This window comes from Musca vetustissima, unplaced genomic scaffold (genome assembly GCF_032173495.1).
Source record: "Musca vetustissima isolate MV318-11 ecotype Yass unplaced genomic scaffold, APGP_CSIRO_Mvet_v1 utg15283, whole genome shotgun sequence".
Classification (NCBI taxonomy): Eukaryota; Metazoa; Arthropoda; class Insecta; order Diptera; family Muscidae; genus Musca; species Musca vetustissima.
Window position 1 is genome coordinate 1 of NW_026888801.1, and position 72089 is coordinate 72089.

A 72089-nucleotide genomic window follows, 5' to 3' on the forward strand; every position below is an offset into this window, starting at 1 on the left:
TCGATATACTTAAAGGTGGGTCTAGGACCAATATTTCGCGGCGTTACAAACTTTTGGGGCTGTACAAAGCTATAATATCCTGACAACATAGTTGTGTAGGATATAAAAATCCACGTCTATATTTAATGTAGAAAAATATTTTTTATATACTCCACGAATAGTTTGGTTAAATATAATATATTTTTTTTTTTAATTAAAAAATTAAATTAAATTAAAAAAATATTTTTTTAACAAATTAAGGCCAAAATAGGTTGTGGAAAATATATTTTTATACTCTTCACCATAGTATGGAGGGTATATTAATTTTCTTTATCCATTTGTAACTCATCGAAATAATCATTTCCGACCCCATAAAGTATATATATATATATATATATATTCTTGATCAGCGTAAAATTCTATGACGATATAGCTATGTCCGTCTGTCTGTTGTAATCACTCTAGCGTCTAAACGAATTGAGATAGATCGCCAAAATTTTGCATATAGTCGTCTTATGTCTGCAGACAGGACAAGTTCGAAGATGGGCGTTATCGTTCCACGTTTAGGCATAGCTCCCATATAAGGGTACACCCCAATTTTCGGTATTTTGGGGTTCTTGAGCGCGTTTTTCAATATATAAATAGACTTTTCTGGTAGACCCCATATAACTTTTTCTGGTAGACCCCATATAACGGTACCTCCTAATTTTCAGTATTTTGGGGGATTTTATCGTATTTTTCCTCCGAATTAGCTGTAATTTAGTAATTTGACCTCTCCACAAAAAATTATGAATATAGGTCAATTTTTTCGGATAGCCCTCATATAAGGGAACCCTCCAATTTTCGGTATTTTGGGGTTCTTGAGCGCGGTTTTCAGCCGAATTTGCTGCAATTTGGTATTTTGTAGTCGTATATGGTAAGAAATCGCCCCACCAAAAATTATTAATATTCGCCCCCTTTTTGGGGTAGTCCTCATATAACCCCCTTTTTATATTAAAATAGTTATCTGATTTGTTCCACGTTTTGAGTTTGGTTCTAAGACTCTGTTGAAATCATTTCACCTGCGGAGGATAGCGAGATAGAAAATTAGAACGTAAGGTTCGATAATGAACTATAGCCGCATTTAGACCTAGCTCCGATATTCCCCATCTTCGAATTTGAACTAAGTTTGGAAGAAATAATAAGATGGGCAAAGTTTGGAGGAAATCTAAATTTTCTGAAACGGATTTGGTCCAAAGAAACATGGGGTTTAGAACCAATATTTCGATGAGGCACACTTTCACCGTGTTAAAGTGTATACACCCTCATTAGCCATAAGGCTGAGGGTATAACTATCCATTAAAAATTTCTGAAATTTGTATTATGGTATACATTATGGTTTACATAATCCGTTTTCAGAAATTTCGGTATAGGTCCACTTTTTGGTATGTTCCCTATATTTTCATTTCTAGTACCTGTATATCTTTGGTGGAGGGTATCCAAAGTTCGGCCCAGTCGAACTTAACGCTTTTTCACTTGTTTTTTTTTTCATTCGCGCTTGATTATATCGTTTTTAACCCTTTGAGTCCCGAATTTTTTCCTGTGACTATAGAACTATTTTCTGTGCACAGATTTAATGTAATTCTCCTAAATAGGGTATGAACAAAATTTTTACATTGCTACATCCATACCGTATCTTCTTTCTGAAAAATAAAAGTCCAATGTCAAGAAAAGCAAATGCGATATCGACGAAAAAAATCACTTTTAATTATTCTTTTGGTACTTTTTTACAATACTCAACAATAATTTGGAGGGAACAATTCGTTCATTTGGAATACGAGGCGATTTAAATAATTTGTACTGTATACGCTAATTGGTACTGTACACAATTTTGCACTTATCCAAATATTGAGAAGCGTATAACTTGACCAAAAATTTGAATTTTTTAGATTTTTCTTTTGATATGTGTCGTTCATATGTAATCCCAAGAATATAAATTTTCTAGCTGCGTATTAAATATAAGCTCTGAAATATTTTGTTGCCTGTGGGCGAAATCGGACCACAAAGGGTTAAAAGTATTAAAAAAAGTGTAAGCTTGTAATGGTTGTGTTTTTTTTTAATCATGCTTATAATGCATGTGTTTTTAAATCCCCGGTTGTATTTTTGTTGCACTGTGTTACCTTAAAAAATAATAATAAAAAATTTAAAAAAAATATTTTTTTATTGAAAAGTAATGGCCTATCCTATCCCACTTTAATCTTGTAAATTATATTTACTTTCAGTTTTTTTTGCATTTATGTTTGCACACGGTTTTGTAATAATTAAGTACAAATGAAAAAAATAAATATCTTGAATATAAAAAAAATCATAACAAAAAATTAACACACACATCCTCACACTGTTTCACACACATATCATACAAAAAATAAAATAAATAAAAAATTCAATTATCATTAACGTAAAACATAGTCATGTTATGCTGTACAGTCTGAGTTTAACTCAATTTGTCATTTGCTTTGGGTTTTTTCATCGTTTTGTTTCTTTTTTTACAATCTTCAATTTCCACCTTTTTGTTTTCTTACATACAGAGAAATGTCTAACTACGACAAACAAAAAAATAATTCTTTGTTTAATACATACATTTTTTACACATCATTATTATTTTTTACACGCGGTCATCATATCCTTACACTGTAATTTTTCTTCTTTGACGATTGAGATTTTCTTATTCTTCGGGCCAGCCCAAATCTTCACCAACCAATTCATAGAACCGCTGATTATGTTCGGCAAAGAATTTGCGCAATTTCGAAATGACCACCGGATCAACATGAGGATGTTTACGTCCCTTCGTTTCGCGTAAACAACGATCACCACTATCGTAACGCAAACAGTAGAATCCTTTCGTTTCATTGAAATAGAAGTGGTTGTTGGTAATGCGATGTTCAATGCCTGTCGACGTAGAAGAAGAAGTAAATGATTCATTTTATAAATTCTGCTATTTATTTTAATTTACACAAAATAAATTTTATTGTTCTAACTACAAGGTGAGATGAAAAAACTGCAACCGACTTCAGACTGCTGTCATTTCTAAGTCACTCGTCCGAAAGGTGATAAAGTTTGACCAGTGACAGCTCATTATATTGTTTACAAGCGTACAAAAGCATTTTGGTAAGAATTTTACAGAAAATAAAATGATTCGTGATGGAACAGAAAGAAAATAGACTGAAACCAGTAAGGAAAGTAGTAAAGTCGGACGGGGCCGACTATATGATACCCTTCACCACTTTGGGCCATAATATATAGAGTTGCTATATATATATATATATATATGAACTGATTTCAATGGGACTTGCCAGAAATTTACTTATATTAACTACAGTTCATTGTAAACCAGTGAGCGGAGCAGTATAGTCGGACGGGGCCGACCATACGATACCCTACACAACTACCACGGAATTCTAACTTTCTGCGGACATATTTTCCGAATATTACTATTCATATTCAGTACAGCCCTTCTATTTAATTATCTAGATTCCCTTCACCGTGGGTTGTGTTGTGATGATCGGCCTATTATTGGCATCGACTCGAAAAAATACCAAAAAATTAAGTATTCGCTCCACTTCATCCCATAACTATAGTCTGATCATCACCGAAAGTTATAGGCGTTGTCCTTGCCCATAACTGGATCCTCATGGAAACTTTCCAAGCGATCAGCGCCATATTTCCGCCCTTAAGTGTGGTAATGGGTTACTAAATATCTCAGTACGCACGCATCTGAAAATATTTTAATGTAACTCCCACATCTGAGTACGTACGACCATATAATTGGTATGAATTTAAAGGTCAACCACTCCTCTTGGATATACAATCAACTTCTCGGGTCTATGTCCTTCAGGGGCAAAAATATATCACACAAAAGTCAGGGTCCATTTGACCTACTAAATATTGACCGATCCTTATCAAAACAGGCATGCTTATTCTTTGGCCCGATCCCCTTCTCCATGTAAAATTTCGGGATGTTCACGCCATAATTACGGCCTCTGGAGCGACCAGAAAAACCGACAAAAATTTAGTATTTGATCCATTTCATCCCCTATATATTAACCGATCTTTACCAAAAACAATATGGGTCTTCATTGGCCAGAACCCATCCTACATGCAAAAATTCGTGAAGATTGGTCCATAACTGTGGCCTGTATCGTGTTTACAAATTATAGCGGACAGACGGACGGACACACATGTCTAGATCGACTCAGCTAGTCGAGATATGACGATCGGTATACTTAAAGGTGGGTCTAGGACCAATATTTCGCGGCGTTACAAACTTTTGGGGCTGCACAAAGCTATAATACCCTGACAACATAGTTGTGTAGGGTATAAAACTTGTGTGACAATCGGACAAACTTTGGGTCTTAAGTGCACAATTTACATAAAATCGGAAGAGAGATATATAGGACCTATATCTAAATCTAAACCGATTTTCAGGAAACTCAACACACACCATTCTAGACCTAATTCATTACGCTATGCCAAATTTCATGGAAATCGAAAGATATATAGTGACTTTGGTACACCATTTACATTAAATCGGACGAAAATATATATGGGAGCTATATTTAAATCTGGACCGATTTTCAGGAAACTTGACACACAGCAGTCTAGACCTAATCCATTACGCTATGCCAAATTTCGTGCAAATCGAAAGATATATAGTGTCTTTAGTAAACCATTTACATTAAATCGGACGAAAATATATATGGGATCTATATCTAAATCTGAACCGATTTTTCTCAATTTCAATAGGGTTCGTCCTTGGACCAAAAAGGTGACCTATGCCAAATTTCATCCAATTCGTATCATAAATGCGACCTGTACTTTGTTTACAATTTAACATGGACAGACGGACGGACGGACAGACGGACATGCATAAATCGACACAGAAAGTGATTCTATGCATATTCTCAAAAGGAACCATGTGTCTATCTCGTTTCCTTTTGCCTGTTTGTCACAAAGACATAATACCCTGTACCACAGTGTGGTGAAGGGTATAAAGAGCTAACGAGCATGGCCGAAAGTGATGAACTGCCAAATTTGGTTTTCTTCGATGAGAAATCATTCGTTGTCCAGCAGTTTGTAAACAAACAATATGATCGTGTTTACTTGCCATAGAGGTTAGCTGAAATGTGAACCTTCGCTTGGCCACCAAAACTCAAGCGCCGGCCATGGTAATGGTGTGGGCCGCCATAACAGCCGATGATAGCTCTTCGCTCGTATTAATCGAATATCATCAGAATAAATGCTAAATATTATCGTGAAAATATGCTGGAGGATGTATTAAAGCCTTCCAAGACATTCCAACATGACCATCCTGAGTGCGATGGTGGACGCGCCACTCAAGAATGGTCATGGTAATGGTGTGGGCTGCCATAACAGCCGATGATAACTCTTCGCTCGTATTAATCGGATATCATCAGAATAAATGCTGAATATTATCGCGAAAATATTCTGGAGGATATATTAAAGCCTTCCAAGACATTCCAACATGACCGTCCTGATTGCGATGGTGGACGCGCCACCCATGAATGGTTACAAAATGAGGTTCCTCGCATCATTTCCAGCGCACAATGGCCACCAACATCTCCTGATACCAATCCGTTGGACTATTGCGGAGTATTTTGGAAAGCAAGGTTGGCACTAAAAAATACCAAAGTGTCGATCACCTCAACCGCTTCGCCGGGAATGGGCCAAAATACCGCAGAGCAAAAATCGGGCAGCGTGTGATGGTTTCATTGGCCGTTTGAAGGCCATAATTCGCGCCAAAGCTGACCAATTTGAACAAATCTAAATATATTCCAAAATTTGAAGCTATTTCCGACATTTTTGCTTTCATTCAATATAATTTTTTAAAAAAAGTGTAAAAATTATGGCGCTTGACTTTGTTGCAGTTTTTTATACCCTTCACCACACTGTGGTACAGGGTATTATGTCTTTGTGCATATGTTTGTAACAGGCAAAAATAATCGTCTGTCCATGTTAAATTGTAAACAAAGTACAGGTCGCATTTATGATCCGATTTGGATGAAATTTGGCACAGCTCATTTGTTTTGCCCAAGGACGAACCCTATTGAAATTGGGAAAAATCGGTTCAGATTTAGATATAGCTCCCATATATATTTTTGCCCGATTTACGGACTTTAGACCCTGAAAATCTTTCGATTTGCACGAAATTTGGCATAGCGTACTGAATTGAGCCACGAAAGATGTGTGCCAAGTTTCGTGAAAATCGGTTCAGATTTATATATAGCTCCCATATATAGTTTCGCCCGATTTACGGACTTTAGACCCTGAAAATCTTTCGATTTGCACGAAATTTGCATAGCGTACTGAATTGAGCCACGAAAGATGTGTGCCAAGTTTCGTGAAAATCGGTTCAGATTTAGATATAGCTCCCATATATAGTTTCGGCCGATTTTTGGTAAATGGCGTACCAAAGACCCTATATATCTTTCGATTTGCACGAAATTTGGCATAGCGCACTGAATTAAGTCTAGAATGATGTGTGCAAAGTTTCGTGAAAATCGGTTCAGATTTAGATATAGCTCCCGTATATATCTTCCTCCGATTTAAGGTAAATAGTGTACCAAAGTCCTTATATATCTTTCGATTTGCATGAAATTTGGCATAACGTACTGAATTGAGGCTAGAATGATGTCTGCCCAGTTTCGCGAAAATCGGTCCAGATTTAGATATAGCTCCCATATATAGTTTCGTCCGATTTCATGTTAATGGTACCCCAAAGTCCCTATATATCTTTCGATTTGCAGGAAATTTGGCATAACGTACTGAATTGAGCCTAGAATGATGTCTGCCCAGTTTCGAGAAAATCGGCCCAGATTCAGATATAGTTTCGTCCGATTTCATGTAAATGGTGCACCAAAGTCCCTATATATCCTTCGATATATTTGGATAGAGCTTCCATATATATTTTCGCCCGATTTTAAGTAAATTGGACATCAAACTCTTCATGCTAGTCAGGTTGACATCAAATTTTGCACAACGTACAAAATTGAGCATAGAATTACGTAGTTGCGTTTTCTAGAAGTACAGACATAGCCCAACAGATAACCTATTTATATTTGATTGAAGTCGATTTATATAACTTATGGATATATAGGTAGATTCACATTTAGATAAATATCACATATTTTATTTCATCCAATTTCATGTTAATAGTCCTGTTTAATATATCCATAGTGGTGAAACCGGATCATCTATCAGACGATCGCCATTGACAACCAATATCTGTTCTCTAGGGAAGACTTCCAGCCAACGATGCAAATGTAAATGATACATTGATATGGTTAAGGGGCGATAGGATTCGTTAACAGTGCCATTGGGAAAAATGGCCAACTCTTCAAAGGATCTGCTGGAAGCGAGACATGAAAGAAAACACAATATGTAAAAAAACAAGAGCTTCAGTAAAGGCTTTTGACTAAAGGAGGACCAAAAAATAAATCTTTGAAAAAAATTTTATTTTTTTTATTTTGATGGAAAATAGACTGCTCCAAAAATAACATTTAAATGTTTGTAGTGAATTTAGATTGGAACATACGTGCCAATACAGAATGTGCCAATCCGTATGATAACAGAAAGTACATCCTTGCCTTTAAATATTAAAATAAAAATAGTGTCACAACTTACTTTGATAAAATTTGAGCTGCTGCCGCGGCCGCCGATGCAGGACTCGGTGTTGTCGTTTCATATTGCCGCATTGAATGTGCATTTTTATTATAGCCTGACTTTAAACTACCGGCACCTGAACCGTACACATATCGACCACCACCACTACCGGGGCCAATACCACCGACACCTGCACCACCGCCTCTTCCTCCTCCTCCTCCGCCACCAGCATCTATGGAATTGTCGTATATTTGTGATGAAGAGTAACCGGCATTTAATTTGTTATAGAGCATCGACGATGAGTGCGAGGAAAATTTGCCCGCATTTCCCGAAGATGAGGACTGTGGTTGCTGCTGCTGTTGTTGTTGCTGATGCGGCTGTTGGTTTTCATTGGCGTTGGCCAGTGGTAATGTGGCCGTTGCAGCATGACTACGTAATTGCGTATAATCAGAAATGGCTCTTGTCACCGGCTCTCGGACAATTAACAAAAGTTTTATGCTTGCATTCATGGCTCGTACACGTTCTGGTACCTGCAAAACAAATTGCCGGCAGATAGACAACAACATGAAATGGATGGGAAAAAAGGAGAAGAAAAAAGAAGACAAAAAACATGACATCATCAGACAATGGAGCAATACAAATGGAAATTTAAACATAATTTGTCCAATATTCGGTTAAAAGCTACGTACACACACATACACGCAAAAACACATTCAGCATACGAGTATCTAGCTGACAATTATTCGGCGATATGTTTTAAGGACATTCACACTAGGATTGGTAGAAAAAAGAAAAATTCGCAAACACACACACTGATATAAATGCTTGTTCTGCGGTAGAAAGCATAATTTTCGAATTCGGCATTTGCCAGTAATCCTGCCACAAAACTTCGAATATAGTGGCAATAAATATGATGCGGGATAAGAGAGAAAGATGGTGGGATTCCATGTTATAGGGATGGATTTTTAAAGACAAATTTTCAAGTAGTGTCCGGGACATAAGTACGGATTTTTCCAAGAAATCTTTTCAGATATTATTATGGAATCATAGACATTGATCTTTTAAAGAATCCTTCGAAAAGATATTTTGCAAGGACTTGCAGGGCTGTAGGCGTGGATTTTTTAAAGAATGTTTGGCAAGGACTTGCAGTGCTGTAGGCGCGGATTTGTTAAATAATTTTTACCAAGGACATGCAGGGCTGTAGGCGTGGATTTTTTAAAGAATATTTGGCAAGGACTTGCAGGTTCCCAGGCGTGGATTTTTTAAGAATATTTGGCAAGGACTTGCAGGTTCCTAGGCGTGGATTTTTAAAGAATATTTGGCAAGGACTTGCAGGTTTCTAGGCGTGGATTTTTTGAAGAATAATTGGCAAGGATTTGCAGTTTCCTAGGCGTGGATTTTTTAAAGAATATTTGGCAAGGACTTGCAGGTTTCTAGGCGTGGATTTTTTAAAGAATATTTGGCAAGGACTTGCAGGTTCCTAGGCGTGTATTTTTTAAGAATATTTGGCAAGGACTTGCAGGTTTCTAGGCGTGGATTTTTTTAAGAATATTTGGCAAGGACTTGCAGGTTCCGAGGCGTGAATTTTTTAAAGAATATTTGGCAAGGACTTGCAGATTTCTAGGCGTGGATTTTTTTAAGAATATTTGGCAAGGACTTGCAGGTTCCGAGGCGTGTATTTTTTTTAGGAATATTTGGCAAGGACTTGCAGGTTTCAAGGCGTGGATTTTTTAAAGAATATTTGGCAAGGACTTGCAGGTTTCAAGGCGTGGATTTTTTAAAGAATATTTGGCAAGGACTTGCAGGTTTCTAGGCGTGGATTTTTTAAAGAATATTTGGCAAGGACTTGCAGGTTTCTAGGCGTGGATTTTTTAAAGAATATTTGGCAAGGACTTGCAGGTTTCTAGGCGTGGATTTTTTAAAGAATATTTGGCAAGGACTTGCAGGTTTCTAGGCGTGGATTTTTTAAAGAATATTTGGCAAGGACTTGTAGGTTTCTAGGCGTGGATTTTTTAATGAATATTTGGCAAGGACTTGCAGGTTTCTAGGCGTGGATTTTTTAAAGAATATTTGGCAAGGACTTGCAGGTTTCTAGGCGTGGATTTTTTAAAGAATATTTGGCAAGGACTTGCAGTGCTGTAGGCGCGGATTTGTTAAATAATTTTTACCAAGGACATGCAGGGCTGTAGGCGTGGATTTTTTAAAGAATATTTGGCAAGGACTTGCAGGTTTCTAGGCGTGGATTTTTTAAAGAATATTTGGCAAGGACTTGCAGGTTTCTAGGCGTGGATTTTTTAAAGAATATTTGGCAAGGACTTGCAGGTTTCTAGGCGTGGATTTTTTAAAGAATATTTGGTAAGGACTTGCAGGTTTCTAGGCGTGGATTTTTTAAAGAATATTTGGCAAGGACTTGCAGGTTCCTAGGCGAGGATTTTTTAAAGAATATTTGGCAAGGACTTGCAGGTTCCTAGATGTGTATTTAAAAAAATAAATAAAGAGTACGTTATCGTTTATGGATGGATTTTTTATTTACTTCAAACTTTAAATGTGTTTAAGACCATTCTATTTATATTGACCTTTACAGGGTACCTTAAGGATTCCCTACAACTAATCCCCAAACGAATATCTTTCTTTAATGTTTCTATTCTTAGCTATCAATACGTGAGTCTCCCTAGTCTTGGTAAAAACAATAAATGAAGTAAATAACCAAGAACAGCAGCAGTATTATACTGTAGGAATAAATATAGAAAAATTACAATTACACATACATACGTACACACATATAAAATTATTATTTCATTCTTTGGAACAAAGTAACAAGAACAACTACTACCACAAAAAAAGAAAAAACAAGAAGGAACCTCATCCATTATTTAAACTACGGACATTTAATTAAATTCCTATTCAACTTTCCAAACCCCATTTATTTATTACGAGAGAATAAAGCGGAGAAAACATGCTTAATTGCATTACTTTCGCTTCAATTTGTAGCAGGCCAAAGGATCAGCTCGGATGGTGGGTGTGCCTTCCAGAATGGTAAATGGCTAGTGTACTATATAGCTATACTGAACGGAACGGAACACACTGGATTGCAAAAAACAAAAATCCCACCATCGACAAAACCCCTGTGGAGTTAAGTAGTCGTTATGGTCGGGGAACGGATGTTAGATGTGATTATTTACTGGGAGTACATTCGGCAGCAATGCCAAGCACCAACATCGTCGTCCTTGTCGTCACATTAATACGAAAGGACATAAAATTGCTATCAGACAAAAAATGGGCTGAAATTATGCTACTGCAATTGTTGGATGCACAAGAGAAACACGGGAGAGGCGAAGAGACATTATTTCCATTCATTGCATAGAAAACATCCTGGTTAACTGCTAAACCAACCATAACAGAGACTCTAAAAATATACCAAACCAACTGCATCCACTGTATGTTCTGTGTGTCCTTTCTTCACAAAAGCATAGTGATAAAGTGGCCGTCATTATGCATTTACTTCGATCCTTAAATGGCATTGTTACCATGGGTATGCGAATTGCCATTGAGACTATTTCACGATTCCATAGAAAGGCTATTCCACTTGGAGTGATATTGTTAGAAATTCTAACCGAACAATAAATATTTGAATAGAAAGCAAGTGAATATCATGATAGGGACATGGGGGGAAATAGGATTGCTATATGAGGTTTAACATTTTATTATGGCAATGGACTTGACTCGAGGAAATAAATTATTAACGTAAGAAGAATATTTTGCAAGGACTATTAAGGCAATATGCGCCGATTTTTTAATGAATATTTGGAAAGGATTATTTGGCCGTAGTCGTGGATTTTTAAAGAATATTTGGCAAGGATGGCGGGGTCCTAGATGTGGATTTTTTAGAGAATATTTGGCAAGGACTACAGGGGCCCTAGGCGTGGATTTTTTAAAGAATATTTGACAAGGACTATTTGGACCCTAGGCGCGGGTTTTTCAAAGAATATTTGGCAAGGACTATTAGGACTCTAGGCGTGGATTTATTAAAGAATATTTGACAAGGACTATTAGAACTCTTGGGGTGGATTTTTTACAGAATATTTGGCAAGGACTATTAGGACTCTAGGCGTGGATTTACTAAAAATATTTGGCAAGGACTATTAGGACTCTAGGCGTGGATTTACTAAAAATATTTGCAAGGACTATTAGGACTCTGAGCGTGGATTTACTAAAGAATATTTGGCAAGGACTATTAGAACTCTAGGCGTGGATTTACTACAGAATATTTGGCAAGGATTATTAGGACTCTAGGCGTGGATTTACTAAAGAATATTTGACAAGGACTATTAGGACTCTAGGCGTGGATTTACTAAAGAATATTTGACAAGGACTATTAGGACTCTAGGCGTGGATTTACTAAAAATATTTGACAAGGACTATTAGGACTCTAGGCGTGAATTTATTAAAGAATATTTGGCAAGGACTATTAGGACTCTAGGCGTGGATTTATTAAAGAATATTTAATAAATCCAAATATTTAAGAAGGACTATTAGGACTCTAGGCGTGAATTTATTAAAGAATATTTGGCAAGGACTATTAGCACTCTAGGCGTGGATTTATTATAGAATATTTAAGAAGGACTATTAGGACTCTAGGCGTGGATTTATTAAAGAATATTTAAGAAGGACTATTAGGACTCTAGGCGTGAATTTATTAAAGAATATTTAAGAAGGACTATTAGGACTCTAGGCGTGGATTTATTAAAGAATATTTAAGAAGGACTATTAGGACTCTAGGCGTGAATTTATTAAAGAATATTTGGCAAGGACTATTAGGACTCTAGGCTTTTAAAAAGGACTATAAGGGCCTTAGGCGTAGATTTTTTTAAAGAATTTTTACCAAGGTATATATAAGAGATCTAGGCGTAGATTTTTTAAAGAATTTTTACCAAGGACTAGACGTAGATTTTTTAAAGAATTTTTACCAAGGACTAGACGTAGATGTTTTAAAGAATTTTTACCAAGGACTAGACGTAGATTTTTTAAAGAATTTTTACCAAGGTATATAAGAGTTCTAGGCGTAGATTTTTTAAAGAATTTTTACCAAGGACTAGACGTAGATTTTTTAAAGAATTTTTACCAAGGACTAGACGTAGATTTTTTAAAGAATTTTTACCAAGGACTAGACGTAGATTTTTTTGAAAAATTTTTGCCAAGTGATACAATTTTTAATAAAAGTGATACACTTGTTGTTACAGTAGTAGTAGTACATAATATATTGACCCTAATACTTAACACATACATATGTACATACAATTTCACATTTCCCTTACCAAAACCCCATTTTTTTAATTATTCCACATACATTGTTATTTTAATGTTTTTTCCCCTCGAATTTAGGTCAAATAGACTAACCATTATCTGATTAGTACTAGTCTATTTGTTTTCGGCCATAGAATAATTCACAACTGAATAAACTCCAACTACATAAGGGACTAAAATGTTTTAATTAATTTACATATATCATCAACGTCAAAGGACTTGTTCGATGGTCATCAAATTTCAATTTGCGAAAAAATCATAAAAAACACCCCCCCAACGAAAGTACATACATAAATTGTTATTGTAATATTTGATTGTGCAATAAAAAAATGTTGTTACACAAAAATAAAATTTTTTTTCTAAAAAAACACGTAATGCCCAATCATTTATTCAGCTATGTAAGTGCAACAACAATCCACTACATACAATAATATTTTACCATCTAAAAAAAAAAAACAATTAAAAAAACATGTTTTTCCATTTGCTAGCAGCGATAGTAGTACTAGGGAAAAAGGGTCTTTCACCAGAACAAACAATAAAATAATTGCAACGATAATAACATTGAAAACGAATGAAAAAAAAAAACTATGAATATCTAACAAAAATATAAGGCCGGCAAAAAAAGAAAAACTATTGGCTGTCAACATTTACATGGGCCAATATTTTTTTTGTTCCCACCATAATCCTAACTGCTGTTTTTCCTGCCATTTCAGCAATTATGAAGCGAAAATATTTATTTCTATTAATTTGAAATGGATGTTCGAAGCCTAGCAGGGTCAATAGTTTAGGTTTTTTTCATAACATCACAATAACAATAAATGTAATGAATTTTATTTTCCATTTTACATCGACCTGCAAAAAAAAAACTTGGCAACCGAACATGAGTTCATAAAACCATAAAAACCTGCTGAAATTAAATTAACTTCAACATTTCGTTGATTTTTTGGCGATATTAGTGAATAATCTACCTTTGTTGAATTGGCAATAAACATAGGCATGTAACTTGATAGTATCTCTTTAAACGGATTCAAGGAAAATTTTATGTACGAATAAAGTATTAAAAAATTAAATAAATATACATTCCAAATGAAATTTTGAGAAATGATTTGGTTTATATGGGTTTATAAAATTATTGTAAAACAAGTAAAAATAACGATTGGTTCGGTCTGGGCGAAATTGTTTAAGTCTGGCGGGATATTTATATATTAACTATATATTCATTGGAAAATGTATGCTAGTAGGCTGTGTTTAAACCCTGAAAAAAATATAAGACAATCAGGTTGAAAAATTGGACTAAAACTTCTAAACGACGAAAATTAAACGATGACTTTGTAATTATTGATATGGACCTCTATTAATAAATTTCTTACATGATTTTCTCTTACAAGAACCCAATTAAATCTCCAAAATAAACCAGTGATCGGAGCAGTATAGTCGTACAACTTCCACGAAAATCTAACTTCTGAGATTGGGCAATACTTCGCGATATTTGGACCCTTTTGACCGACTAGAGGTTAACAATTATTATTATTATTACTAATATTCAGTACTGCCCATCTAATTACTTGTCCAGATTTCCTTCACCGTGGATTGTGTTGTAATGTTCGGCTTTCAATTGTGGCGGATCGAAAAACAACAAAAATTAAGTTTTCGGTCCACTTTATCCCAATATTATTATCTGATCAGCACCGAAAATTATAGGTGTTGTCCTTAAACATACCTGGAATCTCATACAAAATTTCAAAGCGATCGGTGATATATTTGCGAGCTCTAATGTGGTAATGGGTTACTAAATAATATATGAATACCTAAGCACCTGTAAATATTTACGTGTAATTCCCACATCTGAGTACATATGATTGGTGGCAATTTAAAGGCCAACCACTCCTCTTGGATATACTATTAACTTCTCGGGCCTATGTCCATCAGGGGTTAATATATACGCCGTAGAATACAATTTTTGTAATTTTTCACACAAAAGTCAGGGTCAATTTGAGTCGCAAAATATTGACCGATCTTTATCAAAACAGACATGATTTTTCTTCGGCCTGATCCCCTTCTCCATAATTGCGTCCTTTGGAGCGACTAGAAAACCGACAATAATTAAGTATTTGGTCCATTTCATCCCCTAAATATTGACCGATCTTTACCAAAATAGGGGTCTTCATTGGACCGAACACATCCTGCATGCAAAATTTCGTGAAGATTGGTCCATAACTGTGGCCTGTATCGTGTTTACAAATTATAATGGACAGACGGACGGACACATGTCTAGATCGACTCAGCTAGTCGAGATATGACGATCGGTATGCTTAAAGGTGAGTCTAGGACCAATACTTCGCGGCGTTACAAACTCTTGGGGCTGCACAAAGCTATAATACCCTAACAACATAGTTGTGTAGGGTATAAAAATTTCCCATATAATTTTCTCGCACAAGAAACCGAAAAAATGTCCGAAATGAAATATCACCTATAAGTGGGCCCTGTCAAAACATGGACCTACGCAAAAATGGGTAATTGAAAAATATTCTTTAAAAAATCCACGCCTGTGTGGGTCCTTGAAAAAATATTCTTTAAAAATCCACGCCTTGTGTGGGTCCTTGAAAAATATTCTTTAAAAAATCCACGCCTTGTCTGGGTCCTTGAAAAATATTCTTTAAAAAATCTACGCCTTGTCTGGGTCCTTGAAAAATATTCTTTAAAAAATCTACGCCTTGTCTGGGTCCTTGAAAAATATTCTTTAAAAAATCTACGCCTTGTCTGGGTCCTTGAAAAATATTCTTTAAAAAATCCACGCCTTGTCTGGGTCTTGGAAAAAATTATTTAAAAAATCCACGCCTTGTCTGGGTCTTGGAAAAAATTATTTAAAAAATCCACGCCTTGTCTGGGTCTTGGAAAAAATTATTTAAAAAATCCACGCCTTGTCTGGGTCTTGGAAAAAATTATTTAAAAAATCCACGCCTTGTCTGGGTCTTGGAAAAAATTATTTAAAAAATCCACGCCTTGTCTGGGTCTTGGAAAAAATTATTTAAAAAATCCACGCCTTGTCTGGGTCTTGGAAAAAATTATTTAAAAAATCCACGCCTTGTCTGGGTCTTGGAAAAAATTATTTAAAAAATCCACGCCTTGTCTGGGTCTTGGAAAAAATTATTTAAAAAATCCACGCCTTGTCTGGGTACTTGAAAAATATTCTTTAAAAAATCCACGCCTTGTCTGGGTCCTTGAAAAATATTCTTTAAAAAATCCACGCCTTGCCTGGGTCCTTGAAAAATATTCTTTAAAAAATCCACGCCTTGTCTGGGTCCTTGAAAAATATTCTTTAAAAAATCCACGCCTGGTTTGGGTCCTTGAAAAATATTCTTTAAAAAATCCACGCCTCCTTGAAAAATATTCTTTAATAAATCCACGCCTGCTTGAAAAATATTCTTTAAAAAATCCACGCCTGGTATGGGTCCTTGAAAAATATTCTTTAATAAATCCACGCCTGGTATGGGTCCTTGAAAAATATTCTTTAATAAATCCACGCCTGGTATGGGTCCTTGAAAAATATTCTTTAATAAATCCACGCCTGGTATGGGTCCTTGAAAAATATTCTTTAATAAATCCACGCCTGGTATGGGTCCTTGAAAAATATTCTTTAATAAATCCACGCCTGGTATGGGTCCTTGAAAAATATTCTTTAATAAATCCACGCCTGGTATGGGTCCTTGAAAAATATTCTTTAATAAATCCACGCCTGGTATGGGTCCTTGAAAAATATTCTTTAATAAATCCACGCCTGGTATGGGTCCTTGAAAAATATTCTTTAATAAATCCACGCCTGGTATGGGTCCTTGAAAAATATTCTTTTATAAATCCACGCCTTGTATGGAAAGCCCCAGAAAAAAGTATTCTTTAATAAATCCACGCCTGGTATGGGTCCTTGAAAAATATTCTTTAATAAATCCACGCCTGGTATGGGTCCTTGAAAAATATTCTTTAATAAATCCACGCCTGGTATGGGTCCTTGAAAAATATTCTTTAATAAATCCACGCCTGGTATGGGTCCTTGAAAAATATTCTTTAATAAATCCACGCCTGGTATGGGTCCTTGAAAAATATTCTTTAATAAATCCACGCCTGGTATGGGTCCTTGAAAAATATTCTTTAATAAATCCACGCCTGGTATGGGTCCTTGAAAAATATTCTTTAATAAATCCACGCCTGGTATGGGTCCTTGAAAAATATTCTTTAATAAATCCACGCCTGGTATGGGTCCTTGAAAAATATTCTTTAATAAATCCACGCCTTGAAAAATATTCTTGGAAAAAATATTCTTTAATAAATCCACGCCTGGTATGGGTCCTTGAAAAATATTCTTTAATAAATCCACGCCTGGTATGGGTCCTTGAAAAATATTCTTTAATAAATCCACGCCTGGTATGGGTCCTTGAAAAATATTCTTTAATAAATCCACGCCTGGTATGGGTCCTTGAAAAATAAAAATCGACGCCTTGATTCGGATGTTGAAAATATATTCCTTATAAAATCCACGCCTTGATTGGTGTGTTTAAAAACTGTTCTTAAAAAATCCACGCCTTATGTTTTTAGATACTATATTCATAGAAAAAATGTCGCCGATCCTTGAAAAAATATTTCTTATCAGGAACTTATTTGAGGTTCCTCTGTATTTTATGACTATCGTCCACGTTTTATTCCGCAATATATAAATAACCAACATTTATTAGATACGTTACTTTGCTATTTATATTATTCGCATTTAAGCTACTGTTTTATTACAGCGATTTTATTTTTATGCTCTCCGTTGTATAAAAGAGAGTAAGAGTGCCAACAACCGGATATCCGTTGGTGGTTTTTGCTATTATTTTTATGCCCTTTGTTGTTTTTATGGATGGGTATTAACAAACACACACACAAAATATAAAAATAAATTTGCAAATATTTCAGAATATTTTTGGGGTGAGTGTCTGTGTGTCCGTCGTAGAACAGAGAGTTGTTGCCAAAACCTGTTGTGGAACGGAAGAGGGTTTATTTGGCAACCAAATAATTTCAATTGAATTGATTATTATAAAAAAAAATTAGCAGCCAAAATGTTTGTTGTTAATTAATTGTAATTTTGTTATATGGATAATAACGGCTTATACTGTAATGATTTCCGAATTTGAAAATATAATAAATTAATGGGATTACTTCGAAGTGGAAAAAATAATAAATTATAGTTTTTAATAAAGGGGGATTAGGTATCGGATATTTGAATGTGAGTGAAATTTGTTGAATATTTAAATGCTATTATTTATGGTTCTTATTACATTCTAATTAGATTAATCGAATTTAAATGGAATTAAGGCGGCTATTGGAAATTCACAGGGACATTTCTAATGATTTTTTTAAACAATATTTTTGAAAATAACCAACAAAAGGTTGAAATTATTAAGGATATTTTTTAAGGACCAACACATGGCGTGAATTTTCTTGGATAAACAAATGGATTGGGCTTTTAAAAATAAACAAAAGGTTTGGATTTTTTATGGATATTTTTTAAGGACCAAGACAAGGCGTGGATTTTGTTAAGGGTATTTTTTTGAAGGACCTTTACCAATGTATACATGTACAGACAAACTATATGCCACAACAATGAACTATAGTGGCCCTTTTTCCTATTCAGTGTAGCGTACATTTATGTGTCACACACACATAAACACCCACAAAATTTTTAAACCCACTACAAGTACTAGTCCAACGCTGATGTCGAATTTGGAATTAAGTAATAAATCTTTTAGTATTGACATTATTAATATTTATTGAATGGCGTGGAAAGCACACACACACAATCACAGCTAAATCTACCAACATGCACGTGCATGTTTGAGAGCAACATCCTATTTGCGTGATAGCCACAAGAGCTTGGACAAACGAACGCCACACCATCAGTCAGCTTAAAGGATAAAATTATCTAAAAAGCCAAGCAAACAAAACACGGACAAATCGTTGTGGCCAATAGCCAATTTGGTTCAGGCTATAACCATTTTTTTTTGGTGGGTAAAATACTGCAGGGTACAGTTTTTCATTCTATCGTTGGACCACAATCATATGACTGAAGGCTACAAGGAGTCGTGCGAATGTTGCTCATAACACCCCTAACACACACACTCGCAGATAATGGAGGTAAGGTGTAGCTGAAGAAGTATTTGCTTCAATTTCATTTCTACTTATTTTCCTACTTCTTCGCATTTCTTTTTTTCTTTTCGAGAAAAAAAACTGAAAATTGACTGCATGCAGACTTGTAAAAAATTTATTGCAAATATTCTTTTAAATTGACACTATCAATAAGGATTTCATAGTTCGCAAATAAAATTGATATAAAAATACGTTATATAGGAGGAGGGTGTAGTAGATTATTCATGGTGTCATAATTTAAAAATTCTATTGCTGGGATATTTAAATTGATACATGGCAAACCCCATCAAAAAATAATAGAAAATACAATGTTGATGGAATTGAAATTTCGAAAATAAATGAGGAACATTCAATAATGTGGCACACACAAAAAAAGTGAAAAAGATTTTTAGTTCGAGCTCATACTTCTAGAGTAGCGACAAGAATAATTTTGGTCGGTAACAATAAATTAGAGTTATATTAAAAATGTACAAACATGTCTGCGGACTATTTTTTGGAGAGAAGGTGTTTGATCCTCCAATAATATGAAATAGAAAATTTCAGTCACTTTAACTGGCTACGACCTTTAAAATACCTAAAATGGGACGTCCTCGAGGCTTTGCCAAAACAAGGGCGGTCTCTTAACTTCATATTTACATTCATCTAAAATATTTACATATTTACATCGATTTTATGGAATTATGGCATATACGTAAAATTGAGACTATATAAAATAATCGACGTAAATTAATGTTTTGAGAACCTAAAATGCTAATTTTCAGATACTTTGGTGGAAATGAGGATAAGATCTTCCAAATAAGATCTTCCTTATAAGGAATAGTCCCTCATAAAGGTTACAAAAATTCTCTAAAACATTTTTTATGGTCTGAATGTTAAATAATGTATAATGAAGTTTTAAATAATGTTGTCGGGACTCTTATATGTCACAACATCTAATTACAGTCACTTCTGCCGGAATTACGCTGTTACGACCTTTATATGGGAGCTATATTTTACGTGGATGTATTTTACTACAATACTTAAAATGGGGTGGAACTATAAACTGTTGGATAAGTCCAAAAATGTAAGCCATTGCCGACACCAAATTTTTCAAAGAATAATTCTTAATCCTTATGGAGCGTAGACTTTTAAAGGCCTATGCGACCTTAGATTTTTGGAAGGATAACTTTTTTATAGCCCTGTAGAGCGTAGATTTTTAAAAGGATAAACCTTTGTCGACACCAGATTTATTGAAGCATAATTTTTGTAGCCATGTCGAGCGTATATTTTAGACCAGTGAGCAGAGCAGTATAGTCGGACGGGGCCGACCATATAATACCCTACACAACTTCCACGAAAATCTAACTTTATCGTTATTTACACCCTCTTGAAACCTGACTAAAGGTCAACATATATTACTAATATTCAGTATACGAGGACTACACTTGTCCAGATTCTCTTTACCGTGGGTTATGTTGTGATGTTGGGCTTTCAATTGTGGCCTATAGATCGACTAAAAAACACAAAATGTTAAGTTTTCGGTCCACTTCATCCCAAAATTATTATCTGATCATCACCGAAAGTTATAGGCGTTGTCCTTGACCATAACTGGAATCTCATGGAAATTTTCAAAGCGATCAGCGTTATATTTCCGCCCTCTAGTGTGGTTTTGGGTTACTAAAAAATGTCTGAATACGTTAGCACCTGTAAATATTTAAGTGTAGCTGCCACATCTGAGTACATACGACCTCTTGAACATACTATCAACTTTTTGGGTCCAGGTCCTTCAGGGGCAAATATATACGCCATAGAATACAAGTTTTGTAACTTTTCACACAAAAGTCAGGGTCCATTTGACCCGCTAAATATTGACCGATCCTTATCAAAACAGGCATGCTTATTCCTTGGCCCGACCCCCTTCTCCATGCAAAAATTCGCGGTGTTTGAGCCATAATTGCGGCCTCTGGAGCGACCAGAAAATCTGACAATAATAAAGTTTTTGGTCCATTTCATCCCCTAAATATTAACCGATCTTTTCCAAAAACAATAGGGGTCTTCATTGTCCAGAACCCATCCTACATGCAAAATTTCGTGAAGATTGGTCCATAACTATGGTCTGGTCTTGATCGACTCAGCTAGTCGAGATATGACGATCGGTATAATTGAAGGTGGGCTGCACAAAGTTATAATACCCTGACAACATAGTGGTGTAGGGTATAATGACAATTTTACAAGGATAATGGATAATTTTGCAAGTCCTGCAAATCTTCGATTTTTAGATTTCTTGAAGTATAAATTTAGAGTTCGGTTGAGCTTAGATTTGTCTAGGGATAATGTTTCAAGCCCTGCAGAGCGTAGATTTATTAAGTGATAATTGTCCCTTGGAGCGTAGAATGTAGATTTATTAAATGATAATTTTCAAGCCTTGCCGATCGCAGATTTTTTAAAGTACAATTTTTAAAGCCCTGCCGAACGTAGAGTTGTGAAGCAAGCTCGACAGTGCGTGACAATTTATCAAGCCCGACTACAAAAATAGACTACAAAAATACGATTTTTTTACATTTAGTGGGACCGAAATGTCAAATACAATTAGTATAAAAATTCGGGGCTTGATATTTAATGGTTATCTGTAAATCCAAAATGCGAACTTAAAGTCATTTTGTCGGAGTACGTAAAATATCCTAAAATTTGTAACCACCTGAGAACCCGAGGATAACTTTGGTTGCCTTCAACTCGAATATTACATGTAACTATTTTAAAATTTGTTAACCTCTGAGAACCCGAGGAACATTTTTGGTTTTCAAATTGTTTAAAAAAGATTTCCTGCCCTTTAGCTGGTCTTCCAATACTCCCAAGCTAGGCTTTTACCTCAATTTTTAAAAATTCATGGCTTTAAATCGTCTATACGTACTCCCAGACTCACTGCTATTCGACTTTAAAAATGTCTAGGCTTTCAGCTCGTTTATAAAATAACCTTTAAGTTTTTTATAAAGACTAGCTAGTTTTCTATTGCTGGACTTTAAAGATTCCCAGGTTTTCAATTCCTTTATTAAAACTCCCTGATCTTCAGCCATTCTATAAATACTCGATAACCTTCAGTTTGTTTATAACGCCCTTCTGGCCCTTCAACTCGTCTACTTTGACTCCCTGACCTTATGTTCCCCTATAAGAACTCGCTGACCGTCTGCTTGTCAAAAAAACTCCTTGGCCTTCTGCTCGTCTATTAAGACACCTTGGGCTATATATAAACTATAAAGAATACGCGGACTTTAATCAGTCTATATATATATATATATACTCCTGACTTCCTGACGTTTAGCTCTTCTATAAAGACTTTATTACCCACTCAGAGGTCTTCAGCTCGTCTATAAAGGTTTCGTGACTTTCTACTCGATTATAAACACTCCCTGATCTATATAGACTAACTGGCTTTCAATACGACTTCAACTCATCCCTAAAGACTAACCGGACAACAGATCATGTTCATTTTGTACATTCACGCTCTCGGTTTTCAGCTCTTCTATTACATTTGCTTTATCTATTAGCTCAGCTCGTCTATAAAGAGTAGCTGACTTGTAGCTCGCCTTCGTCAGCTCCTTTATAACCAATCCATCGCCTTCATCGTCTATAAAAACTTCACTGAATGGGCTTCAACTAGTCCGACATAAAACAAGCCGGTCTTTAGGTGGTCTTTATAGACATCCTAGCCTTCAATCTGCCTATAAATACTATTTGTCTTTCAGCTTTCTGAAAAGACTTATGGGCCTCCCAACATTAGCTGTTCTTATAAGTATATCCTTACTTCAAGTCTTCTATAAAAAATAACAACCAGTAAAGAAAGTAGTAAAGTCGGACTGGACCGACTATATGATACCCTTCACCACTTGGGGTATATTCTACATATCCTTACAATTGCATGTCAAAGTGCCCTCGAGGGAATATGCTCATGTCATTCTGTAACCTATGCTTAATTTATTTTTATTTGGGCAGATTTATGTAAAATCGGACGAATATATATGTATACATGGGAACTATATCGAAATCTGAACCGATTTCTCCGAAACCTACCACTCATCATTATAGACTAAATTCAGTACGCTATGCTAAATTTCGTGCAAATCGAAGGATATAAAGGGATTTTGGTGCACTATTTACCTAAACTCGGACGAAAGTATATATGGGAGATATATCAAAAACTGAACCCATTTTCACGAAATTTGACACACACCGTTCTAGACTTAATTCAGTACGTTATGCCAAATTTCGTGCAAATCGAAGGATATATAGGGACTTTGGTGCACCATTTACATAAAATCGGACGAAAATATATATGGGAGCTATATCTAAATCTGAACCGATTTTCACGAAATTTAACAAACATCGTTCTTTACTTGAATCAAAACGCTATGCCAAATTTCGTACAAATCGAATGATATATAGGGACTTTGGTGCACCATTTACATTAAATCGGACGAAAATATTTATGGGAGCTATAATTAAATCAGAACCGACTTTCATGAAATTTTACACACATCGTTCTAGACTTAATTCAGAATGCTATGCCAAATTTCGTGCAAATCGTAGGATATATAGGGACTTTCGTGCACCATTTACATAAAATCAGACGATAATATATATGGGAGCTATATCTAAATCTGAACCGATTTTCACGAAATTTAACAAACATCGTTCTAGACATGAATCAATACGCTATGCCAAATTTCGTGCAAATCGAATGATATATAGGGACTTTGGTGCACCATATACATTAAATCGGACGAAAATATTTATGGGAGCTATATTTAAATCTGGACCGATTTTCACGAAGCATGGCAGACGAAACTCTAGGTTCAATTCAGTACTCTATGCCAAAATTCGTTCAAATCGAAAGATATATACGGACTTTGGTACACCATATACCTTAAATCGGACGAAGATATATATGGGAGCTATATCTAAATCTGAACCGATTTTAACGAAATTTAACACACGTCGTTCTAGACTTAATTCAGTACGTTATGCCAAATTTCAAAGGATATATAGGGACTTTGGTACACCATTTACATAAAATCCGAAGTAAATATATATGGGAGCTATATCTAAATCTGGACCTATTTACAGGAAACTTAACACACATAATTCTAGACCTAATTTTGTACGCTGTACCAAATTTCGTGCAAATCGAAAGATATATTTGGACTTTGGAACACAATTTACCTTAAATCGGACGAATATATACATGGGAGCTATATCTAAATCTGAACCGATTTTCAGGAAACATAACACACATCATTCTAGACCTAATTCATTACGCTTTGCCAAATTTCGTGCAAATCGAAATATATATAGGGACTTTGTTTCACATTTACCTTAAATCGGACGATGATATATATGGGAGCCATATCTAAATCTGAACCGATTTCTACGAAACTTAGCACACATCATTTTAGGCTTAATTGATTACGCTGTGTCAAATTTCGTACAAATCGTAAGATATATTTGGACTTTGGAACACTATTTACCTTGAATCGAACGAAATTATATATGGGAGCTATATCTAAATCTGAACCGATTTTTCCCAATTTCAATAGGGTTTGTCCTTTGGCCAATTAAGCGGCCTGTGCCAAATTTCATCCAAATCGGATCATAAATGCGACCTGTACTTTGTTAACAAAAATATATGGACGGACGGATAGCCGGACGAACGTACGGACGGACAGACGGACATGCATAAATCGACTCAGAAAGTGATTCTATGCATATTCTCAAAAGGAACCATGGGTCTGTACCACAGTGTGGTAAAGGGTATAAAAAGTATATGTAATACCTGTTAAATATCGTCCCTAGACAGGTATCTTGCCGCAGCTTATAGATAGATTTCTTACTGCAGTTTTATGTTTGAACCAATTCACAAAATTGAAATTTCAAAATTTAAGCCATCTCGAAATCGTGACCAATCGAATAATGACAGAAATTTGTGTTGTAATGCCATTTTCAATTTAATTATGGAGTCAAATACCGGTGTATGCCTTTGCAGCAAACATACATACACACATTTTCCATTCAAAAGATAAATGACTGGTATGTTCTGTTGGGAATATGAAGCGGCACAAACGTGAGCATTTCAATGGCCATGTGTAGAAAAAGAACACATGTATGCATGTACTAACTGCTTTGGCGGCAGCAATAATTATTGTTCATTCATTAATTAGCTAATTGAGATGAAAGTTTTAGCTCGAGCCCTAGCTTTGCTTTGATAATAAATGAATGAGCAACGTCACATTCATGCTCACACTCACTCACATACTCACTCATCCACCATACCACCAGAATTTTTCAATTCATTCATAACCAGACGAAAAGAGTTGCAACAAAGCGAATGAAATTATAGCAGACACATTCAATTTGCCGACATAAATTCATACAAATATAACACATGTAGTTGTGTGTGTTTGAGTGCGCGCGCGTGTGTGTGAATTTACAATTATTTATGCCATTTTAACGGTGAATAGCAATAATTATTGCAATGAAGTTGCTATGATTTGGTTTGAAGTTGAATGACGGAGTGTTTGATTTTCAAAGGATATAGATTTGTTGTTGTAGCTATTATTTTTCGAGTGAGAAAAAAAATGAATTTTGAAGTGGGCCAGTCTGCGAATACATGACAATTATATAAAACGTTACATGCAATTAGTGTTCGGGTTTTTTTGTAGGTTATAATTAGTTGAAGCTGTTATTAATTAAGCCCTTTTGTCATGTTTTAGATTTTATGAGTTTTAAATACTTTTTTGTATAAATTTTTAATGACCCTTTTTTAATTAATCAATTTTTAAATAATGTAGGGTTGAGGTACGATAATGTGTTGTGTTGTTTACAGTGTCGTGAAGGATCAAATTGTCAAAAAAAAAATAAATAAATAAAAATAATTCCTTAATTTCGACGTGGATTATCATCACCTCTAATAGTCTTTATTTTTTTTAATCTATGTCTCTGCTAGCCGCTGAAAAAAATATTCTTTTAAAAATCCACGCCTCTGAAAGTCGTTGAAAAATTATTTTTAAAAAATCCACTTCTCTGAAATTCGTTGAAAAAGCATTTTAACCAGTAAGGAAAGCTTTAAAGTCGAACGGAGCCGACTATAAGATACCCTTCACCACTTTGGGTATATTCAACAGATGGAATCCTAACAGACGTCGCATTTTAGAAGGACCATTAACATGAAATTAAACATGTCATTCTGCAACCTATACTAAATTTTGGTCAGATATAGAGTTGTTTCGTACAGTGGGACAAAATTACGTAACTAAATTTAAAGCAAAATATCGAAATCTAAAACGATTTCATCGAAACTTGTCACATGCTTGGTTACACTTATTTCAGTATGTTTTGTGCATTCGGCCACATTTCGAGTTCTTCATTTACATAAAAATCCAAATTTCGTGCAAATCGAAGGATATATAGGGACTTTGGTGCACCATTTACATAAAATCGGACGATAATATATATGGGACCTATATCTAAATATGATCCGATTCGCACGAAAATTAACAAACATCTTTCTAGACTTAATTCAGTAGACTATGCCAAATTTCGTGCAAATCGAAGCATATTTAAGAACTTTGGTGCACCATTTCCATAAAATCGGACGATAATATATATGGGAGCTATATCTAAATCTGAACCGATTTTCACGAAATTTAACACACATCATTCTAGACATAATTCACTACGATGTGCCAAATTTCGTGCAAATCGAAGGATATATAGTAACTTTGGTGCACCATTTACATAAAATCGGACGATAATATATATTGGAGCTATATCTAAATCTAAACCAATTTTTACGAAATTTAACACACATCTTTCTTTGCTTAATTCAGTAGACTATGCCAAATTTCGTGCAAATCGAAGCATTTTTAGGGACTTTGGTGCACCATTTACATAAAATCAGACGATAATATATATTGGAGCTATATCTAAATCTTAACCGATTTTTACGAAATTTAACACACATCATTCTAGACATAATTCACTACGCTGTGCCAAATTTCGTGCAAATCGAAGGATATATAGGGACATTGGTGTTCTATTTACCTAAAATCGGACGAAATATATATGGGAGCTATATCTAAATCTGAACCGATTTTCGCGAAAATTAACACACATCTTTCTAGACTTACTTCAGTACGCTATGCCAAATTTCGTGCAAATCGAAGCATATTTAATGACTTTGGTGCACCATTTACATAAAATCGGACGAAAATATATATGGGAGCTGTATTTAAATCTGAACCGATTTTTACGAAATTTAACACACATCTTTCTAGGCTTAATTCAGTAAGCTGTGCCAAATTTCGTGCAAATCGAAGGATATATAGGGACTTTGGTGCACTATTTATCTAAATCTGAACCGATGTTTCCCAATGTCAATAGGGTTCGTCCTTGGGCTGTGCCGAATTTCATCCAATTCGAATCAAAAATGTGACCTGTACTTTGTATACAATTTACGCAGCTGATAGCTTTTAATTTTAATATAATTTTCTCTCCTCCAGAGAGGGTCAGCAAATATCTACTCAGCTTTCAAAAACATACAGCGGCTTTGTCTCTAAATCCAAACAGAATAAAATAGCCTTTCAAATCTTAAATAAAGAGTGAACCTTATTTTCACTTCTTTTAAATGGAATCTGGTCTTCCAAAAACCAAAAATTTACTGTTTCTACGGAAAGGAATACAAAATAAAACCAGTGAGCGGAGCTTTATAGTCGGACGGGGCCGACCATATTATACCCTACACAACTTCCACGAAAATCTAACTTTCTGTTGTTCTATATTCTGAGCATGGGCAAAATTTCGCGTTATTTGCACCTTCTTGACCACTAGGTCAACAAATATTACTAATATTCTGTACAGCCCTTCTAATTACTTGGCCAGATTCCCTTCCCCGTGGGTTCGGATGTTCGGGTTTTAATTGTGGCATATAGATCGACTCGAAAAAACGCAAAAAAAATATTCATGCCAAAATTATTATCTGATCATCACCGAAAAATTCAATATACATTTCTGATCTCTAGTGTGGTAATGGCTCACTAAATAATACCTGAGTACGAAAACACCTTTAAAAATTTACGTGTAACTCCCACATCCGAGTACATAAGACCATATAATTGGTATCAATTTAAAGGTCAGCCACTTCTCTTGGATATACTATCAACTTCTCGAGTCTATGTTCTTCAGATGTAAATATATACGCCATAAAATACAAAATTTGTATTTTTTCACACAAAAGTCTGGGTCCATTTGACACGCTAAATATTGACCGATCATTATCAAAACAGACATGCTTATTCTTTGTCTCGATTCCCTTTTCCATGTAAAAATTCGCAATGTTTGCACCATGCGGCCTTTGGAGCGATCAGAAAAACCGCCAAAAATGAAGTATTTGGTCCATTTCATCCCCTAGATATTAACCGATCTCTATCAAAAAATTAAAGGGGTCTTCATTGGGCCGAACCCATCCTACATGCAAAATTTTGTGAAGATTGGTCCATAACTGTGGCCTGTATCGTGTTTACAAATTATAATGGACAGACGGACGGACACACATGCCTAGATCGACTCAGCTAGTCGAGATATGACTATCGGTATACTTAAAGGTGGATCTAGGGCCAATATTTTGCGGCGTTGCAAACTCTTGGGGCTGCACAAAGCTATAATACCCTGACAACATAGTTGTGTAGGGTATAAAAATTAAAATCTTCGATAAATTCTACACTCCGAACTTTTTATACTCTATACATAAAATACGTAAATACGATCGGAACTTTTACCATCTTACATATATGGTAGTTCTTCTGCAATGTTCTTTAAAAATCCATTTTAATAGATCTGCTGGTCTTTCAAAAATATGATTTCATATATAAGATTATTACTCGTATAGACCATCAGAAAATATATTTATAAGAATTTCGGGGGAAAATCCTTATGGACCCAATCACTCCATCACAAATATAAAATAATTCTCGTTTAAGTTATAACCACTTTCCATCTACTTACCTCGGGCGATACAAAATAACTTGGAGATTTTTCAATAGTTATTTGTCCACGAAATGAATGCGGCATTTTCTTGCGATACCATTCAAGGCCTTTCATATAGTTCTCATCGCGATCGAAGAAATGTACCTCGCCACCAGCTTTTTGTATGCGCGGATGTAGGTATAACATTTCGAGTAAAGCTCGGGTACCACATTTTCGTATGCCAATGATTAGGGCCTGAAACAGAAATTTAAATGCAAATTTAAATTAGGTTAGGTAGTATAGGTCTGTAAATCCGTGTACTCATTATAATATATATATATATATATATCTTAAAGATCAAATATATATATATTAAAAAATCTAAATAAAATCCATTTTTTATTTAAAAATACTTAAAACACATTCCTAACATATATTTCCTCTCTTTAGAAAATCCTCTTCTCTTAAGAGGCTTCTCGTTGCGCCCACTTTCTTTCTGACAATGCTTATATTTTCACCTACTTCAAATTTCCGTCAGAACCAAAGAAATTAGCAAAGGTAGAAATGAGAATTAAAAAAATAAACGAAAAACAGCAAATTACAGCAATTACTTTTTATGAAATAAAAGGCCATTGTCCTTTTATTATCGCTCATTTTACAGTACGATTTTTCGCCCTCTCTTTTTCCCTCTTTCACTTTGTTGTCTATTGCCAACATTTTCTTGTAGTGAATTTTTCTTCGTTTATGTTCACCTTTCGTTGGCAGAGGGCCTTCTTGATTTGTTTTCGCATAAAACTACCATTAATTTTGATGCTCATTATTTTGACATTAGACTAATGAAGAGGTGGAGTCACAATGACAATTTTTTTTCATTGAGAGGAGAATAACGGTTCTTCAGTGCTACTTTCTTCATTAAATTTATTGCAACAAAACTAATTATAATGACCGGGGTTTTTTTCGGCATACTACCACTTTGGTGAGAAGAACATTTTGAAGTTTTCTTTTGGACGGCTTTTGGACGGTAGGTAGGAATTTGAAGTGTTAGTAAAGTGCAAAATATTGTCTTCAAGGTTTTTAATTAATTAATGTTTTGCTACTGCAGTCAAAAAATGTTTTGCTGCAGTAATGAAGTATGAAAAATTGCTAGGAGAAAAGGGCTATGGTAAATTAACAAAGGATACAGAGTGGTAGCCAGTGATGGCGTACAGTAAGTATGGTTTGAAGAAAACGACTTAGAGAATATATGGTTTCAAGAATTAATTTTTATGCATGACCCGATTTAAGCCTGTCTGTCCGTATTAAATTTCAAACAAAGTACAGGTCGCATTTATGATCCGATTTAGATAAAATTTGGCACAGATCACCTTTTTGACCCAAGGATGATCCCAGTTGAGATTGAAGAAAATCGGTTCAGATTTAGATATAGCTCCCATATATATATTCATCCGATTTTATTTAAATAGTGCACCAAACAACGAATATTATAACGAGTTGAGTGGACTGATACTGATAATGCATGGTAGAGTATAAAATCCTCAAACTACTGTAATTTAGATTACAAAGTTATATGAGGCTATGTCTAAAGGGGAACCAACATTGATTACATAGTGTAGGAAATAGTCAATATGTGGGGATATCATTACATGAGGTCTATACTTAATTAATGACCGGTATATGCCAATATTGAACCCAATATTTTAATTGTTTATCTCAATTCTTTCCTTCAGGAGGTATCATTATATTGAGGAGATGCCTAAATGTCTGCCGATATATTTCATTATCGTCATGTTTGAGTTTTCTTTTATCACAATATCTTTAGAAGGCGGAATGCATACAACAGATGGCTGAATAGTCTAACGACTACCCAACCCCAACACACGGAACAAATAAGATAACTATTTTAATATAAAAAAACTAATATACCCTCCATACTATGGTGGAGGGTATAAAAAAGGGGGTTATATGGATATTTGCTACCCAATAAGAACTCAAAGTACCGAATTTCAGGGAATTCGGTCGAAAAATGCAATCAAATCCCCCAAAATACCGCAAAATTGGGGGTACCCTTATATGAGGGCTATCCGAAAATATGGACTCATATTTATAATTTTCAGTGGAGAGATTTGCTACCCAATAAGAACTCAATGTACCAAATTTCAGCGAATTCAGTTGAAAAACGCGCTCAAGAACCCCAAAATACCGAAAATTGGGGATACCCTTATATGGGGACTATGCCTAAACCTGGACCGATAAAGCCCATCATCGAACTTGACATGCCTGCAGACAAAAGACGACTCTATGCAAAATTTTGGCGATCTATCTCAATTCGTTTAGACGCTAGAGTGATTACAACAGACAGACGAACAGACAGACAGACGGGCATGGCTATATCGTCATAGAATTTTACGCTGATCAAAAATATATATACTTTATAGGGTGGGAAATGATTATTTCGATGAGTTACAAACGGAAAAACAATATTAATATACCCTCCATACTATGGTGGAGGGTATAAAAAAATGTGTACAGCGTACTGAATTAGGTCCGTATTTATTTATGAGAAGTTTTGTTGAAATCGGTTCAGATTTAGATATAGCTTCCATATATAGTTTCGTCCGATTTTAACTAACTGGTGGACCAATATTTTTCTGATTGATACAAAATTTTGCACAGCGTATTAACTTAAGTCGAGATTGATGTATGCGAAGTTTTGTTGGAATCGGTTCAGATGCACATATAGCTCCCATATATAGTTTCGTCCGATTTTATGTAAATGGAGCACCAAACTCCCAATATTAGTCCGATCCAAACAACATTTTGTACAGCGTATTGACTTAAGTCTAGATTGATGTATGTGAAGTTTTGTTGGAATCGGTTAAGATTCAGATATAGCTCCCGTATATAGTTTCGTCCGATTTTATGCTAATGGAGCACCAAAGTCCCAATATTGTTCCGATTGACATAAAAATTTTGCACAGCGTACAGAATTAGGTCCAGCTTGATATCAGCGAAGACATATCTAAATCGGTTCAGATTTAGATATAGCTCTCATACATAGTTTCGTCCGATTTTATCTAAGTGGTGCACCAAACTCCCAAGGATTGTTTGATTGAGACAAAATTATGCACAGCGTACAGAATCGGCTCAGACTCATATATAGCTCACATATATAGTTTCGTCCGATTGTATGTAAATAGTGCATAATATCCGATCCGATATATTATCCCCGATCCCCGATTGGGATACTATTTTGAATTATGTGTGTTAAGGTTTTTTTTTTTTTTTTTGAAATCGATTTATATTTAAATATATGTCTTAATGTGACTCTTTCGAGTCCAGCTTAATGATCTAAGTTTTGCAATGAAAAGGAAAGCCAGGAGAAGAACCTACGTACCCACCATTATGCGGCGCGTTTCGCCGTTGGTTAAGCGGCTCATCAGGCATATTAGGCTATGTGCCTTTTACAAAGGTCGTATGTTGATAACTTGTATTTATTCCGCCCTGATGCGAAACTTACATATGCGAATTAAATTGAAATTTGTCAAAGTTCGAAATTTGTCTTCAATTCTAGGAACAGTCCTTTTCAAAGCAGATTTTTGTTGTAGCGATGGATAATTAATCCATCCATGGCATACACATGTTTTTGCGCAACCATTTTTGGAAGTGCCATGGAAGCAATTGTAGCTGTGTGGATTAGTTATTCATCGCTACAACAAAAATCTGCTTTGAAAAGGACTGTTCCCAGAATTGAAGACAAATTTCGAACTTTGACAAATTTGAATTTAATTCGCATATGCAAGTTTCGCATACCGAATCGTCATATCTATACTGGCTGAGTCGATCTAGACGTGTGTGTCCGTCCCCATGTCCGTCTATCCATTATAATTTGTAAACATGATACAGGCCACATTTATGGATGGGTTCTGGCCAATGAAGACCCCTATTGTTTTTGAAAAAGATCGGTTAATATTTAGGAAATGAAATGGACCAAAAACTTTATTTTTGTCTGATTTTCTGGTCGCTCCAGAGGCCGCAATTATGGTCCAAATATCGCGATTTTTTACATGGAGAAGGGGATCGGGCCAAAGAACAACATGCCTGTTTTGAGAAATATCGTTCAGTCAGTGTGTGAAAAATCACAAATGTTGTATTCTATGGCGTATATTTTTACTCCTGAAGCACATAGACCCGAGAAGTTGATAATGTATCCAAGAGGAGTGGTTGACCTTTAAACTGATATCAATTATATTGTCGTGAGTAAAGACTTACAGTTGCTTGCGTATTCAGGTATTATTTGGTAACCCATTACTACACTTGAGGGCGTAAATAGGGCTGATCGCTTTGAAATTTTCCAGGATTTTCTAGTTATGGTCAATGACGACATCTTCAATTTTCCGTGATGATTAGATAATAATAAGCGGACCTAAAACCAATTTTTTGATTTCTCAAGTCGATCTATAGACACAAACCACGGTGAAGGGAATCTGAACAATTAAATAGAAGGACTGTACTGAATATTAGTAATATTCGGAAAATATGTCAGTGAAAGGAAGAGGTGCTGTTGACCTCTAATCGGGCAGAAAATATTGCTCAGGCTCGAAATAAAAATCCCAAGAAAGTTAGAGTTCCCTGGTAGTTGTGTAGGGTATCATATGGTCGGCCCCGTCCGACTATACTGCTCCGCTTACTGGTTTATCATTAAACAAATTTTTCAATGCAAGAATAGGATGATAATCGCTTGGTGCCAAGACCGGACTGCATGGCGGATGCATTAAAACTTCCCAACCAGGCACCCGAAGTTTCTGGCAAGTCACTGCAGATGTTTGTGGAATAGCGATGTCCTGGTGGAACACGACACCTCTTCTGTTTGTCAATTGTGGCCGTTTCTTGTCAATTGCTATCTTCAAACGGTCCAGTTGTTGACAGTATAGATAAGAATTTAGCATTTGACGATATGGAAGCAACTCATAATTAATAATCCCCTTCCACGCCCACCAAATGCATAGTAGAACCTTCCTGGCCGTTACTCCAGGTTTGGCCACCGTTAGATGTGCTTTAACGCTCTATTGAAATTGGGAAAAATCGGTTTAGATTTAGATATAGCTCCCATATATATTTTCGTCCGATTTAAGGTAAATGGCGCACAAAAGTCCCTATATATCTTTCGATTTACATGAAATTTTGCATAACGTACGGAATTGAGCTTAGAGTGATGTCTGATAAGTTTCGTGAAAATCGGTCCAGATTTAGATATAGCTCCCATATATAAATTCGTCCGATTTTATGTAAATGGTGCACCAAAGTCGCTACATATATTACGATTTGCACGAAATTCGGCATAACGTACTGAATTGAGCTTAGAGTGATGTCTGCCAAGTTTCGTGAAAATCGGTCCAGATTTAGATATAGCTCCCATATTTATTTTCCCGTAATGAATTAGGCCTAGAATGATGTGTATTATTTTTCCGAAAAATCGATTCAGACTTAAATAAAGCTCCCACATATATTTTCGTCCGATTTAAGGTAAATGGTGTACCAAAGTCCTTATATATCTTTCGATTTGCACGAAATTTGTCACAGCGTAATGAATTAGGTCTAGAATGATGTGTGTTAAGTTTCCTGAAATCAGTTCAGATTTAGATATAGCTTCTATATCTGACCAAATGAAAAATTTAGTATCGGTTGCAGAATGGCATGTTTATGGATCCAATTTCATTTTACTGGTCCTTTAAAAATGCGACGTCTGATAGGATTCATCTGTTGAATATACCCAAAGTGGTGAAGAGTATCATATAGTCGGCCCCGTCGGACTTTACTACTTTCCTTACTGTTTTTTTTTTTTTTTTTGTTAATTGGTGTGGCACCCAAACATCGAGCTTCTTTTTGAATCCAGATTTGTGAAAATGTTTTAAAACAGTTTTGTGATTGATTTTCAGCTATTAGGCGATGTTACGACTGCTAACATGCCGGTCAATTCCGATTTCTTTTCCCCAACTTAATATTTTCGTCCGATTTTATGTAAATGTTGCCTCGAAGAGCTTATGTTTATTCGATTTACATGAAATTTTGCAGAGGGTATTAAATTGAGTTTAGAATGGTGTGTATTAAATTTGCAAAAAAAAAGTACGCAACAGTTGCTCAATTCGGCCTATCTTTACATATAGCTTCCATACATAATTAAGCTCGATTTCATACAAATGGTACACCAAAGACTCCAATTCTGTCCGTTTTATATGCAATTTTTAATTGACTTCAGAATAGTATGTGTATGAGATTTTTTTATTAGTTCAAATATCTATGTAGATCACACATTTAATTTCGCCCGATTCCATCTTAATGATCCTCCAAAGATGCTATGTCTGTTCTATGTACAGGATATTGTATATATTAACATCTCTTGTATGAATCCAAAGTGGTGAAGGGTATCATAAGTCGGCCCCGTGCGACATTTGAACTTTCGATATAGGTTTAATTGGTATTAATTAACTTCTTATGTAAATCATTTAAATTTTTGTACTCAAGATTTATTGTTTACATGCTTTGGTTTCAAAACAAAAAAAAAAAGACATTAATTCCATAACGGCGTATTCGTTATTTATTAATTCGGTTTATTTATTATTCATACGCCACCAAGTCGTTTCAACTTGCAACGACATTACTCGATTGAATTCTTGTGATTTAATTAGACTGCGTAAACAATATTTTTTTCATTGAATTTCATTTAAATAAACACAAGCTGTTGTTCACTTTGGTGTTGTTATCGCAACTGAAATCGCTTGGTTTTATTTAAATAATCGATCCGAGAAGTAGGTTATAGTTTATTATATCAATATGTCTTGTAATAACAACAACAACAGCAATCAAACGATTGAACTTACCTGTGGCAAACGGCGACTGGTTTTGGGGAAATGTACACGATTCGAAGGGAATACCATTGGATGACTTATCTGTTGATTGGGCGTTGATAACGATGATGATGACGAAGACGACGACGAGAATGCTGATGATGCCGATGATAATGATGATATATCACCCGCATGCTTGTTATTATGCGTGTAATCCTCGGGCAGATGATTAAAGCGATTACCATTAACGGCTACCCCGCCATTGACACCACCACTGCCACCCACACCCGGTGGCAAACCACTAATACCATTGGAATTGATTAAAGCCAAACGACGATGTTCATGGACCGCCTGAGCCGCTTGAATATTATAGACCGCACTGTCGTACAGCACATGAAATGTCAGAAATAAGGATATCAGCATAACGGTAAGAAAGGCTACGGCTAATTTGGGACGGGAAACACCAACGACCAGTATGCAATCGTTGTGTGAGGTATCGGGGCCCACGGGCCTCATAGCGGATTTGGGTAACCATCTGTAAGAAAAAAAAAACAAGATACGAAATTAAATTTCCATCAAGTGTAACAAGAATAAGAAAATTAAATAACATTAACAATAACAGCAAAAACGGCAACAACAACATAGTCAATTGAAATTAATGATATTTTCTCGAAGAAACAACAAAAACATTAACGAAAAAACAGTTTTGCTATGCAAAAACAAAACGCGTCGACAAGTACGATGATTACCATCGCAGTGAATGAAATAAATTAATGTAAAAAAACGAAAAGTAAATTTAATTTTATTGGGCATTGCGGTGTGTGCATGACGTGACAAATTGTTATTTTAATGGATTTTATTGTTTTTTTTTTATGATATTTTATCCTATTATTTTTGAGGGGGCAGATTGGTGTGTTTTTCCTAGAGCTGGCTTATTGAATATTTGTATGATGGGATATTGGGGAGTAATAGCAGTATTGCATCGGAAATTTTCATTGCCGGAAATTTCCAATATTTATATAAATCATAAAAAACTAAACAAGGTTATTGGTTAGGTGTAAAGGGTGCTGGCACACCTGGCCAAATATTACTTTTTATACCCTTCACCACACTGTGGTACAGGGTATTATGTCTTTGTGCATATGTTTGTAACAGGCAAAAATAATCGAGATAGACCCATGGTTCCTTTTGAGAATATGCATAGAATCACTTTCTGAATCGATTTATGCATGTCCGTCTGTCCGTCTGTTGGTGTTAAATTGTAAACAAAGTACAGGTCGCATTTATGATCCGATTTGGATGAAATTTGGCACAGCTCATTTGTTTGGCCCAAGGACGAACCCTATTGAAATTGGGAAAAATCGGTTCAGATTTAGATATAGCTCCCATATATATTTTTGCCCGATTTACGGACTTTAGACCCTGAAAATCTTTCGATTTGCACGAAATTTGGCACAGCGTTCTGAATTGAGCCACGAAAGATGTGTGCCAAGTTTCGTGAAAATCGGTTCAGATTTAGATATAGCTCCCATATATAGTTTCGCCCGATTTACGGACTTTAGACCCTGAAAATCTTTCGATTTGCACGAAATTTGGCATAGCGTACTGAATTGAGCCACGAAAGATGTGTGCCAAGTTTCGTGAAAATCGGTTCAGATTTAGATATAGCTCCCATATATAGTTTCGGCCGATTTTTGGTAAATGGCGTACCAAAGTCCCTATATATCTTTCGATTTGCACGAAATTTGGCATAGCGCACTGAATTAAGTCTAGAATGATGTGTGCAAAGTTTCGTGAAAATCGGTTCAGATTTAGATATAGCTCCCGTATATATCTTCCTCCGATTTAAGGTAAATGGTGTACCAAAGTCCTTATATATCTTTCGATTTGCATGAAATTTGGCATAACGTACTGAATTGAGGCTAGAATGATGTCTGCCCTGTTTCGCGAAAATCGGTCCAGATTTAGATATAGCTCCCATATATAGTTTCGTCCGATTTCATGTTAATGGTGCCCCAAAGTCCCTATATATCTTTCGATTTGCAGGAAATTTGGCATAACGTACTGAATTGAGCCTAGAATGATGTCTGCCCAATTTCGAGAAAATCGGCCCAGATTCAGATATAGTTTCGTCCGATTTCATGTAAATGGTGCACCAAAGTCCCTATATATCCTTCGATATATTTGGATAGAGCTTCCATATATATTTTCGCCCGATTTTAAGTAAATTGGACATCAAACTCTTCATGCTAGTCAGGTTGACATCAAATTTTGCACAACGTACAAAATTGAGCATAGAATTACGTAGTTGCGTTTTCTAGAAGTACAGACATAGCCCAACAGATAACCTATTTATATTTGATTGAAGTCGATTTATATAACTTATGGATATATAGGTAGATTCACATTTAGATAAATATCACATATTTTATTTCATCCAATTTCATGTTAATAGTCCTGTTTAATATATCCATAGTGTTGAAGGGTATCATATAGTCGGCCCCGTCCGACTTTACTACTTTCCTTACTGGTTTTATATTGCAAAGAGTACACAAACATTTATAAATTTGTAATCGTTGATAAATTTTTTAATCGTCATTTTCCCAGATGTAGGATAAGATGTAGATAACTTCGATACTATGTGGACTTTCAATAAAATACACTGAAATTGAAGAGGAAATTCATTATTACTCAAATCTGTGAGTAATGCGATAATAATAACATATTTTGCGGGATAGATACAGATAACATAATTTTTGAAACGGATATTGAGACAATAAAAACCTCATTTCAGTAGAGGCTGCAATCAACCGATTAAAGCTGTATTCACATAATTTGAAGTAGGAAAAATCGTATTCACATTATAGAAAAAATGGCGAGAAGAGCGGCCAGGTCGATACGATGTGTATCCCCTATTATAATAAAAACCTGGTTGTTTTGGGCCGATTGAACTTTTATACCCCATATTATGTGATGTACATTAAAAATTTATACCGTACACAACTATGTTGTCAGGGTATTATAGCTTTGTGCAGCCCCAAAAGTTTGTAACGCCGCGAAATATTGGTCCTAGACCCACCATTATCTCGACTAGCTGAGTCGATCTAGACATGTGTGTCCGTCCATCTGTCCATTATAATTTGTAAACACGATACAGGCCAAAGTTATGGACAAATCTTCACGAAATTATGCATGTAGGATGGGTTCTGACCAATGAAGACCCCTATTGTTTTTGGAAAACATCGGTTAATATTTAGGCGATGAAATGGACCAACAACTTTATTTTTGTCTGTTTTTCTGGTCGCTCTAGAAGCCGCAATTATGGCCCAAACATCGCGAATTTTTGCATGGAGAAGGGGATCGGGCCAGAGAATAACCATGCCTGTTTTGATAAAGATCGGTCAATATTGACCCTGACTTTTGTGTGAAAAATGACAAAATTTGTATTCTATAGCGTGTATATTTACCCCTGAAGAACAAAGACCCAAAAAGTTGATAGCATATCCAAGAGGAGTGGTTGACCTTTAAATTGATACCAATTATATGGGAGTAACACTTAAATATTTACAGGTGCTTACGTTCTGAAATATTATTTAGTAACCAATTACCACACTGGAGGGCGAAAATATAGCGCTGATCGGTTTGAAACTCTCCATGAGTGTCCAGGTATGGTTAAGGACAACGCCTATAATTTTCGGTGATGATCAGGTAATAATTTTGGGATGAAGTGGACCGAAAACTTAATTTTTTGTTTGTTTTTCGAGTCAATATGTAGGCCACAATTGTAAGCTGAACATCTCAACTCAGCCTCCGGTGAAAGGAATCTAGACAAGCAATTATAGGGGCTGTACTGAATATTAGTAATATTCGGAATATACGTCTGTGTAAAAAAAGTTGCTATTGACCTCTACTCGGGCTGTAGGGTGCAAATATCGCGAAATATTACCCAGGCTCAGAATAAAAATCCGCGGAAAGTTTGTGTTCCGTGGAAGTTGTGTAGGGTATCGTATGGTCGGCCCCGTCTGACTATACTGCTATGCTCACTGGTTTTATTATAAATCGTTGATTTTAAGGTAATTTTTGACTCAAAATTAGGAGGTACCTCAGCCATAACTTGACGAATCTTTGGTTTCTTATTGCTCAAAAGTTCAAGATTTATCATATGGTTTATCTAATGGTGTCAAATCGCTTGATCTTGGTGGCCAGTTGATATCGCCACAAAGAGAAATTACGCGGTCAGGAAATATTTCTTGCAAGTAACCATATTTGCTTGAGATGTGTGGTGGGTGCACCGTTTTGTTAAAATCATATGACCATAACACTCCGAACTGACGGCGACAATTGTAGTTGTCGAGGTATACGTTTTTATCAAAATTATATTTATAATTTTATAAAATGTTTGTCCTCTTATGGGGTAGGTACCAGAAGGAGTAGGTCCCATCTACGATAAAGGCTTGATAGATTTAATAGGTTGTCCACAGTTTGGCTCAATTCGAACACTCCATTCGCCTAATATTAGATTTATAAATATTGGACATTTTGTGTATTTGTGGGGGGGTGTACCAGAAGGAGTGGACCAACGTGTCCCATCTTCTAACTTGATCTTGTATTGGTATATATAATAGGTTGTGCAAAGTTTGGTTTAAATCCATTTAAATCCATTCGCCGAATATTGGATTTGTAAATATTGCAAATGTTGACCCATTGCGGAGTAGGTACCACAAGGAGTGAGGTACCTACTCCGTACCACAAGGAGTGAGAGGTCCTGTCTTCGCACTTGATCTAGGCTTGATAAAGATAATAGGTTGTCCACAATTTGCTTCAAATCGGACACTCCATTTGCCAGATATGGGATTTATAAATATTTGAATTTTTGCCCAGAAGGAGTGGACCAATTGGTCCCATATTCAGATTTGATCTAGGCTTTGTAAATATAATATTAGAAAAATAAATCTATTAGGCCGGTCGTCGGAAATGTAGACAAAATCGGAGAAATGATCGAAGTTGACATGCATGTTAGCAGTCGTAACATCGCCCATGAGCAAAAAATCTACCATATAACTGTTTTAAACCATTTACACAAAGCTTCAAAAAGAAGCTCCATGTTTGGGCGCCACACCATTCAACAAAAAAATAGGATCGGTCGAATTTCCATCTGCGAAATTTTGACCAAACGGAATGAGATTGACCAATTTCATAAACGGATGGTGACTGGAGATGGGCAATAAATCACATACGATACCCCTGTGCGATCGCGGTCAAAGAGCAGTGAAGCACCTCAAACGGTGGTCAAACCATCATTAACGGTCAGGAAAGTTCTGCTATGCATATGGTGGGATTGGAATGGGATTATTTATTATGGTTGATTACATATAGCCAAACGCTAAACGCAATTGACCAGAAACGGCCAACAGGAGAGGTGTCGTGTTCCACCAAGACATCGCTAGGCCACATACACATCTAACGATAAAAAATTTATATATATGGAGTATTGTGAAAATCGACTACTAGTGTTGTTGGCAAATAGAGAGCAGGACTTCTATGATATAGGCATTTTGAAGTTACCTTTATACTGGCAACAAATCATACAACAAAACGGTGTATATTTGGTCCATATCGGGTATTCCAAAGCATGTTTAATAAAGTCCTATAATTAATATAAAAATAATGGATTTCTTTTTCCCCAATATAAGGTAGACATTTACTAGGGTCATTAGTACGGCTTGATATGGTGAAAATGTGCCTCATATATTTAAAATTAAAAAAAAAAAAAAATTGGACATAAAGCTAGGAGAGTATTGAAGAAGATACAACAATAAAAAATTTTCAAAAATAATAACATTTTCATAATATTTTGCACACAAGAATGTCCCTACAAAAATTCAAGAGAAAATCTCAAGAAGATATATCCGATTTATTGTGTCAGCTTTAAGTGACGGCAAGAGTGATTCTTAAACCATAAACGCATTTTTCTCCAAATAGTGTTTTTGCGATTGGCGCACACGATGAATCAAAAAATAGGCGAATTTCCAAAAAAAAAAAAATTTTAAATAAATAAATAAAATATGGGTCCGCCGTTTTATTAATTTTAGAGCGAAGTCAATAATCCTACTTCATACGAGAGCCAGACATGTACTCTTTCTAAAACCGTTGAAATTTGCGGATTCCGATGTTCCAGTGAGGAGTTATCATGCCCGCCATGAAAAATAAGGGCTTTTCTTTAATCACCAGAAACAACAACAACTATACATTTTGGAATAAAAATTCCCCGATTTCGCAAATATCTTGCTTAATAATTACAGACTATAGGGGATCTAGTAAAAATAATTCGTGTACAACATACTACATAATATAGATATAACAAATATACCCCTTTGCCACTCATAACATATTCACAAAGGCCGTTTATCCCCACAAAACAAATAATTCGACCCCAATATTTTATGCCCAGTGTAACTATGGTCTGTTCCCCATGATTATACTTATTTGTTTATATTTTGTATCAAAGAAAAATCCTTTACAGGCACTCTATGTGGGAAAATATATTGTATTTTTCTCTGTCTTTTCCTCTATTTTTGTTGGATTTTATTTTTATGCAAATACCAAAGTAGGAAAAACATAGAGAAAATCTCTACGAAACAAATGCCTAACAAAAATCTTTACCCACATACAGACACGAATATCTAGTGTAAAATATATTTGTATAAAAATCTAATGCTGGATAATATTCTAGTTGTTCGTTGACAGCTTGTTTTCCATTTTTTCTTGTTTTGGTTTCTGGTATAACACTTCAAATCACACACAACTCATATTTGTTGTGAAATAATAGGGGACATAGCCTTAGAAGATTATCTGTAAATTTCAACAAACAACAACAAATAGACTTAGTCAAGATGTAACATAAAAAAATGAAAGAAAGGAGACAAACTGTGTTATCCTTTTATCTTTGTACTAGATGCCCTGCAAATAGCCGTAGGAGTTTGTAAAATGAAAAAAAAAATGGTAAAATGGACGAAATCGTAGAAGAAGTCATAGGCGAATAGAATAATTCTGTTTTTGTCACAAAATGTGTCATTTATTTATGTAAAAAAAAGTGTTAAGCTGTAAGATCACAAAAAGGAAAAGAATTAAGAAAATATGTGTCAGATTACTTCGTTTGGGAAACGTGCACATGTGAGTGCTTACGTATAATGTGGCAAACTGACATTAGAAACATTGTACATGTTCCGAATTGTAGGGATTCTAAATCTACAGAGTAGTTTTAGAGCCGAAATTTATTGTTGAACGGCCCTTTTCTCTTCTTGCGATGGGACGTCACCGATTATGGTTTATCGAAATCGAGGAGGTCCATATAGATGCCGTCATTGATCGTGTTGGGCCGATTCCCAACAAACATGTTTTCCAATTTGCTTGAAATACGTTCCCACAATAACGAAATTTAGGAGGCACCAGTAAGGAAAGTAGTAAAGTGGAACTGGGCCGACTATATGATACCCTTCACCACTTTGGGTATATTCTACATATCGAAAAACGACGGACGAAAATATAGACGGGAGCTATATCTAAATCTGAACCTATTTTCACGAAACTTTGCACACATCATTCTAGACTTAATTCAGTACGCTATGCCAAATTTCGTGCAAATAAAAAGATTTCTAGGGACTTTAGTGGACTATTTACCTAAAATCGGGCGAACTTATATATGTGAGCTATATCTAAATCTGAACCGATTTTCACGAAACTTAACACACATCATTCTACACCTTATTGATTACGCTGTGCCAAATTTCGTGCAAATCGAGAGATATATAGGGACTTTGGTGCACCATTTACATTAAATCGTTCGAAAATATATATGAAAGCTATATCTAAATCTGAACCTACGCCAAATTTCATCCAAATCGGATTATAAATGCGACCTATACTTTGTTCACAAAAATACATGGACGGACGGATAGACGGACATGCGTAAATCTCCTCAAAAAGTGATTCTATGCATATTCTCAAAAAGAACCATGTGTCCATATTGTTTCTTTTTGCCTGTTACAAACATATTCACAAAGACATAATACCCTATACCACAATGTGGTGAAGGGTATAAAAATGGACCAATATTGAACAATTTTCCATTTCAAAATCCTCAAAACATCGAATATCGGGAGATACGTTATAGGGGACTTTCCTTGTATTCGGATAGACCGATTTCCATAAATCGACTCTAAGTACATAGTAAAAATTTGAATATGAAGCTACTTAGTTTCCTTCTTCAAGTTACAAACATTTGCAAAATGACAGTTATAATGCCCTATACCATAGTGTAGCAAAGACATAAAAGTATAAAAATACGACAATCGATACGTCAACAATTTCCAATAGATGGCTTTTCCTCTGTTGTTACGATATCATAACAGAGCAAACAAAATTAAACATTTTAAACGCTATATCGCAAGCTCTGTTTTGCCTGATTCCCCTGGATATTTTTTCATAAACTATTCTGACAAAATGCATTTTGTCGAGTCTTTGCGGTTTCTATGTCTTTGAGTGTATTGTAGGATATACGAATTTACCCAAAATCCCATAATTCACATTTGATTTATACATTTGTATTGGATAATGTGATATATTTATATTTCTCTTTCCTTAAGAATGTATTTACTAATCCTAAAAAGCTCTCGGATTTTCACTTTCTAACAACTTCAACCCCAAACATGTCCGTCCCGTTAGTCACCCACACACACATACGTGACACATATGTGACATTTCTTTATGCAAACACACCGAGTACATAATTCTCCTCCACTTCTATTCATCACTTCAAAGTAAATGACTTCATTTTTGTTTAAGTCAACACTTCACTGCAAGATGTGAAAGATATGAATTTCCATTAAGACATAAGAAAAGCATGAAGAAGGAAAAAAACAACAACAATAAAAGAAAATCTCCTTTAGGACATTATGTATTTACTGGAAGTAGGTTTTCAGGTTGTCATGCTAAGAATACTGACCCATTTCTTAAACAAAAACTTTGCAATTGTCGTGACGTTAATGCTTTTATAATAGCCAACATGCATGTCTTAAAATTTTAGAGAACGAAAGAGAAAGCCCTGACGACATGTTGTGTTAAGATTTTTTTAAAATACTAATAGGTCAAATTTGTGGCGATCTGAATTTTTTGTTTTTATTTTTAGCCAAATAGGAAAAAATGACATGAAAGTTAAAATTGTGGGTATGAAAATTCCATATCGTTTTTGCCTTAAATGTGACATAAGAAATTAACAATGTATTCGGCGAAATGCCTTAAACTCACAAATTTGGACTTGGAGTAACAAATGGAGAGTAGAGTGGGAGCTCTTTAGCGTTTTTGCAATTCAACACATGTACAAAAAGAACTAAACCATCTACCATTGAGTAATAGAGCTATAATTTTAAAATGTATAGCTGTATTCCATATAGAGTATACCACAAATTCCTGAAATTTTGAAATATTAGATTGGGGAAAAATAAATTCATTATGTTTATATGCATTAAAACTTCCCAACCAAGATCCAGAATTTGCTGGCGAGTCACTGTAGATGTGTGTGCCCCATTGTTGTCCTGGTGGGAAACGACACCTCTCGTGTTGGCCTATTCTGGCGAGTCACTGTAGATGTGTATGCCCTATCGTTGTCCTGGTGTGAAACGACACCTCTCCTGATGTCCAATTCTGATCGTTTCTGGACAATTGCTACCTTCAGATGGTCCAGTTGTTAACAGTGGAGATCAGAATTTAGCGTTTGATCATATGGAAGCAACACATAATAAATAATCCCCTTCCAGTCCCACCAAATGCATAGCAGAACCTTCCTGGACGTTAGTCCTGGTTTGGCCACCGTTTGAGGTACTTCACTTCTCTTTGACCACGATCGTTCTCGCACAGTGTTATCATATGCGATCCATTTCTCATATTTAGTACTATTAATGGCAGTTTTTGATAACGGTTTGACAAGTTTATATTCTCGGTTTAAACAAATTTAATTTTGTATTTTGATTTTGTTCGAACCTATACTATAAAATTGTAAGTAAAAATATCAACGATTTTTGGAGATATAGCGGATTTAATGTGTTAGCATCAAGTGACAGCAAGAGGGCTTCTCAAACTGTAAAGGAGTTTTTCTCCAAACAGCGTTTTTGCGAATGGCTGGCACGATAACTCAAAACCTAATAACCCAATCGATTCCAAATTTGGGACGTTTCTCTGTGAGTGTATAGCTATCCTATGAACTAGGATAAATCCAATAGGTGAAAATCGATCTTATTATACTAGTATTGGTCCTAGACCCACCTTTAAGTATACCGATCGTCATATCTCGACTAACTCTTGACTAGAGTTGATCTAGACATGTGTGTCCGTCCGTCCGTCTCTCCATTATAATTTGTAAACACATGATAACGGGCCATGAAATTTGGTTTTTTATAGTCTTATATGGTAACAAATCTCCCTGCCAAAATTATTAATATTCGCCACCTTTAGGCGTGGTCCCATAAACCCTCTTTATTATACCCTCCAATGAAGTATATTATTGTTTCTGGTAAAGATCGGTTAATATCTATAAAGTATATATATTCTTGATCAACGGTTTTTCTATGACGATTTAGCCATAATTATGGCCCAAACGGTATTTTCGCGAGTGTGATTTTTACGAATCGCTGAAAGGGGATCTTATTGGGTAGATAAAAATTATAAATATGTCTGTTTTAATAATAAGGGTACCAATTTTCGGTATTTTGAGGCTCTTGAACGCGTTTTCAGCCAAATTCGCTGAAATTTGGTACTTTGTGTAAAAAATAAAAATTATAAATATGTAAATTTTTTGTGGCGTATATATTTACACTTCAAGTATTTTGGGGTTCTTGACCTTTAAATTGATACCTGAAATTTGCTACATTGAGTTCTTATGTACTCGAATGTCCACAAAAAATTATAAATATAGGTCCATATTTACAGGTGCATATAACGGTACCTCCTAATTTTATTATTTTGGGGACCCATTTTTCCACCGAATTAGCTGTAATTTAGTATTTTGAGTTCTTAATAGGTCCCAAATCTCTCCTCTTGGTTTCTTGTTTTTTTATAGTCTTATATGGTAACAAATCTCCCTGCCAAAATTATTAATATTCGCCACCTTTGCGTGGTGATGATCATATACCCTCCACCATAGTATGGAGGGTATATTAGTTTTGTTTTTCCGTTTGTAACGCATCGAAATAATCATTTCCGCCTACAAGTATATATAATGATAGTAAAATTCTATGACGATTTAGCCATAAAGGTACCCCCCAATTTCGGTATTTTGGGGTTCTTGAGTGTGATTTTCAACCGAATTCGCTGAAATTTGGTACTTTGAGTTCTTATTGGGTAGCAAATCTCCCCACTAAAAATTATAAATATAGGTCCACTTTTTCGGATAGCCCCCATATAAGGGAACCCCCAATTTTCGGTATTTTGGGGTTCTTGAGCGCGTTTTTCAACCGAATTTGCTGCAAATTGGTATTTTGCTCGTATATGCTCACTGGTACCAAAAATTTTTAATATTGGTTTGTGGTAAAAAACCCCCTTTTTTATATTAAAATATATTTTTGAAAGGTCTCTGATGTAATCATTTCACCTGTGGAGGATATCGAGATAAACAAGTAGAATTTTTGATAATGAACTATAACCCGCATTTAGACCTAGCCCCTGTATGGAGGTTTCCGATATTCCCATTTTCGAATTTGAATTAAAATTGGAAGAAATTATAAGATGGACAAAGTTTGGATCAAAAATTTTTTTGAAACGGATTTGAGAGCGACCAATATTTTTAGCCACATTTTCACCGTGTTAAATTCCCTCAAAATAAATCTGAAGGTATAATTATTCATTAAAATTTTTTGAATTTTTTATTTTTGTTTACATAATTCCTTTTTAGAAATGTCGGTATAGGTCCAGTTTTTGGTATGTTCCCTATATTTTCATTTCAAGTACCTGTCAGTATATCTATGGCGTGGTCCCATAAACCCTCTTTATTTATATATTAAACTAGTTATTTCATTTGTTCCGCGTTTTGTGTTTGTTTCTAGGACTCTGTTGTAATCATTCTACTTGCGGAGGATATCGTGATAAACAAACTAGAACGCAATGTTCGAACTATATCGGTCCGCAGGTAGGTCTATATTTAACGAGATGGAAGGTATTCATAACTACTCATGCTCGGTAATAGCTACACGATGCAATCAATATTGGTCCCGCTTTATGTATAGCCTCCATGTACGTGCTGATACAAATTTGCTTCTGCAATAACAATTTTCATATATATTCCGCGAAAATATTTTTCATCCTTCAAGAACCCGAAATGCCAAATGAAACGCATTGCACATGGCCATGACACCTTCGATATACATAAAATGGGTTTGAACATTTTTGGCAATTTATTTTTCATCCTCCAATAACCCGGAATGGCAAATTTCACCAACCATCGATGGAAAATGGTCCTAGGACCTTCGAACACACATAAAATGGTTTGGAACCTTTTTATATAGAGACATTGCCAAAACATGGACCACTATAGACAATATTTTGACAAGATGTTTTGCACAAATTCAAAGGGGAATGCGTCTGGTACTATGAAAATACCTAAAATTGGGCTATACCTTTAAAGGTATATGGGGTTTATGTGAAAACATGAATCTACATTAAAAATTCTCTGCCAACAAGTTTTTACCTAGTAATAATCCGGAATGCCATACTGTAGCCACTTCAGGTGGAAAATGCTGCTAGGATCCTGAAAATACCTTAAATAGGTCGTAACCTTGAAAATAATCTGCAAAAATATTTTCCCGCTCTTAAAGAACCTGGAATGCCAAATTAAAACGCCTTGTGTTGAAGAATGCGGCTTAAACCTTCAAAATTTTAAAATGTAATGTGGGAGCTTACCGAAACGTGAATCATATTTAATATTACACATCCTTAGTGTGGTAGCAAATATATTCGACGTGTCAAAGCTTAATGCGATATCTATCCTGATTCCGACATATAGATGGATAAAAGTATTCGACACCGATTTTTCTGGTTAAAATTGAAAGAATATACAATCCTCCCTAGGGTGGAGGGTCGAAAAAGAAATAAATGTGTAAATAGAAGGCATGTTTAAGACTTCTGAAGATAGGATTCCTGTATAAGAGTTATTTGACTTCAATAATTATATAACTTTTTAAACCCCACCCTAAATAAAATATATAAAATGTTTACACGTCCTTAAACATTAATAGCATACCTCGTGAAAAAAAAAATCCTTTCAACCCTAACATCATCATTAAAAACATGTTTATATGTGTTAATGTGTTACACGTCTACAAATTTGCGTTTTATGTCGCTGTTGTTGTATTTTTTTCTGTTTTTAGTTTTCTACATTGAATACAACACCTTAAGGCGACAGCAGTAAAAGTGGGAACACTCCTTATAGCGTGTCATTAAAACAGGAGAAGTTATATATATGAAGATGGAATGCAGCAACAACACACAACCCTTTTTTTATCTAAAAGGTATTTAACGACGGCTACAACAGCAACAAAAATACTCCACATTGAAGGAAGTACCTTTTTACTGAAAGTGACAGCCTATTTTCAGCATGACACACTGCTCTGCTCACCACTTAGAAAATAATATGAAGTAATAAACTGTGTCACTTCCTTTCAAAATGGCTATGGCATGACACACTGAAATATGGGACTTTAGCTGGAAAATAACGAAAAAAGGATATTTTTGCACATTTTGCCTACTTCTTCCCGAATGGTTACCCATGGGAGAATACAAGTAGGGCTTTTTTCTCTGATACTCCGTGGTGTGGAGTGTGTGTCATGTTTGTCATACTCCGGTTAGTTGAGTTAAATGACAGTTTTACCATATACACCACATTTACTTTATTCCTCCGTATTATTTTCCTTTTTCCAACACGTCTTTCGAACGTCTTCAAACCGCCTGTTACACTCAACCAAACCTTTCATGTTACACTCCACTCAAAAGTGTTGACTGACTGACATTCTTGATATTCCCTTTTTTATTGTCGTCGTCATCGTCTTCTTCTTCCTGCTAAATTATAGGGAAATAAAAATGTGTAACATGTTATTTACGGGGTAATTATGGCAAATACACAGGCATTCAATCCTTCAGACACACAAACATAAAGTGGACATTTTTCATTAAAATATGACACCGTCAAGAAGAGAGAAAATACTGCTACCAAGAAGTTTAACACTCGAGAAAAAGGCATGTGTAGATTCCGCAAGAAGGAAAGGTCTTAAAAATATGATACTTATGATACTTCCTTTTCATGTTTACTTACTTCCGGTATGATATGCTAAGTGGAGGTGGGATAGTATTTTGTGGGCGAAACAAAAATTAAATGAATGGGGAACAAGTGTAAAAAGCATGAAGTCCGTGAGAACCGAATATACATATACCACGCCTAGTGTGGGTCCATAAAAAATATTCAAAGCCTTGTTGCTACTTGAAAAATATTATTTAAAAATCCACACATTTTGTTGGTCCATTAAACAATATTATTTCAACCAGTAAGGAAAGAAGTCGGACGGGGCCGACTTCACCCTTCACCACTTTGGGTATATTCAACATACGTCGCATTTTTGAAGGATCGGAAGTAGTGAAATTGGGCCCATAAACATATATTTCTACAACCTATACTAAATTTTTCATTTGGTCAGATATAGAGTTGCTTCTTACAATGGGACAAAATTATTTAAAGCATATATCAATCGGACACCCGTTGATTATTTGAACACATATCTGATAAAAATGAGGAGTTTGATGTACCATTTACTTAAAATCGAACGAAGATATTTTTTAAAAGCTATATCGAAATCTAAGCCGATTTCATCGAAACTTTGTCGCAGAATATCGGCCACATTTTGAGTTCTTGGTGCATCATTTACTTAAAATCGGGAGAAAATCTGTATGGTAGCTCTATCCAAATTTGAAACGAATTCAATAAAACTTTCTACATGCTAGGTTATATAAGTTATATAATTTTGGGTCTTTGCTGCACCTTTTACTAAAAATCTGACGAAACTTTATATAGGAACTATATCTAAATCTGAACCGATTTCAACATAACTTGCTACACGTTATCTCATAAAAACTTCAATAAGTTGTGCAAAATTTGGTACACCATATACGTTAAATCCCTATATATCTTTCGATTTCGTGCAAATCGAAAGATATATAGGGACTTTGGTACACCATTTACGTTAAATCGGACGAAAATATATATGGAAGCTAAATCAAAATTTGGACCAATTTCCAGGAAACTTAACACACATCATCCTAGACCTTATTCTGTACGCTATGGCAAATTTCGTGCACATCGGAAGATATATAGGGACTTTGGTGCACCTGACCCGAATTTCACGAAACTTAACACACATCATTCTAGACCTAATTCAGTTTGCTATGCCAAATTTCGTGCAAATCGGAAGATATATATAGGGACTTTGGTACACCATTTACGTTAAATCGGACGAATATATATATGGGAGCTATATCTAAATCTGGGCCGATTTCCAGGAAACTTAACACACATCATTCTAGGCCTTATTCTGTACGTTATGCCAAATTTCGTGCAAATTGGAAGATATATAGGAATTTTGGTACACCTGACCCGATTTTCACGAAACTTAACACAGATCATTCTATACCTAATTCAGTACGCTGTGTCAAATTTCGGGCAAATCGAAATATATATAGGGACTTTGGTGTACCATTTACATTAAATCGGACGAAAATATATATGGGAGCTATATCTAAATCTGGGCCGATTTCCAGGAAACTTAACACACATCATTCTAGGCCTTATTCTGTACGTTATGCCAAATTTCGTGCAAATTGGAAGATATATAGGAATTTTGGTACACCTGACCAGATTTTCACGAAACTTAACACATATCATTCTAGACCTAATTCAGTACGCTGTGTCAAATTTCGGGCAAATCGAAATATATATAGGGACTTTGGTGTACCATTTACATTAAATCGGACGAAAATATATATGGGAGCTATATCTAAATCTGGACCGATTTCCAGGAAACTTAACTCACATCATTCTATACCCAATTCAGTACTCTATGCCAAATTTCGTGCAAATCGGAAGATATATAGGTACTTTGGTACGCAATTTACCTTAAATCGGACGAAAATATATATGGGAGCTATATCTAAATTTGAACTGATTTTTCGTACTTGGACCGAATAATTGACCTATGCCAAATTTCATCCAATTTGGATCATAAATGCGACCTGTACTTTGTTTACATTTTAACATCGACAGACAGACGGACGGACGGATGGAAGGACATTCATAAATCGACTCAGAAAGTGATTCCATGCATATTCTAAAAAGGAACCATGTGCCTACCTCGTTTCCTTTTGCCTGTTACAAACATATGCACAAAGACATAATACCCTGTACCACAGTGTGGTGGTCCATGAAAAAATATTCATTAAAAAATATTCATTAAAAAATATACGACATGAAAAAAAAATATTCTTTAAAAAAAATCCACGCCTTGTCTTGGTCCATGAAAAAATATTCTATAAAAAATCCACGCCATGTCTTGGTCCATGAAAAAATATTCTTTAAAAAAACCACTCCTTGTCTTGGTCCATGAAAAAATATTCTTTAAAAAATCCACGCCTTGTCTTGGTCCATGAAAAAATATTCTATAAAAAAATCCACGCCATGTCTTGGTCCATGAAAAAATATTCTTTAAAAAATCCACGCCTTGTGTTGGTCCATGAAAAAATATTCTTTAAAAAATCCACGCCTTGTGTTGGTCCATGAAAAAATATTCTTTAACAAATCCACGCCTTGTGTTGGTCCATGAAGAAATATTCTTTAAAAAAAACTATATTAGGAATGGACCAAAACAAGGCTCAATGAAAAATATTGCTAAGAATAAATTTCGTAGTTCGCCTTATCCAAACCCCTGTGTATTATTCCCAGAACTTAATTGTCCCTTCAGAAATTTACCACGTGAACGGAACCACATAAGATTCATTTTATTTCCCCCCTCAATATTTTTTTCGCAAGTGTAAACAAAACAGTGTTTCCTCTTTTTTTCGGTAGCCCATCATAAATACGACAATTTCCATTTCGTTAGGCATAACTGCTGAGGCGTTTTAAAAGTAATTATTGTAAAACGTTTACAGTTTTACTAGTGAACGCAACCAGAACTCAAACAAGACACTAAATATTTGTTACACATACATACAAACAAACAAATATGCACGCACACATAGATGTGTGTCAATCTTATGGGTTCATATTTCTTCGTTAACTACAGCGGAATGGGGCATAAGCGAAAAGGGCAAGTGTACACCTTTAAGGGTAATTTTGCAGAAAGTATATATTTCATAATAAGTTCGAAAACAGAACGAAGGAATGAATGAACGAACGAAAAAAACTCATCCGGTTATAATAACACAGTTTGTTATTGCCACTTATATTGAGTGTTGCAGAAATACAACAACAACAAGAAAACGCTTTCATTGGAGCACTTAATAACATTGTGTGTATGTATGTGTGTGTGTGAATAGAGGTGAATTATCGCACTACAAGGGGTCGTCAAATTATGGTGTGAATGCAGTCACCATTTTACAACAGAGGGTTGCACGCCATAAACCGAAACCAAAAATTGTAAGAAATGGTTGTGGACAATATGCTTGACCCAGTTCTTGCCTTGGTATTGTTGTTGTTGTTGCTGCTGCTCTTGCTTCTTAAACCCCATACATAAATAAAAGAATGCTGCATAACATTCAATCCTGGGGTGTGGCCTGTTATCAATGTCAAGGAATATATTGGGCAGAGGCCGGAAAGGGGTAGAAAACCAAACTTTTTTCATATTTAACGATAAGCTCAGAGAACAAAAAGAAAAAAAAAATAGTCAGGTACGTCGTAAACGCTTAATGGAAAAATATGTTGCACGTGCAAGACATTAAAAATTGGGGACAACCCAACACTCGTCGAAGTTATGCAAAGCAGTTTGTGTGTGTGCGGGGGCGTGATGGTAAATTTCAATTCAATTTATGACTAATATGAAATTATAGTTTTGGAGCTAATTATATGGAATAGAAATTGAGTGGGGAAATTATGAGAGGGTAACTGTATGAGCTTTGAGGTGAAGAAATTAACTGAAAAGACGTTAGCATGATGTTTTAAAATGCTTAGTTTGTAAAGATTGTAGAAAAAATAAACAGTGCCTTAAATCGAACAGAACATCGTGTCTAGGACCTTTGACATATCGAAAATAATGCGAGATGTTTGAAAAATACGCCTGAAATCCTCAAAATATCGAATATTTGGGCTACACCAGTTTTCGATATTTTGAGGATTTAACCCAATTCGAACTCAAAGTACTCGGTTGAACAACGAATAAAATAAACTATAAATCAGTGTCCAAACCAACCAAAGCAGTATAATCGGAGGTGGCCGACCATATGATACCCTACACAACTACGATCCTATTTAAGGGAACCCCCCCATTCTCGATTTTAATTTTTCAAGATTTTCAATGGGCTGGTAAATCAATACCAATGCTTGTTATGGTTTGTAACTTTTCACATATATTTTTGAAGATTTAAAAGAGAAGAAAAATAATTTACAACAAAAATTTGTTATTGTTTTTTATAATTACAGCCTGTTTTTGTAAAATTCCAAACGAACGAATTCGAGTGACTTACGACCAAACTCCTTGGTTTTGAAAAATATGTCATTTATTTTTGTTTTGAATTGGAAAATATTTATAAACATAAATAAAGGTTTGGTCGTAAGTCACTCGAATTCGTTCGTTTGGAATTTTACAAAAACAGGCTGTTAAAGAAAAGACCTCATTTTTGATGGCGGGCATGACAACTCCTCACTGGGACATTGGAATCCAAAAATTCCAACGGTGTTAGAAAGAGTCTGGCTCTCGTATGATCTAGGATTATTGACTTCGCTCTAAAATTAACAAAATGGCGGACCTTTGAAAAAATATTTTTGGAAAATCGCCGATTTTTGACCAAAAGCCAAGTTAAAAAATAAGGAAGATCTTCACCGATTGGCTTTACCCTAGTTCATACGATAGCTATACACTCACAGAGAAACGTGTAAAAATTTGGAATCGATTTGGTTATTAGTTTTTGAGTTATCGTGCCCGCCATTCGCAAAAGAGAAAAACGCGTTTAAAGTTTGAGAAGCCCTTTAGCCGTCACTTGATGCTGTCACAATAAATCGGCTATATCTTCAAGAGTTCTTGAAATGTCCAATTGAAATTTTGTAGGGACATTCTTGAATTAGTGTAGATTCGAATTGAATCAAAACAATTTTTGACCCCGAGAATGGGGGGTCCCCTTAATATTTCACAATATTTGCACTCTCCTGATAAAATGTCAATTGTTCCTCTGTTTCATCTTCCATTCCCCTCCAGAATTCATGTCAAACAAATAATCCCAATTTCATGTGCTGAATAAATTAGGACTGGAAACATGCGCCTAGTACGGTCTATTTTGAAGATTTTACTCAAATGTTCCTACTTTGTCTTCGTCCGAAATGAGAATCTTACAAAATAATTCTGCTGTCCTCAAAGTCATACTTTTCGCCCATGTTTCATGGATAACGACGCCCAGCTGGGAATGCTGACTTTTGTACTACGACAACGACCCTGGTCTCAATCCACCCAGATCTGTCACATCAAAGCTGCATCGGCCACATCGTCTAACGAATTATTGTGTTCCTAAACTCAAGAGGCCCATAAAAATAACGCTAGAGGTAATGAACAAGATAGCAGAACTTGGCTTTTGAGGATTGAAACGCCGATGGCACATCCGATCGTCTGTAATATTTTCTCTTTCCATAACAGACTCGACTAAACTGCATTATCAGTCCTTCTACCTAAGTTTCAACTCCTCTTTAGGCAGACTTCTAGTTTTAGTCCGCCTGAAATATTTTACAACTTCAGGTTACTTCACTTGATTTCATCAACAAATATATTTCTCATACTGCATCCACTTGTCTATAAATCGACTCCCTTACTCGAGTCGCCCTCCTTCATTTCGTCTGCAGATATAATTATCGGGCTCGGCACCAGATTAATTCCACATATATCAAAGTCATGTTGCAATTCGACTATAGGAAGACACAGAGATTTTGACTACAATCCCAAGTTTTAAAGTTACCCCGTAGACTATAAATATAAATGAGTTTTATGCCTTTTTAAGGCGAAGGATCATTCATGTAAATGTTTTTATTTATTTCTCTTTCGACATGAGCTACATGATCTCTGGATTTTCTTTTCATTGCAACCTCGATCATGTAGCTCATATCGAAAAAGAAATTAATAAAATGAACCTTCGTCCTAAAAGGCATATAAATCTTTACAAATGACAATTACTAAGGACACATGATGATATTTTATAATAAAAAATTCGATCACGGAGATTTTGAAACATGTGCTTTCATTTAAAGCCCTAAAATATGCAATTTTATTGATTCGACTTATACATAATTTCATGGCCATGTAATAGGGAAAATGTGGATGATTGCCAAAATCCAATTAAAATTACATTGTTAGCCCAGCTAGTTGCCTCCAGTTCGTAATTTACAGTAGTGTAGACAGTCACCAAATTTAGTGAAATATAGTTACCACCTTGTGATCGTTCAAAAGACACAAACCGTAATTGGTGTTAAGCCAGACTATAATAATTCATACGGATATTCTCCGCGGTATTGTGAGCACTTAAGAACAGTGTATGATGACTTTACTCAATCATTCTTGGACTAATATCTATGTGAAATACAGCAAAACACGTAGGCTTATTAGTCTGTAGTCAAGATTACACCCTGTAATCTAACCCAAATATATCACATTTTGTAATAGTAATACACTTATTCATTGTACCAACCATCACTAAAATGTGTCTTATTATAAGTGGATTGTACACAAATATGTTTAACCAAATTTTTTACACACTTCCTTTAAAAATTTTTTGCTAGCAAGAATATACCTCACGTTTTTATCTGATATATGCCGTTATAACATATTTTTTAATAATTACTTTTGCATACCAACGTATTTACTGCGCGCCGGGTTTGTTGGCTACTATTTTATACATTAAGCCCACAGTAAGACATTCACGAACATTCGTATTATTCACGACATCCGTATTACACGAAAATACATTTCCCTTCTTAAAAAATTGGTTTTTGTGAACTCCCACAATCGACCTATTGAAATAGTAGGTTAGATGTGGGAGATAACGAAAACATATATTAAAATAGTACATTACTTCAGATGTTTACATACAGATGGCGCTCTATATATTTAATAGTAATGTAGAAACATTACCAATTTGGTAGGTACATGATAACCCGTAATCGACCCATAGCTACCAAGAAATTACTTTTTCTACATCTCCCAAATCTACCCTATTATTTTTCAATTATACCAATTTCTTTTTATTTTTCTCTGAAATGTAGGTTTACATGAAAACATTTTTTTATTAAAAAATATTCTATGTATTGATATTTGAACAACTTTACTTCACAACCTTCCTGAGACTATTATTACTCCCCATTATTATTTATCTAAATGGCATTTTCCCAGCCTTTGTGCTTCAGCATCCATGGTTACATAAACAATGCTCCTACATCTCAAATAAAAATAAACTACCCACTTCAACATGGGTAATTGCATATCATAATACCAAGTACGTTAACAATGGTTGGCATTTAAATTATTTTTAAGGTTTTTTGTTCTGTTTTTAATTTTTCCACTTGAAATACAGTAAGCACCCACATCGTTCGGCACCCACATCCACATCGAAATACCACCTTCATTCTCTTCTTGTTTTTCTAAATCGAATCCATATCGAATCGTTCCATCTCATCACATCGTAACGGTTTGTTTAACTTAACTGTCCGCACTGTTGTGCATAACAAATACAAGCTCAAACACTCGTACACACACTATTACACTTTGCCGTGAATAGCTAGTTAGTCCTGCTGTTATATGCGCGATTGCTGTGGCATGTGTTGCGGTAATTAAGTTTATTTTTTATTGTTATTTAAAATTGCCGCACAGATGAAAGTGAAATACCATCGATGGTAAAGTTGTACTAAACGTTCTGTGGATGAGAAACTAAATCGAATGGAAAACAGTAGTTGCTACACACATATACATTATGGAGATTCCTTGTGGTAATGCGCGCTGCACATTTATTCCATGAATTTGAAAATAACTATAGTTTTCGATTCATTTGCTATTTGTTGATGTTTTCTAGTTATGCCAATTAATGGCTACAAATTAACATAATCCATTATAATTAGGGGGTTTCCGTATAATTAATTGAGGTAATTTTTACTATGGCAAATGGTTGCTCAAACGTCACTATTTATATACTTCGATATGGGTCGGTTAAAAGTGTAGTCATGCAAGGTTCTACTTCTCATTATAATGATTTTGAAAAAAATATTTTTTAGAAATCTAAGCTTATTACATAGTTGGCCCATGAAAAGTATTGTTTAAAAATTTCCAAGTATTCTAACTCACATCTCAGAGACAAAGGGTTTAAGGAATAATAAAGAAAGGGGTTAAGGAATAATGTAGAATGTGACCAATAACCGAAATACAATTGCAAGTTTAGCGATAAATTGGGATCTGTGTTATGATTTACACGGATATTCTCCATCGAGAGCAAGTACTTATATTTTTTAGGGTAATAACGGCAATACTGTAGAGGACTTCAAGTCTGAGTATAACGGCTGGAGAAAAAAATGAAGGCATACTCTCGATGCTGTAGAGGATGTAAGGTTTACTTTTGAAGCCATGAAATATATAACATTAAAGCATTAACGTTTTATTGGTGATCTCCCAAATTCGACCTACTTCTTCCGAAAAGTAGGTAGATATGGGATATTACGAAAGATCCCACTAAAATTCGGCTGCCAGTTTATGTGTTTGTCCGCAGAGGGCAGTGTGAATATTTTTACCATAGTCTAGATACACTCGAAACTGTGATGTTATGTATCACCCTGTGATCGATACCCAAGACGTATACCCCTAATGGTGTGAATGATTTTACACACACCAAATTGTGCTGTCAAAAGGGTAGGCATTGATTCTTAATTGTATTATTGGCGGTCTCCCCTATTTACCCTACTAATTTCTACAACCTATTGTTTGCATTAAGTTTTTAATCCTACTAAAATTCGCCTGTTTGTCGTCAGAGGGCATTGTGAATATGTTTACCACAGTCTAGATACACACCAAATTGTGCTGTTATTGTTCACCCTGTGGTATACAGCCTAGACATATAATATTACCGTAGTTTAGACACACACCAAATTGTGCTGTGATCGAGAGCGTAGACATTGACCCTTAATGGCCAGAATATTTTTACCGTAGTTTAGACACACATTAAATTGTGCTGCTATTTAGCACCCTGTGATCGAAAGCATAGAATTTGACCTTTAATTGTATTATTGGCCGTCTCCCATATTTACCGTACTAATTGCAGATTTCTTCAATTTCCTTCTTGCATTACATTTTTTGGTGAAGATGATAGGAGACTTCCAAGTTTATTTAAACCCCGTTTTTTTGCATAATTAACCCTTATCGGGTATAACTTTGCTTTTACAGAATGTAAACCTATCTATTTCCTTTTAAATTTACTTACAAAATATCCAAGGGTAATTTCACCGAACATTCGCCGCGCATAATTGAGGCTGCTGTTGATGAGGCTGTCGCTGATGCCGAAGTTGTTGAGCTGCTGTTGTGATGTTGCTGGTGGTGGTGACTGTGTTGGTTTGTTGTACCGTAGTTGGTGATGTTCGAGGAGGTTGTGCCGCCAACAGTGTAACGCTGTTGATGATGGAAATTGTGGCTAGCAGATGATAGTGAAGTCGCAACTGATGATCCCGCTGTTTGTGGCTCCTGTTGCAATAGATGCTGATGTTCATGTTGTTGTTGGTCTCGGTGTGACTGGAGATGATGATGATGGTGGTGGTGTTGGTTACTGTAGTATTGGCGCGTATGATGAGACTGTGTTGTGGCTGGCTGTTCCTGTTCGTGGTGCAGCTGTTGTGGTGGCTGTTGATCCAATGATGTATAATGATGACTGCTATTGTCGGCAACAAATGTCGCACTATTGCTGCTGGTACGTCTTTTGGCAGCTGTCATTAAGGTGGCCGGGACAAACCAAAATTCTTAGTAAAAAGAATTGGTTTTGGTTGGAGTTGAGGAAAGGAGAAAGAGATAGAGAAAGCAACAGGGATGGAAGAGATACGAATGGGCAAATTGTGGTTTTGAGATATCAAGAATTTCAATTTAATTTAAACAAGACCAGAAGAATTCAAAAATGCTTTTTCAATGTGCGTATGGCTTTGTGTGTGCTAGTGAGTGATATAAATTTTTTATGGTTTACGTCCTTCCTTCCTTCTAATAAAAATATCGTTTTCATAAACAATTTCCGGTTTCCGTGGTTAATGACACGACCAGCAATTGTGGTTCGGCCCTTATTCTTGTCAATTGTTTAGTAGTGTTTAAATTCAATTTCCGTTCTCTGCTATGATGACAGCATAAATGTTCAGTTCATATATATCGATATGTGTGTGTGTTTGAGTAGATTGGTGAAACTGTGACAGAGAGATAGGGTCAGCCAGAATTTAAGTGCAGCCAACTTTGGAGAAACGGGGTATCAGAATTTTATATGATTTGATCAGCAATTCAATGCATTTCCGTTGGAAATCATCACCATCAGCGTGTGTCGCCGAAATTGTGAACATGTTACAATACTGCCGCTAACCTTGACACACCATCGAACCTCCAAGTGGACAACTCTGAATGAGGATGCAACAGCACCACCGGTTATGGCGGTGGTGGCGGTGTTGTTGTGTGACTGGCCAATGTCCAAATCTGTGGGGATTGCTGTTCACTTATATGTGTATGTGTGATGACTATAGCCACAATATTGTCGTATTAGAAGTTGTCAATGGTCGTTTGTTGTTGTTTCCGTCAACTATTTCCGGTTGCAAGAAAATTGCATTATGACCCGGCTGGGCCAGCGCCAATGCCAGGTGACAGTAACCTGTCGTGCCTCTTCTTGGTGTTGTTGTTGGTGTCTATATGCCGCCTATGGTTTCTGGTGTCTGTTGTTTTTCTGTCTGAATGCTGAAAGCTGTTGCATGTCGTGCATGCAAAGTTCTTGTTGCTGTTGTTGTGGCAGCTGTTATTATTTTGCTGCCAAGGTAATGGCCTGGCTTTATTGTTCAATCCAACTGCAATTACCAATAAATTGTTTGTCTTTCAAAGGCAATGTTGAGGAAACTGTTCTCTATTTTCTCTTGCTCTCTATCTCTCCCTTATTTACTAGCACTTGTTTTTCCGTTCTTCTTTGTAGCAAGTTACACACAAAGCCTTTAGCTCGCTATTGTGAACGGTGTTGGAGCTCCAACTGTTTCTTCGAGTGTTAGGGGCACGTTGTAGCCTTTTATGATGTTGCTGAAGATGATAATGATGTTGGTTGCCTTGCCATAAACATGTTAATTTGTTGTTGCTGCCTTTTTGTTGCAAATTGTAATTACAGTTAGCTTGTAGTAAATGTTTGGCTCTCCCTCATCAGCATAACGGGCCTCGCTCTTCCAACTACTACAGTAACCACACCAGACCTCAATGGATTTGTTGTGTTGCTGTTGTTAGCCTTTTTACCTCTCCCTTTGGTATTTTCATTATTTCCGCTTTGACATTAAAGACCATGTCTGAAATTTGTTTTTGTTGTTTTTTTCTCTTTTTCTAAATATGTATAATCTTTTGTGCTTGAGTTGTTTGTTGTAATTCTTGTTTTCGTTTGAGTTTCTCTGATATGTATTCGTTTGAAAATTTTGTATAATTTTCGTCGTCCTTAATATTCTAAAGTTGATGGCACAAGTTTTGATATGTTTTTGAGTTAAACTTAAATTAGGTTTGTCGTGACAAAGGATATTTTTTGTTGTTGTTCTGCTACATTTCCCAAAGTGTTGCTGGAGAATGTACGATGCTGGATAATGGAATCTGAAAGAAAATATTGGAAAACATCAACAAATTATTTTTTGTGGTTTAAAAAGTAGTTGCAAGTAATTTTCAAATTTTTAGTAATACAAAAGTAAGGGCTATGTTTTTATAAAGGTTCCAGTTTGTGCTAAAAACCTACAAATCGTTTGGAAAAAAACTTAGTAAAAAGTCACATGGAAGTAAATATTGAACTATGCGAGGTACTGAAGTGCTTCACAAGGAATTAAAGAAGTAAAAGTCATATATTGCATGGTTTTACAGGAGCTACTCTAAACCAGTAAGGAAAGTAGTAAAGTCGGACTGGGCCGACTATATGATACCCTTCACCACTTTGGGTATATATTACATATGTACCGAACCGATTTCAGGGAACTTGTCAGAGACTAATTTATATAACATCAGTACGATATGTCAATCGGCCTCGCTAAGGATATTTTCACGAAGCTTAGCAGCATCATTCTAGACTTAATTCAGTATCCTATACCAAAATTCGTGCAAATCGAAAGATATATAGGGTCTTTGGTGCACCAATTACCTTAAATCGGATGAAAAAATATATGGGAGCTATATCTAAATCTGAACCGATTTTAGCGAAACTTGGCAGACAACATTCTCGATCGTATTCATAACTCTGTGCCAAATTTCATGCACATCGAAAGATTTCCAGGGGCTTTAGTGGACTATTTACCTAAAATCGGGCGAAGCTATATATGGGAGCTATATCTAAATCTGAACCGATTTTCACGAAACTTTGCACACATCATTCTAAACATAATTTAGTACGCTGTGCCAAATTTCGTGCAAATCGAATGATATATAGGGACTTTGGTGCCCCATTTACCTTAAATCGTACGAAACTATATATGGGAGCTATATCTAAATCTGAATGGATTTTCTCGAAACTTGGCACACATCATTCTGGACCTAATTTAGTACTCTGTGCCAAATTGCATGCAAATTAAATCGGACGAAACTATATATGGGAGCTATATCTAAATCTGAACCGATTTTTTTCAATTTCAGTAGGTTTCGTCCTTGGGCCAAATATGTGACGTGTGCCAAATTTCATCTAAATCGGATTATAAATGCGACCTGTACTTTGTTTACAATTTAACATCTACAGACGGACAGACGGACGGACATGCATAAATCGACTCAGAAAGTGATTCTATGCAGATTCTCAAAAGGAACCATGTGTCTATCTCGTTTCCTTTTGCCTGTTACAAACATATGCACAAAGACATAATACCCTGTACCACAGTGTGGTGAAGGGTATAAAAATATCGAAAAATTACGATGAACCAACAGGGGAGCTGAATTCAAAGGCTTTATTTTCCCATCAATTTTTGGGTTGGCCCCAAAAGCTTTCATTGTGGAGGGAATTAAATTGCCTGCTGCAGAGGAGAAGAATAGAGGGTGGATACATTCGACTGGAAATGTATAGTAAGAGAAAGTTGTCTGGATAACCAGAGGATTATTGCAAGAATAGTAAAATGTTATCCATTTCAAGGTATGGGACTGGAATTCAACATCTCTCGATCTAAATTTTTAAACGAATTTTTATACCATCCACCAAACGATTGACGGTATATTAAATTTGTCAGTACATTTGTAAAACCTCTAAATAATTATCGAAAGCCGTAAAGTAAAGTATTCTTGATCAAAATAAAATTATATGTCGATTTAGCCATGTCCGTCTGTTGAAATTACGATAGAGATCGCAATAGTAAAGATTGAGCTTAGAAATTTGGAATTGCAAATTGGATATACCGGTCCAAGTTTTGGGATAGCCCCTACATAATGGTACTACCCCCCAATACTCGATATTTTACGGTTGTTGGGTAGGTTTTTCAACCGAATGGGATATAATGTAGTATTTGGGGTTCTAATCTAATTCACCGAATTGCCTGTAATTTAGTATTTTAGATTCCTAATGTATAGCGAATCTCTATGGGTATTAAAACCTACCACAAAATGGCGATTCTACCAGAGAAACATATTATTTAAACCATCGTGAGGTTATCGTCCACCTAGCCAAGAAGAACAATAAAGCAGCAGGTGCCAATAGATTACCAGCCGAAATATTCAAGATCGGTGGTCAGATGCTGGTCAGAAGCATGCCCAATAATTGGAATTTCAGCATCCTGTGTCCCGTCCACAAAAAAGGAGACAAGACCCATCGGTTATCGTCCCCCTATCCAAGAAGAACAATAAATGTGCCATTAGATTACCAGACGAAATATTCAAGATCGGTGGCCAGATGCTGGTCAGGAGCATGCCCAATGATTGGAATTTCAGTATCCTGTGTCCCGCACACAAAGAAGGAGACAAGACCCATCGCATCGCATATAAAGTGTTATTCAGCGTTCTGTGTGAACGGCTGAAGCCAATGTTCAATCACAATATTGGACCATGCCAATGCGACTTCAGGCCTGGCAAATCCGCCATTGACCAGATTTTCACTCTGCGCCAGATCCTGGAAAAGACTCACGAAAAACACATCGACACATTCCACCTATTCGTAGACTATAAAGCCGCATTCGACAGCCCTATTCGCTCAGAAGTGTTTAAAGTCATGTCTGCGTCAAGTCATGTCATGTCAAAATGAATATGTCTATGCAGGTCAACTTTAAGTGGCACAAGGTCCGAAGTTAAAGTCGAAAAGGACCTGTCGGAGCTCATCAATACCGAACGAGGATTCAGACAAGGTGACAGTTTGTCGTGTGACCTGTTTAACACCTGATTTTATATAAAGGTTCGCTATAAATAAAATATGAACAGAAATGAAATTCGGAGGATAATAATGTTGGCCAACAGATGCCTATATGGTCTAAGTAAGCAGTTTAGAAACAAAGCCACCTCCCGCCAGGCCAAACTCACACTTTACAAGACGCTGATACTACCCGTGCTGATATATGCATCTGAAGCATGGCTACTTGCGCAAGTAGATGAGGCAGCTCTTGGAGTGTTTGAAAGAAAAATTCTCCGAAAGATATACGGACCGATCAGCGTCGACGTTGAATATCGCCGTCGAATGAACCCTGCGCTATACCAGATAATCTCGGACATCGACATAGTCAGACGAACTACATTAGCTAGATCATGTTGTGCGAATGGATGAGGATTCCCCCACTCAAAAGGCATATAAAAGTGAGCCAAGTGATGGCTCACGCACAAGGGGAAGGCCACGAGTCCGATGGAAATATCAAGTAGAGGACAACATCTCAGAACATGGTCCTTCAAATTGGATGAGATTATGCGCATCTCACCGACGCGCTTGGAAATATTTTTTAAGCTCGGTTTAAATAAGTAGTAAGTGCAAAAGTTTAGCTCTATCGGACAAACTTTGGGACACATGTCAAATTTTATCCAATCGACTCAGAAAGTTATTTTATGCATATTATCAAAAGGAATCATGGGTCGATCTCTATTCATTGTGCCTGTTGCGAACATATGCTTCACTTCGAAAGTAGCAAACCATAGGGTATATTCTCTGTCGGCAACACCGACTGACACTTTTTATGCCCTTCACCACACTGTGGTACAGGATATTAAGTCTTTGTGCATATGTTTGTAACAGGCAAAAGGAAACGAGATAGATTCATGGTTCCTTTTGAGAATATGCATAGAATCACTTTCTGAGTCGATTTATGCATGTCCGTCCGTCCGGCTGTCCATGTTAAATTGTAAACAAAGTACGTGCCGCATTTATATTCCGAATTGGATGAAATTTGGCATAGCTCATTTGTTTGGCCCAAGGACTAATCCTATTGAAATTGTGAAAAATCAGTTCAGATTTAGATATAGCTCCTATATATAGTTTTGTCCGATTTTCAGTAAATGGTGCCACACACACATTTTACACACCGTACTGAAGTTACTATAACATAACGTGTGTCAAATTTTGTTGTAATCGGTTCATATTCAGATATAGCTCCCATATATAGTTTCATCTGATTTTAAGTTAATTGTGCACCAAACACCCAAAATAAAGCCGATTTACACACAACTTTGCACAACGAACTTGTTAGTATAACCTAACGTGGGAAAGTTTGAAATCGGTTCTGATTTATATGTACCTCTATATATATTTTCGTCCGATTTTAAATCCATAATGAACCAAATATGGCCGATAGTTACAAAAATGTGAACATCATACTGAAATTAGTATAGCCCAACTAATGGCAAGTTTCGTTGAAATCTTTTCAGATTTGGATATAGCTCCCATAGATATTTTCGTCCGATTTTAAGTAAATGTATCAAGGACCCAAAAATATGTCCGATATGCACAAAAGTAGTGAAGTTATTATAATCTTAATCGTTGAAATTGGTTCGGATTTGGATATAGCTTCTATGGTGAAGGGTATCATATAGTCGGCTCCGTCTGACTTTACTAATTTCCTTACTAGTTTGGTTTGATTTATTGATCAATTCCAATGCAAAACTAAACCAGTGAGCGGAGCAGTACAATCGGACGAGGCCGACCATATGATACCCTACACAACTACTACGAAAAGCCTGGGCAATATTTCGTTATATTTGCACCCTTTTTACCGATTATAGATCAACAACTCCACTTTCTAAGTCTTGCATATTTTCCAAAATGTTTTTTCTTGAAGTGAATTTTTACGCAATACAATAAAAAATTGGTCACTTTAGGTTTTGGTTGATTTGACACTCGGAAAATTGACCGATCATCATCTAAACAACCGCTCTAAGTATTTTGTCAGTTCCCCTTCACCTTGTAAATTAGGTGATGTTCTGTATATAATAATTGCCTCTAGAGCGACTAGAAAATCTGGAAAAATTAAAGTTTTCGATTCATTATACGCCCTGAATGAAATCTCAACTTCACCGAAATTTATAAGCGTCGTCCTTGACCATAATCGGAACTTCATGTACAATTTCAAAGCGATCAGCGCGAGATATCCGTCCTCTAATGGAGTAATAGTAATAATATGCACATAGTCACCTTTAATTAATTACGTATAACTCCCGCATCGGAGTACATACAGCCATATAATTGGTATCAATTTGAAGGTCAACAACTCATCTTGGACATACTATCAACATCTCGAGTATATGTCCTTCAGGAGCAAGTATATACGCCCCAGAATAAAAAATTTGTAATTTTTCACACAAAAGTCAGGGTCCATTTGACCCCTAAATATTGACTGATCTAAATCACAACAGGCATGCTTCTTCTTAGGCCCGATCCCCTTCTCCATGTAAAATTTCACGATGTTCGGACCATAACTGCGGCCTCTGAAGCGACCAGAAAAACCGACCAAAAATTTAGTATTTGGTCCATTTCATCCCCAAAATATTAACCGATCTTTATCAAAAACAAAAGGGGTCTTCATTGACCAGAACCCATCCTACATGCAAAATTTCGTGAAGATTGGTCCATAACTGTGGCCTGTATCGTGTTTAAAAATTATAATGGACAGACAGACGGACGGACGGACACACATGTCTAGATCGACTCAGCTAGTCGAGATATGACGATCGGTATACTTAAAGGTCTAGGACCAATATTTCGCGGCGTTACAAACTTTTGGGGCTGCACAAGGCTATAATACCCTGACAACATAGTTGTGTAGGGTATAATTATTGCTTAACAAAAAAATTGTTCCTTTTTTATTTTCTTCAAATTTAAATCAATTTCTTTGGTAAAATTAAATTTTTTCTTCTTCATAAAAAATAAATACAAAATAATTGTGGCACCGTCTGTCTGTATATTTCACAGGTCAAAAGTTTGTCAAGGAATACATAAAATGTCCTTAAGCACGTACCAAAGCAAAACTAATGCTATTCAAATGCAAAACTAACACAAATACAATAGATATTTACCTACACATATACACACACAAATATCTCTACAAATACACCTGGATTTGTGTGGCGGAATGGATTGCCTTTGCTGTTATGTGTGTGTATATGTATTTGTTGTTAGTATTGCTTAGAGAAAAGAACACACAAATACACAACAACAACGAAAAAACAAAACCTTAGCAAATGAATAGTTGCAAATCGCAGTCACAGTTGCTAAACGTATCAGGCAAGTCTGACAGACGGAGTGGCAAAGATTGGAACACAATATTGCTGCAGGAGGTACATATGTACATGATGGAGGTCTGTAACCCAATCTGCGCACAATGTTTGTAACACCATTTGTTTATTTTCTTTTTTTTTTTTTGTTGGTGGTCATTGCGGGCGAATGCGAATTGGAGATACCAGGATGGGCGCAGGGATTTGTTTAGAGTAACTTTAAAAAGAAATCTTCTCAAAGGTAGATGTTACAACAATATACATTACGAAATCGGGGTTTTTCAATATGAAGGTATTATTAAGAGACAAATACCAAGATTTCAAAGGTTCTAATAAATGTTTGCCCCATATAATAATGAACGATATTTGTATATAAGGAAAACTTGCCGATTCGGAGTTTAAGAACACGTCGGGTATTGTCTCAAAAATTATTGACCACAATTTCCATATATTTTCCTTTTAGGTAACAGTCAATTTTCATACGAACTATCTCATATGCAGTTTCATTTCGTACATTGTAACGAAAAATCAACATGAGACAGAATTGCAATCAGTTTTCGTTACGATTCATGCAGAGAGAGAGAAGAAGAAATAAAAAAAACAAAATAAAACACAAGAAATGCCACAATAAAAACCACGTTTGAAATGTGAAGACAAAAAATGCGCAAAAACAAAACAAAATAACAATGAAGGAAGGGAGAGAGAAAAAAACCCACTATGCCTTTCGAAAAGACAATAACAAAGTTCATTCACATCGGATGCATGCGGTTTATAATTTAAGTCAAATTCATTAATTCATGTGGTCTGCCAAGACAACCAGACAGGAATTGAATTGGAATGCAACAGTTCGAAAAATTCAATTGTTAGGAAATGTTTTAATTAGAATTGCGGTTAAAGTTTTGAATTTTTATATGGTGTGCAAATCAATAAAAGGGTTCAGTCTTAAAAAATCCACGTCATATGTGGGTTGATCCGAAAAAGAAATCTCAACAACAACAGACGTAATTTTTTACGTCTGAAAAAATATCCTTCAAAAAATACCTTGTGTAAGACCCTTTTGAGAAATATTCTTTAAAAATCCAAGGCTTTGTGCTGCTTGGAAAATATTATTTAAAAAAATCCACGCCTTGGTTTGTTGTATGAAAAAAAATATTATTTAAACCAGTAAGGAAAGTATATATGCACAATATCCTGTATATAAAATAGACATAGCATCTTTGGGGGAGCCATTGCAATCGGACGAAATTAACTTTGGGAAGTACATAGATATTTGAACAAAATTAAAACAACCCATACACATACCACTCTGAAATTTATGAAAAATCGAATGTCAATCATTTGTATGAAATCGAGCAAAATGTGTATGGTTCTATATATAACTGGATGTATTGGAGCAACCGTATGTTGCAGCATAGTACGTTATCCAAAATATATCTCGAAACAAAACCCTTCTTCTAGGTTATATTTGGTACGTTGTGCACTAATCGGACAAACTTTAGTTACTTGGTGGTAGATTTGATCGGATGAAAATATATATGGAAGCTATATCTAAACCTGAAACGACTTCAAAATCTAAACCGATTTTCTCCCATTGCAGTCGAGTTTGTCCTTGGGCCAAATAAGTGACCTGTGTCAATTTTCATCCATATTGGATCAATAATGCGACCTGTACTTTGCTCATAAAAATACATGAACGGACATAAATAAATCGACTCAGGAAGTGATTCTATGCATATTCTCAAAAGGAACAATAGGTCTACCTCGTTTCCTTTTATCTTGTGTTAGTCCTTTCAAAAATATTTTTACAAAAATCCACGACTTGTTTTGGTCCTTTTCAAACAAAAATACATGGATAGAAATCCAAGTCTTATTTTGGTTCTTTTCAAAGATCCACGCCTTGTTTTGGAGCATGAAAAAAAATATTTTTTTTAAATCCTCGCCTTGTGCTGGTCCATGAAAAATATTGTTAATAAAAATTCACGCCTTGTGTTGATCCATGAAAAAATATTCTTTAAACCAGAGCAACTTAACATAAAACCAGTAAGGAAAGTAGTAAAGTCGGACGGGGCCGACTATATAATACCCTTCACCACTTTGGGTATATTCAACAGATGAATCCTAAGAGACGTCGCATTTTTGAAGGACCAGTGAAATTAAATTGGATGCACATACATGTCATTCTGCAACCTATACTAAATGTTTTATTTGGTCAGATATAGGGTTGCTTCTTACAATGGGACAAAATTATGTATATCAATTTATCAATCGGAGAAGCTATATTTAAATCTGAACCGATTTTCACGAAATTAAACACATCGTTCTAGACTTTATCCAATACGCTATACCAAATTTGGTGCAAATCAAAAGATATATAGGGACTTTGGTACACTACTTACCTTAAATCGGACGAAAATATATATGGGAGATATATATAAATCTGAACCGATTTTCACGAAATTTAGCACACATTATTATAGAGCTAATTCATTACGCTGTGCCAAATTTGGTACAAGTCGAAAGATATATAGGGACTTTGAGGCACCATTTACATTAAATCGGACGAAATTATATTTGTGAGCTATATTGCATTCTGAACCGATTTTCCCGAAACTCACCACACATCATTCTAGACATAATTCAGTACGCTATGCCAAATCGAAGGATATGTAGGGACTTTGCTGCATTATTTACCTAAAAACGGACGAAAATATACACGGGAACTATATCTAAATCTGAACCGATTTTCACGAAACTTAACACACATCATTCTAGACGTAATATAGTACCCCATGCAAAATTTCGAGCAAATCGAAAGATATATACGGATTTTGGTATACCATTTACATTAAATCGGACGAACCTATATATGGGAGCTATATCTAAATCTGAACCGATTTTCAGAAAACTTAACACATATCATTCTAGATCTAAATCATTAGGTTGTGCCAAATTTCGTGCAAATCAAAACAGACATAGGGGCCGTTTACCTCAAATTGGAAGAATATATATATATATAAATATATATATATGGGAGCTATATTTAAATCTGAACCGATTTTTCCCAATACCAATAGGGTTCGTCCTTGGGGCAAATAAGTGACTTGTGCCAAATTTCATCCAATTCGGATCATAATTGCGACCTGTACTTTGTTTACAATTTAACATGGACAGACAGACTGACGGACATGCATAAGTCGACATAGAAAGTGATTCTATGCATATTCTGAAAAGGAACCATGTGTCTTTCTCGTTTCCTTTTGCCTGTTACAAACATATGCACAAAGACATAATACCCTGTACCTCAGTGTGGTGAAGGGTATAAAAATCCACGCCTTGTATTGGCCCTTGAAAAAATATTCTTTAAAAAATCCACGTCTCTGATAGCCTTTGAAAAAATAGTCTTTAAAAAATCCACGTCCCTAATAGCCCTTGAAAAAATATTCTTTAAAAATGCCACGACTCTGATAGCCCTTGAAAAAATATTCTTTAACAAATCCACGTCTCTGATAGCCCCTGAAAAAATATTCTTTAAAAAATCCATGCCTCGGTTAGTTTCGAAATTTTTTTTTTAAAAATCCACACATCTGATATATATTCTCCACACATCTGATATATATTTGAAATATCCATGCACCTTTCCCAATCCAAAAAAATCCCTTCAATATTCGGTACATCTCGTTCCGCATAACCACTGTTCTTTGCTAAATTCAATTTGACCTGCATTTAGGAGAGCAAAAATTGTCAAACAAATATTCTTTATGATTACTTTTAATTAAAAATAAACATTTTGTCTGTTGTTGTCCATATCAGCATACACCCAAACAGCAGCTCCATACATAAACAAACAAACACATCTATCTTTGTTTAATTTTACATTCATACAAATATTTTTGCGAATAACAGCACGAACAACAATAACAACAACAACAATTGCAATACGCCGAGAACGTCAAGCTGTCTGGTATGTCAT

The 72089-nt window shown here is 35.6% G+C and overlaps 1 protein-coding gene across 1 annotated transcript; it reads right to left on the reverse strand.

Moving 5' to 3' along the window:
* Positions 1-2683: 2683 nt before the first annotated feature.
* Positions 2684-59766, reverse strand: LOC133336614 (uncharacterized). The gene is given in 7 exon segments (XM_061544896.1): positions 2684-2909; positions 7190-7381; positions 7660-7753; positions 7835-8168; positions 29152-29367; positions 35991-36492; positions 59697-59766. Coding segments are annotated over 7 exon segments (1605 nt in total). The 5' UTR covers positions 59738-59766.
* Positions 59767-72089: the final 12323 nt, after the last annotated feature.